This window comes from Vipera ursinii (genome assembly GCF_947247035.1).
Source record: "Vipera ursinii genome assembly, chromosome: 12".
NCBI lineage: Eukaryota > Metazoa > Chordata > Lepidosauria > Squamata > Viperidae > Vipera > Vipera ursinii.
In genome coordinates this window covers 11,537,800-11,608,995 of record NC_139525.1, presented here as the reverse complement: position 1 = coordinate 11,608,995, position 71,196 = coordinate 11,537,800, and the positions used below count along the sequence as shown (strand labels likewise).

Below are 71,196 nucleotides of genomic sequence, written 5' to 3'. Positions count from 1 at the left end.
CTGAGGGGGGAGAAGTAAATTTGTTCTCCCAGTTCTCTTGCCCCCATCTGGAGAGTGGTTCCTCCCTCTCGTGAATCCCCCCCCCCCAGTTTCCCTTCTGAAATGAACAAGGAATGTAACCCAACATGGAACTTCCTTTTGTGGGTAGAATATGAATGTATAAATATCTGAACGAGTAGAATGTTAGTCATATCGGAGGCACTTGTCAAGCTAGCTTAGGACCAGGGTGTGTTTAGAAAGAACTAAGGAGCAGGATATGCTATCGCTTTTGCTTAATGCGTAGTCATCTTTCTCCCACTCAACCTCTATTTCTGGTTCTGAATGCAAAGAGGACAATGACAGCCAACAACAATGGGTAGATATTTCCATTCCAAATGCTGGCAGGATAAATTTCCGCTCACTTTTGCAAGTAATTCGGGAACGTCAAGACTCGCCACCGTTCAATGTAAGGGATTGGTGTTTTTTTCCTGAAATGTTTGCAGAGGAATTAAAAAGATGGGGGAAAGAAACTCAAGGGCTTTGTTAAGAAAAACATAATGAGGAGGTAGAGGTGGTTCTGAACACAGGGCTGTTCTGAACACTGCAGTTATGGGATCAAAAGATACCATTGTTCCTCATGATGGAAGATCTACACTAAGACTTTCAATCATGGGGACAGTGCAACAGTATTCATACAGGGGGTTATTTAGATGAGCTTACTGTTATACAGGTCATTATTATTTTAACCCCAGATTGGCGATAACCATGAAAATGTCAGGTGCAAAGAATCGGAGTCACCCATTAAGTTGCAGCACATTTATTCAAGCCTACACTCAAGGATCTAAGAGGATTATTTACCTATTTAGTGTAATGATACATGGATTAGCAGTATAGATTAACATTTCATCTAGATTAGTAGAAGCCAATAAAACATAATGTTAAAAATATCTATGTTCAAATACCAATGTCTAGACTAGGGGTAGGCAACCTTGGCTCTTTTATGACCCGTGGACATCAACTCCCAGAATTCCTGAGCCAGCCACGCTGAGGGGAAAGGGAGAGGTTTCCAAGCTGAGCCATGCTGGCTCAGGAATTCTGAGAGTTGAAGTCCACGAGTCATAAACGAGCCAAGGCTGCCTACCCCTGGCCTAGGCCTAGGCCACTTTATGACTCGTGGACTTCAACTCCCAGAATTCCTGAGCCAGCCACGCTGAGGGGAAAGGGAGACGTTTCCAAGTTGAGCCATGCTGGCTCAGGAATTCTGGGAGTTGAAGTCCACGAGTCATAAAAGAGCCAAGGTTGCCTACGCCTGGTCTAGGCCATTTAACCATTAAAGCGTAGCATTGTTTATATTAAAAAAAACCCAAATACTAGATTTGATATGCCCTCAAGTCACACTGAGGGGAGGATACTCCTCCAATATGAAGAGTGCAATTAAGCTCAGAGAGCACCAAGGACCCCCTCATTTCAACCAAAAGCTACAACTATTCTCTTTTATTGGTACAAGAATTTAGTCAAGTTCAGTAATAAATTGGTGCCAGATAAGGCTCAATGGAATTCAGAAGGGATTGGTCTTGGGCCATTTGTGGGAATGTAAGGACTCTTAAGCTGATGATGTGCTTCACTCAACCCTGTTTGCTCTTCCCTTACAGAAAGAAGCCTGGTAAAACGTCATCTAGTCCAGGGGTCCCCAACCCCCAGTCCGTGGACCGGTACCAGGCCGCAGCATGCCAACAGCCAGTCTGCACAAACAAAGACAGCCCCATCTGTGGGATGGAGGCAGCACACAAAACCACGCACTCTCCAGTCCGTGGAAAAACCTTTCTCCACAGAACCGGTCCCGGGTGCCCAAAAGATTGAGGACCTCTGATCTAGTGAGTTTAGGGGGATTGCAAGCGGGCATGGAATGGTCCTTCAAAAGGATCAAGCATTGGATAATCTCAATGTATACATGGGTCGTACTTTGACAATAAAGGTTCATTCATAACATCCCTGAATTCTCAAATTCTTCAAGCTCAATTTGCATCCAACATGCTTCTTAGGTTTCTCCCCCCACCCCTCTAATTTTCCTGCAGAAGCTCAAGGTGGGATAATTAATAACACCGTACTTCCCTGGGAGGGTGGGATTGTCAGGACTCAAAGAAAGGAGGAGTAAGAATTTTGCCCTCCTCCATCACATCTGCTCCTCATTCCCCTGTCGCTGGGAAAGTGGCTCTTCCCCATCTCTTTTCACACCGATGGGATTTAGAAGATTTGAGCTTGCCTGGTGCCAGAAGCTCATTTGGAGTTTAAATGAAAACGGTAGAATCCACTCTTTCGATGTAAAAAGGAGAAGGGTGTTTTAGTCGGGCCAAAGTTGGAAGCAAGATGGAGCCAGTGCCTCCCATGCAATCTCTGGAGAGCTTTTAACATTGTTCCTTCTGAGCAGAACTTCTGACAAGTTTATTTTTTTAAACTTTGGGGAGGACAGGGGAGGAATGGTAAGCTGCTTCTTTAAACTCTTGGAGAAGACCAAAGTCTAGCCTCCCTAACGGAAAGTTGAAAGCAAGCAAAAGGGGGAGGGGAAATCAGCTGGGGCTGGACTGACTCCAGGTTAACCCATACATAAAGGGACTCTAATCCTAGCATAATGCTGGGTCTTTCTTTTATTATTTTGCTTTCTTTTTTAAATTCGAGGTCCTGCCAAAGCTTACAATGTTCCTTTTTTTCTTTCTTTTTTTCGGTTTTACAAGCCAAGGGTTGTGGTCAGTTTTCTCACGTATAATCCCGGGTTCTTTTCATCTGCCAAAAATGTAGATGAAAAGATTCATTATTTCGTCATTTAAGGCCTTAAATAAATTTATCCAGAGATCCTACTGGGTTGCTGAGCATTGCAAATAGCAAGACGGGATGAGTTCTTTCTCTTTTCCTTTATTATTAATGGAAATAAAAACGAACGCCTGCATAAATGTGTGCTTTATGGGCATGCACATGACTAATTAGCATTCAGGGCGAGGGGGCTGTGTTGTTCCTTTTAAATGCTGCGCTCATGGTAGGAATAGAACTTTTCTCAGAAGTGGAGAAAAATGGATTTAGCAGAGCAGCTGAGAATTCTGTTCAGCAATAAACTTGTTTTGGAATCCAGTCTCATAATCTCCTTATGGTTGGTTTTTTTTTTTTTGGAGGGGTGGGGAACGAAAGAATACCATCATATAAAAGCTGGCCTCAAGCTTCTTGGAGGAAGTTTGTTGTGATGGAGACACATTTCCTAGCAAACTCATTTTTTAATTTATTTTTTATTTTTATTTTAATCCCATTTATATCCCACCCTTCTCCAAAGACTCAAGGCAGCTTACAATCTAAGAAGCACAAATCAAATGTGCTTAGCAATAGCCTTCATTCTATGTATATGCCTGCTTATTAGGGCTTTTGCCCCCCCCCCCCCCCCCCCGTGGCATTTTTACAAAGTCAGCTTATTTCCCCCAACAATCTGGGTCCTCATTTTACCTACCTCGGAAGGATGGAAGGCCGAGTCAACCTTGAGCCTGGTGGGACTCAAACCTGCACTAATTGCAGGCAGCTGGTGTTACTTAAGGAGGGATTAGCCCACTGCTCTTTTCCCCCTGGGTTAGAACAACTGCTAGCTTCAGTAGCTAAGGAACTATGTGTTTGTGTCTCCTCTATCTGTCTAAAAATAAAGTCTAGAACGGCAGGTCCAGCTAGATGACAGAAGCTCTGTCCCAATAGAAGGGAAAAAAAATGTAGTTCAGAGTTGAACTGGGAAGTCCTAGGTGTGCTTGGTTGCCTGCATGTAAAAAGGGCAGGACTTCAAAGGCATAAGTCTTGGCTGCCATCTTAACTTTTTGAAACTCCTACAAATGTTTCTGGAGAGACTGCAGAGAAAGAGGATTTTTGGTGTTGGAATTTTCTCTCCTCTGTCTGGAATCTTTCCTCTGATCTTGGAGACGATCTGAAACATCACAAGACAATTTGCTAAGGGCCGTGGTGGTGTGGTGGTTAGAATGCAGAATTGCAGGCTAACTGCATTCCCACTGCCGGAAGTTCGATCCTGACCAGCTCAAGGTTGACTCAGCCTTCCATCCTTCCAAGGTCGGTAAAATGAGGACCCAGATTGTTGGGGGCAAGAGGCTGACTCCGAAAACCACTTAGAGAGGGCTGCAAAAGCACTACATAGCCATATATAAGTCTTAAGTGCTATTGCCACCTCATTCTAGCTTTAGTTACTTAGATGTTAAACAAGTGAACATTTCAAAGTCCAGAAACATCCTTGAAAAAAGTAAAAGTGGAGGTGTGATCGGTACCTTTTTAGAAAAATGCGGAAATTGTTCTGTTGATTGTTTCCAAAAAAAAAAAAAATGACAGCTTTACACATTCATAAATGGAGTTGAAGAACATCTTCCTGGTTTTGCGGGGCTTAACATTTTCTGAAAATCCCGTATTTGTTTTGTCCAGCAGTACTTCGCTTACTTTTCCCTTCCCCTGCCTTTCTTTCTTTTGCAAAGTGTCGTCAGCCTCACACCAGAAGATCCCAGGATCCTCTGATACTTCTTATTTGAAGTTGTTCCTAGCGTTGGAGCAACTTCTGATTAATCTCTGGGATCATGAGACCGTAACCGTCAGATGGTAGCTTTGATCTTTATCCAGAAAACCATCTGGTTAGGTCTTTCAGACTAGTGGCTGCTTCTTTCATTCTCCGTGTGGTTTTCAGCAGAATTTCCGCTGAGGTTTTTTTTAAATGTATCCCAAGTTTCAGGGTTATTAAAAAAAAAAACCCAGTACTAGAAATTCTCACCCATCTTCAAGGTGTGATTTTTTAAATTGCTTTGTAAAGGGGAGAATAGACATATTGTTTCGCAAAGAAGCATTAAAAAAAACCCAAATAAATAAGCCTAGATTTTTTATTTTTTTATTTTTTAAAAAAACTATTTAACTCCCAAGTTGGCCCAAATTCATCAGGATTGCCCAATCTCTTCCCATCTGATTGGTGTTGCCTATACTTGTGGGTCCATGCTAGCTGTTGCTTGTTACAACATCACAACGTGCAAACTCTGGATCCAAGTCTAAACCAACTTTCTCCAGCTTGATGTCCTTCAGAAATTTTGGTCCCAACCCAGCTGGAAGGAATAATATTAGGGAAATGTGCTGAAAGATGCATTTCAACTACAGATTGTCAATGGAGACCTTAATTTTCTTGACATTTGCAATTCTGGCATCAATAGGAGTAGAAAAATGGTAGTGCCACTGAGTTCTTCTAATGTATTTTTTCCTCTCTGGGTGACTGCATGGATACATGCCATTTTCCTGGGAAACATTTGGAAGTGCTCCCCCGTTGCCTTCTATTATGACGGCTTTTCAACTTTCCAACTTCTGAACTTCCTTATTAATTTACTAACCAGTTCCAATCCTACTTAGATTCTGACAAAATTGTCCGGTGCTGCCATCTGTTGACACACAAAGTTATACACAGACAGACTAAGCTTTTGGATGAAAGAGAAGTAATGTTAATTGACAATGAAGATGCTTCGAAGATCAAGAGGGTCATCTACAGCCATTCCTTCAAGATTGCAAGATTAACTGACCATCTAACATCGCAGATGAAAGGACCCCAACTCCTTGAAATACTTAGGAAGCATAGTTTTTCAGCGGTCTTGCCATGATCCAGAATGCCAAAGCTTTAGACAAATTATTAAAAAAAACACCTGGATGCTCAAAACTGGTTCCAGGTTGAGAAGACCTTGGGAAAGTTGACTTCCAATGAGTCTATTTTCCTCCATTCATATCCTTCTGAGACCAATAGCAAGTAAACTATGACAAGTATTTAAGAATAATCTCAGAGTAAATTAAGAGCACATCATAATGACTATGGGGATTATAATATATAGGAGCCACAAGATCTTGGCTGATGCCCATAAATTCTGGATGTGAGACATGCTCTTCCTAGATAGTCATTACTGCCCTAAAGGATGTTATATCTCTGTCTATTTCTGGAAGACCTCATTAAAAGAATACTATTTTGTAAGTCTATCGTTCTGTATTCTGTCAATCAAGAGGAGTGCTGATTTACCACCTGCCTGTCAGGTATTTGGCAAAAGGAAACAACAATTAACAAATTAATAGCCAACAATCAATGGCCTAATTAACAACTAAAAGATGCACACAAACAGGAAGCATATAAATACAACAGCTTTGAACAGCCCAATGCACGTGGAGAAACGAGTGCAGAGAAGAGCAACAAAGATGATCAGGAGACTGGAGGCTAAAACGTACAAGGAACGGTTGCTGGAATTGGGAATGTCTAGTTTAATGAAGAGAAGGACGAGGCGTGACATGATAGCAGTGTTCCAATATCTCAGGGGCTGCCCCAAAGAAGAGGAAGTCAAGCTATTCTCCAAAGCACCTGAAGGCAAGACAAGAAACAACAGAAGTAAACTAACCAAAGAGAGAAGCAACCTAGAACTAAGGAGAAATTTCCTGACAGTTAGAGCAATTAACCAGTGGAACAACCTGCCTCTAGAAGTTATGAATGCTCCAACACTGGAAGTTTTTAAGAAGAGACTGGACAACCATTTGTTTGAATAGATATAGGGTTTCTTGCCTGAGGAGGGGTTGGACTAGAAGACCTCCAAGGTCCCTTCCAACTTTTTTATTTTTATTATAAAGAACTTCTCTGAGGAATGGGCTCCAGCACGTGCCCGGAAGCTTGGGAGAACAAAGCTTTGGTGTCAGTGACTGACTCAGATCCTACACTATTTTGTAAGCTCATGGAAAATATTTGCAGGTTTTGACTGGACATACACAATTGTAATCCTAACAATCTGTGTTTTTTTTCCTAATTTGTCTTGATTTGGGGCTAGATGTAAAAATCTTTGTAGCTAAGGAAGCCAGAAAATCCTGTTTGGGGAAGAAACATATCTCAAACAAAATAGGTGAACAGGGGACAAGGGACAGACTTTTCCTGCCCTGGTGGAGTCACTTCAGGGTAGACGTGTCTTAATTGCCTTCTCCTTCCTTCCTTTGCTTTCCTTCTGTTTGTTTTTCAGTCTGCTGGAAATGCAAAGATTAGTCCAGCGAAGGGAAATACAAGCTTCCACGATCCAATTGAAATGTATTTCGATAGAGAAACCAATGTCAGGAATCCTGGACTAAGTTCACCATCGGGTCATCTTATTTGTCAAAGAGTCTGGTCCAGGAAAAATAACAGGACTTTTGGAATTTTGTTTGAAGATGGGCTTTATTTCCTGTGATTTTTCCTCTTGGACAGAGAGGGTGGAGAAATTGATCTGACTCTCATTTAAAAAGGAAAAAAAAACACAGATGGCCATATTTCTGCCCTTCCATCACCTTCTGCCTCATCCATAGTTTTAAAAATCTATGAAATCTTCCTCTCCTGAACTCTCTCCATCAGCTCGTAAAGAAAATTCTCCTTTTACTTTATCTAAATTTCAATAGATACCGTTGGTAGAAATTAAAGGTTGGAGATCGAGATAAGTCTGTTCCCTTCTGTGGAATTCTTAACCACTTGAGACACATTTAAATTGAAGTGTGCATTCCAAGCCACAAAGTGGAGATGCGTTTTTCCCCAGCTTCTGTCTGTTTTATTCAGCTGACTGACTTAATTGATTCTCATCCTTCCTACCTTGACTAAAGAAAAGACTTTGTCTAAGTTTGTTTCTACATGAACACCACTTTTGGACTTTTTGCCAAAAGCTGGCAGAAAGACTACACTAATTTTGGAATGTGACAATTAAGAAATGTTTATGAGTTTAGAAATACCGGGTATTGAATTTCAGATCGAAAAGTTCATGTATTTTGTTTCTGCAATTGTTTCAAAGACAGTTGGGAATTATTTCTTCTTTATTTCCTTTCCTTTCCTTTTCTTTTGCACTTCCCCTTCCCCTATTATTTCTATTTTAATAATTGTTTATTTTCTGTAGAATAAAGAAATGGTAGAGATAATACATAGGAAAGGAAGGGAGGGAGGAAGGGAGGGAGGAAGGGAGGGAGAGAAAGAAAGAAAGAAAGAAAGAAAGAAAGAAAGAAAGAAAGAAAGAAAGAAAGAAAGAAAGAAAGAAAGAAAGAAAGAAAGAAAGAAAGGAGAGAGGAAGGAAGGAAGGAAGGAAGGAAGGAAGGAAGGAAAGAAAGAAAGAAAGAAAGAAAGAAAGAAAGAAAGAAAGAAAGAAAAAGGAAGGAAGGAAGGAAGGAAGGAAGGAAGGAAGGAAGGAAGGAAGGAAGGAAGGAAGGAAGGAAGGAAGGAAGGAAGGAAGGAAGGAAGGAAGGAAGGAAGATCATTAGCTTGCAAATTTCCAGGGCTTTCTTATTTTTATTACTCTGGAATCAAGGGTGGAAGCCTTGCAGGATGGAGTAGAAAATATAAATGTTTTAAATATATCACAGTACTGTAAATAATTGCTTCACCCTGAAAACCTTTTCCAAAGACAACAGAGTAAAGCAAGAACAATTTTCTGAAGCTGAAAGTTCCACGAGGGATTGTACTCTGTTCTTTCCCCTTGATTGACATCAGGTTTTGTCTTTTGATGGGAGCAAAAGAAAATGGTTAAAGGTATAGGTCACCATCGTGTGGCCAAAAATAGGAAGTGCAAAGAGGAAAACCAAGGAAGTCCAGTTGCCCTTTGAAAAAGCACCTTTGGAACAACCATGGCCTGGATGGAGGAGAATCTCCATAGACAATGGGATCCTTGGTGCCCTCTGATGGCTTTCTTGCAGACGTTTCATTACCAAACTGGGTAACGTCATCACAGGAGGACACCAAGAATTTAGGCGAGTTCGGTCAAGTAATTTCCTGCCAAGTTTCACATCTAGGGTTAAGCAACTACCCCACGTGTTATGAAGAGTTTACTCACAAAGTAATGGTGTTTGTGTGTGTATGGGTGATTGGTTGGTTGGAAACGGGCTGATGGGAGAGTCTGGTGTGTGTGTGTGTGGTGTGTCTGTGTGTGAAGACCCAGAGTGTACAAAATGTTGGATGTATGTAATGGACGGGACAGTGCAGGCTTCTAAAAAGTTTAAAAAGGGAATGGGATGTACCAAACGTTTGGTAATTCCTGCGTTTAATCTACTGAAATTACTTTTTTCACACAAGGGGCTTACGCCACTTTCACAAAGGACCCCTCCAGCACACATCACTGGGCACCTCCACATAACAGTCTGGCTAACAATATGAAAGTGGGTAGCTATTTATTATTAATAAGAAGAATAAAATGAAGAGTTATTGTTTTCTTCTGCGATATCTCATCTGACAGCCTCTGTCACAGGAAGAATCCTACGCTTACTTGCTAACCTAATTTTCCGGGTCAAAAACGGAATTGAATCCGGGATTTATTCATCTTGGATTCATGTCAGGAACTTCAGATACAAACACCATGCTGTAGTCTGGCTTAAGATGCTGTTTTGAATTAATGAAGAGACACACCACACGTGCATTGTGTAACTCTTGGTCAAAACTTCCTGTTATTGCAGACATCTTACCAGAAATATTCACACGCTTATATTCTCAGGGTCATGACATGAGGAGAAATACTCAGAAGCCATTACTCCTCCACTTTCCCCCCACAAAAAAGGGGGAGGCAGAGGCATTCCTTGAGCTTTGGAAAAGGAGATAGTGTTAGGAAGAGACTCAACCTGACTCAATGAGGTCTACGTGGGAAGGAGCAACAGAACAATCAGATTTCTAGGAACCTGTTAATATAACAGATCTTAAGCTTTCGTCTAGTCTGGAGGCTAAAGCATATGAAGAACGGTTACAGGAAAAGGGTATTCTAGGTTTAAGAAGGACTAGGGGTGACTTGCTAGTAATGTTTCAATATCTTGGTGGAGCAGTGGGCTAATGCCTCCTTAAGTAACACCAGCTGCCTGCAATTAGTGCAGGTTCGCATCCCACCAGGCTCAAGGTTGACTCAGCCTTCCATCCTTCCGAGGTAGGTAAAATGAAGACCCAGATTGTTGGGGGCAATTAAGCTGACTTTGTAATAATGCCGCTTGGGGTGTGTGTAAAAGCCCTAATAAGCAGGCATATACATAGAATGAAGGCTACTGCTAAGCTTGTAAGCTGCCCTGAGTCTTTGGAGAAGGGCGGGATATAAATGGAATTTTTAAAAAAATCTTAGGGGCTGCCACAAAGAAAAAAGGGTCAATCTTTTCTCCAAAGCCCCTGAAGGCAGAACTAGAAGCAAGGGATGGAAACTCATCAAGGAGAGAAGCAACCTAGAACTGGAGAAATCTCCTCACACCAAGAACAATTAATCAATGGAACAGCTTGCCTTCAGAAGTTATGGGTGCTCCATCAACGGGAGTTTTTAAGAAGAGAGCGGACAGTCGTTTGTCTAAAATGGCATCGGGTCTCCTGTTGAACAGGGGGTTGGACTAGAAGACCTCCAAAGTCCCTTTCAACTCTGTTATTCTGTTAAGTTTTCTTGTGGAGTCAGTTTCCTGGTCTGGTCAACCTCAAAGGGTTAATACGACTGGATGGAAATTTCTAGATAGTCTTCAACAAAGGTTTGTGAGACTCTCCAGAATAGACGTTGATCTGAAGAAATGTGAACCAAATAAGATTCTGAATAAAACCTGTTGAGACTCCTTAGATTTAGGCGGAGCCATCTTTCATATTTTTTTGTGTTGCTGGTAATTTTTTTCTGAGTAGCAGTCCTGTGGAAGTATCACATTGAACTGAACATGTTCAAATTCATCCAGATGCCTTCATATCTTAAATCTGTCTGAACTGAAGGAGTTTGAAGCATCCGTTCAAATTGATTTAGACATCCAAAGCCAGTTTTCTAAAACAGTTCCAAAGTTCAGAGAGGACCTGATTCATTTGCCCCAAACCCTTCAATGCCAAAGCTTATTTGAAAATAAAAAGAGTTGTATCTACGTGTTACTATTGCATTGTCTCTGCCTGATTTCCTGAGTCAACTTTTGCTACCAGCAGAAACTCCCATTGTTTGGATAGGCCTTCCCAGCTCAGATTGTTGTGTCTTGCAGTTGCAAAAATGACTGCAACCAGGTGTCCAATCGGGTTTAATATCTTCTTAACCACCACAACACCGTTTGACAGAATTCTTGCCTTTAAGCCTTATTTTTGTGGTTAGCAACATGCAAAGTTTTCTTCTTTTTAACTTCCTGTGAAGAGATCCTCGTTCACTCCGTTGCCATAACAAGAGCCAATCAACGGTCTTTCTTTTCCTCTCTTGAGTCACTCTCCAAAAGAGAACCAAGCAAGAATTTGCTATCCAAAAGTTGCCCTTTTTTTCCTGCGCGCCTCGCTTTTGCTGATGCTCCAAATGAGGTAAGGCTTTCAGAATTTGAAGTGTGGGATACCAGATGAAGTAGATTTTATTTATTTTATTTTTCCCCCCCCCTCTGCAGTTGTGGAAGAATGTTCCTCTTTAGTTAGCAAAAAAAAAAAGTAAAGATCTTGTTTTCATACAATCTGTGCCAGATGACCGCACTTGTGAAAATTAGGAGGAGCAAATATACCAATTTATGCCTCTCCTGAAAATTTGGGGAGACTGTCGCCAGATAAACACAATGAGTGAAACTGCTGTTTGACTGAGGCACAAAAGAATAAAAATAGGAAAGAGAGAACTTAGTTTCTGGGGTCTGGTGGAACAGGGGAGGTTTATTTATTTTTTTTAATGGGAAAGGCCTGCTTCTGAAGTCCCACTACATGACAACATTTAATAGCTGGCTGGGGAATTCTGGGAGTTGAAGTCCACACATCTTCGAACTGACAGAGTTGAGAAACACCGATGTAGGGCTTTAAAGGTGATAACAGGCACCTGGAATGGCACCCAGAAATAAATTAGGAGCCGATGCAGCTCAAGCAGCAACGGTGTAATATGGACAAACCATGAGCGATTGCGTTCTGAAGCAGCTGTAACTTCTAGCCCCACATGGTGTACGTTGCAATAATCCCACTAGGAAATGAGCAAAGACTGACTCTGAGTAGGGCCTGGCAGTCCAGGAATGGGTGCCATAGGCACACAAGACACACCTGGGCAAAGATACGGCCATCACCCATAGCTGTCCCAGCCAATTGAGCAGAACCAGTAAATCTAGAAGTCCAGGGTTTGGGGGGGGTTGTTTTTGTTTTTTGGGGAATAGCTGTTCACCAGGATCGTGCTTTGCATTTCAATTGCATAAGTTAGGAAAACCTATTTATCAGACCACTGAAGGAAGGCGTATAATATGCGGTACAAAATTGGTTTTGTCCAAAAGCTGCAGGCAGACCTTGCTGCATTCCAATTCAGATATCTGGAAAGGTTACATGCACCTTTGGCTAAACTGAATTCTTTGAAAACATGAATTTTATAGATTTAAAGATTGTTATAGCCATGGTGAGCCTTTCAATAAAGATCAGATACAGCAACAAATTGGTTATACACTCTTTTCAGTATCAACTCAAATCTCCTCTGGGATAGTTTAACTGAATAGCGTTAAGATCATATCAAAAAATATAAAACAAAACACAAGATCTAATTCCAGAATAAAATAGATAAAATAATTCTGGCCACTAGAAATATTAGAACTTCAGCAATACAGCCTTATAAAATTCTTACAAATTGTATATAAATAACTTCGTTATTCAGAACAACCAAAAGGAATTTCAAAAGTGTATAGGTTATTACTGTAATTTAAATTAAAAGAGCCATCTGGACCTTAGGATATTGATTTTGTCAAGTTGTCAACACTTATGGAAACCAGTTTCACTTCACTTTCAATACAAGAAGTGCAGTGGAAAATTAAACATTGTTGGTATTTGACTCCTGTTAGGCTGGCTCATACATATTAAAATTATTCTTCCAAATGCTATGGAGGTTGTCAAAAAATAATAATAAAGGTTTGTTTTGGGGATTTTTTTTCTCTTCATTTGTGGTGGTCACCTTATAAAGTTATACCCCTTTGGTGAAAATGTTTTGAAGAGTTAAGTACCATCACAAAACAAAAAAAACTGAATACTTTCCAAAGTTAAGCTTATTACACTTATCTACCGGACAAAACCATGAATTTAAAAATAAAGAGTTGATTTATCTATTTAATTTTAGCAACCGAAACAATGATCGTGCAACATTGAGAACTCTAGGTAATATAACAATTGAGTTGCAATTAGCAAGACCTTTTCGATTGCCACATTAGAAAAAAAAAACATCACAGATTTGAGTAAAGGAAATAAAATGTCAGAAGCAGGAACCACAATTTTATTAAGCTTGGTTGGATCTTATGGTTTACCTCAAATTTTGGTTCAGTCATGTCTGATTTTCAGAAACTGCTTGGAAAATTCCCTTAATAAGGGTTTTTCAGAAGATGTTGACCATTACATCCTTCTTGCAGCTCAGAGAGAGTGAATGGCTTTGGGCCTAAGACAGATGAGAATTCACCTTCTCTCACTTTCTAGACAGATGCCTTAACCACTGCACCAAACTGGGTTTTTAACTTAATAGCAATAGATTATAATGTGGTATACTTTTTAAATATTATAAATTTTGAAATGGAGTACCCCTCTCTTTATTCAAGTTGTAGTAGACCTTCTTTATATTTCTATTTTTTTTAGATGTATCTTGGATTCATGTTAATGTAGTTACCTGATATTGTTTGAAATCAAAACAAAAAAAAAGTTACATGCACCCATAGTTTCATTGCTCTACTGCCCCTCCCTTTAAGGCATGAGCTGGCCTAAAGAGAGTTTTTGAAATTAAGTTTGCAACTTCAGCTTCTTGTTTGTTCCTGTTGTGAAAGCCAAGCATCCCTTGGCTGCAGGTCCTGCCTGTAAGTTACATCTTATGAAAAATCTCTGTGGGTTGATTTGTGAGGGAGAGCCATCTCTGTCGGCATGCTGTTCAAGGAGGCATAGCCACAGATTAACACAAAACCAACAATCAAGCAGCAAATAATACCCCAATTAAGGAACCGCCAACTCAGACAAATAAGCTAACAGTAAATAACAGCCTAATCAAGGAGCCGCCAGTAACACTTTCACCAACACTGGCAGAGCAAGCCATTTACATATAAACAGAAAGCAAACCCCACTCCCTTCTAGCACTGATGATGTTACCTAATTGGGTAATGAAATGTCTCAAGAAAACAACCAAGCTAAGAGAGCACCAAGGACCCCACAGTCCTCCTCCTTCTCCTCTCTGTAAACCCCACGCCCTTCCACCACTGATGCTGTTACTTAGTTGGGTAATGAAATGTATGCAAGAAAATAATCAAGCTCTGAGAGCACCAAGGGCCCCAGAATTTGACCCTGAACTACAAATATTCTCTTCTGTCGATAGCCCCATTTCTTACTAATTTACTGCTGACTGGGCCTCTGTACAGTAGAAACTCTTAAGTGGATGATAAAGCTTGCACTTAGCCAGCTATTGGTAAAACCAGCTTAGAAAGAAACTCAGGCAGAATGCATTTGTGGTCAATGACAATCTTGAGTTATATTCATCATAATTTAATCCTCCAGGGATAGAGAAATCACAGAAGCCCTTTCGCCAACATGCAGTAAGAACCGTTTCCCACAGAGGTGTCGTTATGTAAAACAGAAGCTGGAAATTTGATTTTTATTGACTTCCTGCCTGAGTGATGGACTTGAAGCTGCTGTCTTAATAAGAACTAATTGGCAAAGATGCTAAACAGGAAACTTTTGAACAGTATGCAAGAACAGTTTAGTAAATAGGAAATGCATGAACAAACAGGTTGGTGGAAGGCAACTTGCAACAATTTACAGGCTGGGCAAAATGACTCCACCATTCTCAAGCCGCAGAAGCATTTCTTTTTTATTTTTATTAAAAGTTATTAAAATTACCAAAGTTCGATCCTTATAGGCTTGAGGTTGACTCAGCCTTCCATCCTTTTGAGGTCAGTAATTGAGGAGCCAGATGGTTGGGGCCAACATGCTAACATTGTAAACTGCTGTAAAGCACTATAGGACAGTATATAAATCTATGGGACAGTATATAAATCTAGAGGGACGTGGTGGCTCAGTGGGTTAGGACGCTGAGCTTGTCGATCAGAAGGTCGGCAGTTTGGCGGGTCAAATCCCGAGTGCCGCATAACAGAGTGAGCGCCTGTTACTCGTCCCAGCTTCTGCCAACCTAGCAGTTCAAAAAGCACGTAAAAATGCAAGTAGAAAAATAGGGACCACTACGGTGGGAAGGCAACAGCATTCCATGCACCTTTGGCGTCTAGTCATGCTGGCCACATGACCACGGAGACGTCCTCGGACAAGCGCTGGCTCTTCGGCTTTGAAACGGAGATGAGCACCGGCCCCTAGAGTCGGAAACGACTAGCACGCATGTGCGGGGGAACCTTTACCTTTACCTTATATAAATCTATGTGCTATTGCCTATAGCTTTATTAACGTGCCATCTTTTCCCTACAGGGTCCAGAATCACTCCAATGGTGGGACTTTTCCAAGTCGCCCTACCTTCAATGGAACTGAGATGCTGGGAAACCCAGAGATGAATTGCTCTGAGCCCGGAAGACATTTCCAACACACATTTTATACTGCCACTTACTCCATCATTTTCATCCCAGGCCTCCTAACCAACAGCATTGCTCTGTGGATGCTCTGCTTCTTTATACAAAAGCAAAACAAAGCCATCATCTTCCTGCTGAATCTGGCCACTGCAGACTTTATTCATGTCCTCTCCTTACCTCTGCGGATTTATTATTACATCAACTACAGGTGGCCCTTTGGACTCTTCCTTTGCCAGCTTTGCTTCTACTTGAAGTACCTGAACATGTATGCCAGCATTTGTTTCCTCACCTGTATCAGCATGCAAAGGTATCTGTTCCTACTCCATCCCTTTAAGGCCAAAAACTGGAAGAAGGGCTACGATGTGGCCATCTCGGCTGCCATCTGGTTGGTGGTTGGCATAACTTGTCTGACCTTCCCATTGCTGAGAAACAGCCAGAGCTCCGAAGCTTGCTTCTCCGATCTCAACATTGAAAAATTCCAGAACAAGGCGGCTTTGATCGGGATGCTAATGGTTGCCGAGCTGATTGGGTTCTTGTTCCCTCTTACAATCATTGTCTATTGCACTTCCAGGATCAAAGCTTCCCTTCAGGAAAACCAAATGCCTTTACAAAATGCCGGTGAAAAACGGAAGGCCTTACGGATGGTGTCCATGTGTGCCCTTGTGTTTTTTGTGTGCTTCGCCCCCTACCACGTCATGTTTTTCTTCTTCATGTTGGTAAAAGAAGATGTGGTGAGGGACTGTGCTGTAAAGCAAAGTATCTTGTATCTGCACCCTTTTTTCTTAAGCCTGGCAAGCTTCAACTGCTGCTTGGATCCGTTCCTGTATTTTTTTGTGACATCGGAATTCCATGATCGGATGCCAACCTACAGGAGCTTGTCCTTCAGAAGTCGTTTGATAAGCAAGGAAAGTGCTTCTTCTCTGAAGGACTAAATTAGCCATGGTAAAGTTTTGGTTCGTTGATTGAGCAATAGTTGGTTGGGTTCATCCAACATGATAGATCAGTGGTTGCTAATCTGTTTTATGGAAACCATTTTAGGGGAAATTGCATGAGTCAAAGCAGCTGTAGATGACACATTGCTGGCTCTAAGTTAATGTTGTGGTCTTCAAAAGCTTTCAGTGACAATCTCGAAGTCTGCATTGAAGAGAAACGTTGGGATCTGCAGCACTGTGTTCTACAGATCACAAAGATGGGATTCACATAGCTATCACATGATCTGTTTTAATTTTTTTCTACAACCTCAGCCTGACACTCATCATTTCCAATCAAGAGTCTTAAACTGGGTGGGGATGAGCAAATGCTAAGCTACACAAACCAAAAACAGCTCTACAGAGACATGAATTTCTTTTTCCCAGATCTAACTAAGGAGGGCAGTTGCTGAACCCGCTTTATTTTGCTTTGATAGTTTTGGAAGTACTAATGCTTTTTGCTGATCCCACTAATGGATCTAAAGATCGAATCATGAAAAGCGAACCAAATTTTGCTAATCTGAGACATTCCATTGCTCATCTAAGCAACTTCGTCAGTCAGAGCAAAAATTCTCTGTCTAACCAATTTTGCCCTGACTGATGAAGTTGCTTGAAGAACAAAATGTCTCAGATTTACAAAGTTTGATCAGTTACCATGATTTCAATCTTTAGACACCCTTGGCCTGGATAATTGATTCTTCACTGACATATTGACCCCACTTATGGGATTAATGGGAAAGTAATGGGAAATTACTTTGGGAATGTAATTCCTGACTGACTTCAAGCTAGAATCAAAGGTATAACTTGCATATATATATCCACATATACATATACATACATACATACATATATACATATACATATATAGGTAAAGGTAAAGGTCCCCCCGCACATGCGTGCTAGTCGTTTCCGACTCTAGGGGCCGGTGCTCATCTCCGTTTCAAAGCCGAAGAGCCAGCGCTTGTCCGAGGACATCTCCGTGGTCATGTGGCCGGCATGACTAGATGCCAAAGGCGCACGGAACGCTGTTACCTTCCCACCGGAGTGGTCCCTATTTTTCTACTTGCATTTTTACGTGCTTTCGAACTGCTAGGTTGGCAGAAGCTGGGATGAGTAACAGGCGCTCACTCTGCTACGTGGCACTCGGGATTCGACCCACCAAACTGCCGACCTTTTGATCGACAAGCTCAACCACAGCCTCCTGCTCGGGACATTACATCACAGAATTCAGGAGATTACAATGTTAAAACCCAGGATATCACAACACAGCAAACCACCCAGGATATTTCAACACAGAACTCAGGAAATCACTACAATAGAGCTCAGGATGTCATCACACAGCCCATTACCCAGGTCGTTACAACACAAAGGACTAACGAGCACACAGCCAGCACCTCAGCCACACAGGATGTTACAAATCAGCCAACTAATCCCCTAACAATAACCCCATCAACCAATCATGATGTAACATCACAGCCAACCAATCCGCTTACAGCAACAAAGCCAGCACCCCACACATCCCCACCAGTATTTATAGGGAGACGGCAGCTCCAATCACACACTTCGCTTGAACAAGCACGAAACCGAAGACACCAGCCTGAAGATGATGAGTGGGACCTCGTTGAAACGTCGCCAAGACACCCTCAATCCTACACGGGAAAAGACCCGAATACACCAAGACCTACATACCTATACCCGTGAAAATCTATGAAAACAAATATATATATATTTACCAGATTAATTTCTGGTAAAAATTAACAGAATTTTGTTTTAGTCCAATTCAAAAGTATAACTTCATTAGGGAATTGACTGAACACATCTTTATAAATATGTACATATTCTGCAAGTAAACAAAACAATCGCTCTGAAAATAGTAAAATAAATAAAAGAACTGGTTTGAAAGAGAAAGAAAACAAGAGTACTCTTTGTCAGTTATGTCCACTGCTTTTCAAGGAAGAGCACAGTCCACGCTGCAACAACTCGTCCCCATTTTAGAATAGAATAGAGTTGGAAGGGACCTTGGAGGTCTTCTAGTCCAGCCCCCCCGCTTAAGCAGGAGAACCTATATCATCTCAGACAAGTGACTGTCTAGTCTCTTCTTAAAAATCTCCAGTGATGGAGCGCCCATGATTTTAATCATGTGATCTGGGTAATTATGTAATTTCAAATATATAGCTACATTCTGGTTTCCATATGTTTATCGGGGGGGTGTTTGGTTCTTTCTCTTTGTTCTTTCTTTTTTATTTTTCATTCAGGTGCATCCTGTGGGTTATTTTTAACTTTTACAGACAGCCATTGACAGGAAATATTTCATGCCTCCCACATTTAATGCCTACCACTGCCTATCCGAGGCCAAAACATTTAAAAAAGCAAGCAAATCTAACCAGAGACTATGGTTTAATATTATTAATATACATAACAATTGTTGAGAGGAACTGAAAATCCCATTTTAACGTTCTTTTTTTTAAAAAAATAATAATCTGATTGCTTTCTATACAAAAATTAGCAAATCATCAAGAATGTCAAAGCTTACCTCTTTACCATTGAAAAAAATAATCATATTCCTGATTTTTCCCCTCTCATCTTCACTGAAAATAAAAGCCCAATCAGGGCAAAAAAATTGGTTATATACTTCAGTATTTTTTAGGATGGGGACGTGGTAAAGAAAGAAGTTTGGGCATGGTTTCGAAATATTGGCGATATTCTTCTTATTCTATTCCACGGTTACAAGAAACATATAAGTTAAACGTATAGATGTAAATTAATCATGGACTGGTTTGTTCTCCTTAGCAAACGTAAGCTTTCTCCACAATCAATTAAGCATAATTTGACAATATGAGCAAAAGCAAACATTCAGTAGCATCTCTCTTTAAATCTAACTACTTGCAGGAAGCCCTGGATCAAAACACACCTTACAGGATGTTAAGATTTTTATTGTGACATTCTGGTTAAAACAGCCATTTCAACAGACCAAGAAAGAGTTCAGCTTTCAAAACAATTTCTTATTTTACTTTTATGGTTTCTAGAGTCTAACCAGATATGTAATGTTGAGCATCTGAAATATTCCAGAACCTGTTTGAAATGCCTTCTGTATTTAGTCCTTTGTCAGGCTACATGACTTTCTGCTACAGTTCTATATCTAAATATAACAATATAATTAATATAATTGTTTCAGGGATATAGACCCTTATGTTGTCAAAAAGGGGCTGTCTGCTTTTTCATCCTTCTATACCAGGGGTAGGCAACCTTGGCTCCTTTATTTTATTTTATTTTATTCCATTTATATCCTGCCCTTCTCCAAAGACTCAGGGCGGCTTACAAGCTTAGCAGCCTTCATTCTATGTATATGCCTGCTTATTAGGGCTTTCAGCCCCCCCGCCCCAAGCGGCATTATTACAAAGTCAGCTTATTGCCCCCAACAATCTGGGTCCTCATTTTACCTACCTCGGAAGGATGGAAGGCTGAGTCTCACCTTGAGCCTGGTGGGACGCGAACCTGCACTAATTGCAGGCAGCTCGTGGACTTCAACTCCCAGAATTCCTGAGCCAGCACAGCAGTTTTGAGATTAATTACATTAATTGCCAAAGGACCCATCGCAGAGAACGGAATGAGGTATTCTGTAAAGGCAGTGTATTCACCTGAATGCCGATTCTTTGTACTTAACAATAATTTCAGACGCTTGGCAACTGACTCCTATTTATGACCATTGCCGTCTCCCAAGGTCCTGGGATCCCCTTTTTACGACCTTCTGACGAGCGAAGTCAATGGGGAAGACAGAATTACTTAACCACCGTGTCACTAACTGAACAACGGCAGTGATTGCAGTAAAACAGGGCAAAATTCACTTAACTGTCTCAATTTAGCCACAGAAATTTTGGGCTGAATTGTGATCATACGTCCAGGACTATCGGTATTTTATTTTTGTTTTATATTTTTGATACGGTCAAAGCGCTAATCAACCGATAAACTATTTCTTTGTTATGCTTTTTCTGCACTTCTTATTTTTTTTCCCCTTTCCCTTTCTTTGTTCTCTTTATTCTGCATTAGACTGTGTCCGTTCTTACGTTCCCTTTAACGCTTTTAATAAAAATTTATGGCTAAAAAGTTAAAAGAAATAAAGCAAAAAAAAAAAAGGCAGACATCACAAACTTGTGTGACGCAGAGGGCAGATTTTGGAGGCTCCGCTATCGCTGCAATGTCATCTGTTGTTTTGGCCCCTCTCCAGAAAGCTGTGGTTGTATTTTAAGTGGGGCAGAGAAAGGAGATCCAGGATTTCCTCTCCTACAATCACAGCTCTGGACCTTCCCTCGTCTTTCTGAAAAACTTTTCGAGAGCCTGCTCAACCTTCCGAAATTATTCACGAAGAGGTTCGGACTGCATGAGAAATCTTGTGACCGAAATGAGCAAAACATCCGACGTTCAGAGGAAGCTTTGGTTGCTTTTCGCTCCTTATGCCTTTCTGCGTTCATCATCACTTGAAGGAATGCAAAGTGCTGTGAGGTAAGGCTGTTCTCCTAAAATCTAGAGAGGGTAAAAAGCTGCAGATTCTGGCATCCTCACGTCCTGATTTTAGAGTGAATTTGCAGGAAAGAATTCAGTTATTGGCTATACAGAAGTGGGTTTCGGCGCTTCTGAAGGCTTTTTTTTATTATTTTAATTCCATTTATATCCCGCCCTTCTCCGAAGACTCAGGGCGGCTTACAAGCTTAGCAGTAGCCTTCATTCTATGTATATTTATTTTATTACATTTATTTATATGCCTGCTTATTAGGGCTTTCACACACACACCCCAAGCGGCATTATTACAAAGTCAGCTTAATTGCCCCCAACAATCTGGGTTTGCGAATCAGCAGCAAGTCCCACCCTCAAATAACTGCATCTATATCATCCATTTGAAGTGAAAAACAAGGTTTTCCTGCCAAGGAAATCAACTGAGCAGAGAGGTTTGTTTTTTTTTTCTTCAGAAAGACTGCCTGTTACCAGTAACTGTCATAGTTCACTCTTTAATTTAACAATCTCCTGTTTTGTATTACTGTAATCATTAAGATCTTCAAGAGTTTTTTTATTATTATTTATTTATCTGAGGGGAAAAACATCGCTTTATCAAATGCAAAAAAAATGGTTCCCAACTCTTTAGAAAGAGTTTTTGTTGGGCTGAATAGCTTAATTGTGACTTCTGAAAAGGCAAATGACAAAAGGAAAATTGACATACGGGTAGAAACAATTAGGGTCAAGTTCCAGTTCATTCTTTTCTTGGCAGTCAGTGTTATTTTAAACTGTGAGCGTGTATCTCCCTGAGCTCCTAAGGTCTACCAGAATTGGGATGCAAAAATTCAGAAGAAAAATATTGTTGTTAGTTGCAAAGTCGTGTCCGACCCATCGCGACCCCATGCACAACGTTCCTCCAGGCCTTCCTGTCCTCTACCATCTTCTGGAGTCCATTTAGGCTCACGCCTACTGCTTCAGTGACTCCATCCACCCACCTCATTCTCTGTCGTCCCCTTCTTCTCTTGCCCTCAACCTTTCCCAGCAATATTATGACACCTCTAAAAAAGAAAAAAGGGACGCGGTGGCTCAGTGGGTTAGGACGCTGAGCTTGTCGATCAGAAGGTCGGCAGTTTGGCGGGTCGAATCCTGAGTGCCGTGTAGCAGAATGAGCGCCTGTTACTCGTCCCAGCTTCTGCCAACCTAGCAGTTCGAAAGCACGTAAAAATGCAAGTAGAAAAATAGGGACCACTCCGGTGGGAAGGTAACAGCGTTCTGTGCACCTTTGGCATCTAGTCATGCCGGCCACAGGACCACGGAGACATCCTCGGACAAGCGCTGGCTCTTCGGCTTTGAAACGGAGATGAGCACCAGCCCCTAGAGTCGGAAACGACCAGCACGCATGTGCCGGGGAACCTTTACCTTTACCTTTAAAAAAGAAACAAATAATATGAATTCTCTTCTCCCTTTCTCCTTTAGTGGCTGTCCAAATATTGGTAGTCCAGATGTGCTATTTCTGCCCTAAGTCTTCTGATTCTTGCAGGACTGACCCTTGAAGATAACAGCCTTAAGTAAAAGCTACCACAATCCAAATAGCTTTGATCCCCTAAATTCAAATCTTCCAGGAACTACTGTATCAATGGAATATCTCCCACAGCTTGCTTCTTCCTCAAATGTGCAAAAGGCACTTATGAATATGCTCATTTTTTCCCTTTTGAGTTTCTTTTGCCCTGGGATGGTCAAGGAGTCTGAAAGTATCCAGAGATCCTACAGATTTAGGGCTTTTCTCCTGTAAGCCAGCAAAAAAAACGTTCTGCTGCTGTAATTTGGGGCACCTTCACTGCTGATCCTCATTTTGCTTCTGTAATAATAATAATAATAATTTAATTTTTATACCGCCCTTCTCTTGAAGGACTCAGGGCGGTGTACAGGGCAATACAATAAAATACAATATATAAAAATTAAAAGAAATATTAAATACAGTAGCCCAATTAAATAGATTAATACAAAATGTTAAAATACCCCTAAACCCATCAGACCAGGCCGGCTTGTTCAAATAAATATGTTTTTAGGTCACGTCGGAAGGAGCGAAGGTCGGGAGCCATCCGGAGCTCCACCGGTAAATGGTTCCAAAGGTCTGGCGCGCCCACAGAGAACACCCCTGGGGGCCGCCAGTCGACACTCTTTGACCGATGGCACCCTAAGGAGGCCCTCTCTGTGGGAGCGCACTGGACGAAGGGAAGTTGATGCCGGCAGCAGGTGCTCCCGTAAGTAACCCGGACCCATGCCATTTAGGGCTTTATAGGTCGTAACCAGCACCTTGAATCTTACCCGGAGGACAACCGGAAGCCAATGCAGCTCACGGAGTAGAGGTGTTACATGGGAGTATCGGGAAGCCCCCACCACCACTCGCGCGGCTGCATTCTGCACCAGCTGGAGCCTCCGAGTAGTCCTCAAGGGCAGCCCCATGTAGAGAGCATTGCAGTAGTCCAAACGGGAGGTCACGAGTGCATGAGTGACTGTGCGCAAGGCATCCCGGTCTAGATAGGGCCGCAACTGACGCACCAGGCGAACCTGAGCGAAGGCCTGTAATGAGCTGTAGTGAGTGTAGAAGGACAGAGGAACGATCTATTTCCAGGGCAATCATCAGATAAACATGGCTTGGCTCCAGACCAAGAAAGTGGTTTGTGCTTCGGAAAGTACCCAACTCCCCTTCATTCTTATCAAGTTAAAAGAAAAGAGGAAGGAAGGCACATTCAGACTTACAAGAGGTTGTTACTATGGTTGTTCTGAAAAGGCAACTGAACTTCCTTGGATTTTTTTCCCCCTTGAAAACGTTTTGCTTCTCATCCATTCTGAACTGAAGAAGTTAACGAGAAGCGAAACGTTTTTCAAGGAAAAAACCCAAGAAAATTCAGTTGCCTTTTGGGAAAGCACCTTTGGGACCACCATGAACTGGACGATTGAGAATCTCCATAAACGTTTGCTCCGATAAACGCAGTTTTAGATTCAAGAATCTTTCCCTGCAATCCTTGGTTAGGTTGAAATCGTGCTGTTTCATAAAGTTCCGAGTTTAGGTCAAGGTCCACCGAGTTCCCATCGTTTTCCTGAACGGAGAGTCATAACTTTTTTTTTTGGAGGAAGGGGTACATGACTCTTTTAATTACACAATTTTTGGAAAAGATCATAACCCCACATTGCAGAAGTGAAGCTCTCTCCCAGAGCAGTGGATGAACAGGCATGTAGGGGAAAAGTCTCTACAAATGGTACAGTGGAAAACATCCCATTGCTAAAAATATAAACAAACTAAAACCATCCATAGAACTCTCAAAGCTAAAACAGCAGCTTGGCAATATCAGAATGTTGGGCTATCAACCAGGAAAAGGGTGGGGAGACCTTTTGGAGTTAAATAACAGCTAAGCCAACACCCAACTGTGGCTACTTTCCTCTTGGAGAGTTTGAATGAATCAGCAGCAAGAAGAAGAAAAGGAACAGGGTAGAAAGTTTCAAGCAAGGTTGAACCTTTAGATTCCCACCATGCACAGACACAGCAGCCGAGATAGGAAGGTATAAAAATAGTCTGTAAACAAACAGACCCAAAATAGAAATGGGTGGACTTAGAGGATTCCTGCAAATGCTGTCATGAAGAATCTCTGTTTCTAGTTGTGTTTATTTATTAAATTTATACGGCCACCCATCTCACTTGCCTGGGATTCTGGGCAGCCTTGCATAGTTAAAACACAAATAAAACCCAAGTTTTCTACTATTAAAAAGAAGGGTTGTTTTTTAAAAAAATAATAATCAAAAGCTGCATTTAAAATCGCAATAGTGGAAAAAAAAACAGAGGAAGGCGTACTCTAACTATATATATTATATAATCATTTAATAATCTCCATATTGCCTTCATATTCCCAGATCTGATGATACATCCAAGTTTTCAGGGTCTTCTGAAAGGCCGGCAGGGTTTTATTTATTTATTTGGGTCAGAAGGATCATTATTATAATTTTATAAAAGGTAAAGGTAAAGGTTCCCCCGCACATGCGTGCTAGTCGTTTCCAACTTTAGGGGACGGTGCTTATCTCCGTTTCAAAGCTGAAGAGCCAGCGCTTGTCCGAGGACGTCACCGTGGTCATGTGGCCGGCATGACTAGACGCCAAAGGCGCACGGAGCGCTGTTACCTTCCCACCGTAGTGGTCCCTATTTTTCTACTTGCATTTTTACGTGCTTTCGAACTGCTAGGTTGGCAGAAGCTGGGACGAGTAACAGGCGCTCACTCTGTTACATGGCACTCGGGATTCGACCCACCAAACTGCCAACCTTCTGATCGACAAGCTCAGCGTCCTAGGTATAAATGCAGACAGAGGGGAGCGCTGGCTCAGCACTTAGTTTGTCAGCTGGAAAGCCGACAACCCAGGTCTGAGACCCATGTGCTGTGTGATGGGGTGAGCTCCCGTTCTTTGGCCCAGTTCCTGCACACCTACCAGTTCGAAAGCATGCAAACGCAAGTAGATAAATAGGTACCACTTTGGTGGGAAGTTAACAAGAATTCCCTGCACCTCGGCATACAGTCATGCTGGCCACATGACCAGAGAAAGTGTCTTTGGACAACGCTGGCTCCCTTGGCTAGGAAACAGAGATGAGCACCGTGCCCTAGAGTTGGACATCACTGGACAGGGAGAATCTTTACCTTTATAAATACAAACATCAGAACATAAAATTTAAATTGTGCAGAAGCCTCATTTAGGTGCGCTTGCCCTGAAGCATGTAACATTAATTGCATTCTGTTGTGCTGTCAAGAGGTCTACAAACCTCCATATTCACAGTAGGCAGAAGTGGCCAAATGTCCCCATTGATTCAAGGAAACTCTTGATCTTGCTGTGCCCATGCGCAGTCTGCTTAGCGATTTCCAAAATTCCCAGTTTTCATCATGGCCAGATGCTGGCCATGTGTTGGCAAGGGTAGGGGCCACTCTTACTTTGGGGGGAATAGTATGCCAGAGGGCAGGGGCCGTGGCAGAAAAGTTTCTCTTTCTGAACCGTGCCAAATGAAGGGCAACTCAGCCATCAGCCAGGCCAGATGGGATGAGTAGATGTATTCAAATACAGGTAGTCCTTCATTTACATCCATCCCTTTAGTGACCTGAAGATTACTGATAGCTCCCAGCTGCCACTATTGAGCTACCTGGAATGAAACAGGTCATCTAGACATGTTTATAATATTTTAGATTCTACGTTTCATATTTTGTGTTCTTATCTCTCGTGTTTTTCTCAAAATGTGATGTGAGTGTGCCATACGATATAATAATAATAATCTCATTTAAGCAAGAAAGCTTGAAAAAATTGTGAGTTCTCAGTGGCAAATGAGGGTTTGAAAGGTTTTTCCTGGCTTGTGACTTCTGCTACATTACTCACAGCAGGGTATCCTCAGGAGGAACAATCATTAAGCAGCTTAGAATCAGGAGACAGGAAGGAAAGAGAACTCATTTAAAGCTGGCTCATCTCGAAATGAACGGACATGCCTCCCATTCATGCCCATCCACCCCTTGACTTAGAGCAGGATTGGAACTCCCTGGTTAAAAATAATTATAACTTAGGTTCCTTTTCCTACGTTGGTCATTCTTTCCCTTCCTCCGTGTGATTTAATCCATGGAGCTTGCAGGAGCAAAGAAGCCAGAAAACCGTGCCTTCAGAGCTAAATTGGGTAAGAACAGCAGCTTTCTCAATTTCCAGATATCTTGGATTTCAAATTGCAACATAATGTGGAGTTTCCAGCTAGTTTGGGAAGTTGCGGTAAGGTATATCTAGCCGATGGTATAAGGATAATGTCGGCTGCCACCTTAGTCTTCCTTGTGCTTCACTGCTGTGCAGTGACAGACTGCCATGAACAGTGGGGAGGGGGAATGAAGGGGGGGAAGGCTTGGGGAAGACGAAAGTAAGTGCTGTATCTTCTTGAGAAGCAACCTCAAGGTCACCTAGCTGGAAGAAAGAGGGAGCCCCATACCAAAACACGCTTGGACTGACTGTTATGAAAACATCTTGCCTGAACCAGATTGGTTACAATGGGGTGGACAATGAGAGATAGTTAAGGGAGGGAAAATAATTGAACTTAGGGATTTTGGCGCGCAATCCTCAGTTCTGGCTTTGCAACACTGCAATACACTTGACCTCTAATAAACTATACCTTTCTCAACAAATGGAGCCAAGGATGGTTTCTATCTAGAGATTTAAGTTGTGGCAGATCTGATAAGATTTTTGGTTTGGCAGAGGTTTGGACTAGAAGACCTCCACAGTCCCTTCCAGCCCAAGGATTCTATGATTCTTCTGAAGTGACAAATATGATTTGACCATTGAACGTGGCATGTGTGTTCAAGGCTGCAGCCTTCCTTTCTCACCTGTCTCTCTGTAGAAGGAAATAAGTGTTTGCTCCTGATTTTCCTGTCCTTCACAGGGATTTGCTCAGCCACCACTGTGCTCAGGAACTTCACTGACCGGACCGAGATGCCGGCTGACAATTCTTCTGAAAATTGTTCTGATCCTTCCATGGGTTTCCAGGCCTCCTTATACGCAGCGACGTACGTGATCGTTTTCATCCCTGGTCTGGTGGGCAACAGCCTTGCTCTGTGGGTTTTGTGTTGCTTCATCAAGAAGGAAAGCAAAGCAGCCATTTTCATGATGAATTTGGCCGTGGCTGATCTGGCTCATGTCCTCTCCTTGCCTTTGAGGATGTACTACTATATCAACCACAGCTGGCCCTTTGGAAGCTTCCTCTGTCAATTCTGCTTCTACCTGAAATACCTCAACATGTACGCCAGCATCTGCTTCCTCACTTGCATCAGCATCCAGAGGTATCTCTTTCTGCTTCATCCCTTCCGAACCAAAAGTTGGAATTACAGACATGATGTTGCCATAAGTGCTACTATCTGGATCGTGGTGGGGGCTGCTTGCTTGCCCCTCCCAATCCTGAGAAGTCCTAGCTTAACCAACAATGCCAATACCTGCTTTGCTGACCTTGGAGTCAAACAGTTGACAAGGGGAGCCTCCGTTACACTGATGGTGGTAGCTGAGCTCTCTGGATTTCTGCTCCCTCTTGTAATAATCCTTTACTGCACGTGGAAGATGAGGCAGTCCCTGCAGGATCCTCAAGCTCCGTTGCAACAGGCTGACGAGAGGCGGAAAGCTTGGCATCTGATCTTGGGCTGTGCGGCCGTCTTCTTCATCTGCTTCACCCCCTACCACGTGAACCTCCCGATCTTCATGATGGTCAAACAAGGCGTCTTTGGAAGCTGCTTGGTCCGTCACCAAGTTCTGAATTTCCACACCATTTCTTTGTGCCTTGCAAGCCTTAATTGCTGCTTGGATCCAATTCTCTACTATTTCATGACATCAGAATTTCAGCAAAGGCTACTCCGACACAGCAGGGCTGCCTTACTCCACCGGTTCATCCGTTTAGAGAACAACAGGACTGCCGTTTCCACTGCCAAAGAGCAGGAGGAGGTTGGGAAGAGAAGCGAAAATGTTTTAATGGCCTATTTCCGATCCTTTCGGCCTCAAAGACTTGAAAATGATAGCCTGGAGACCCCTCTGTCTTCTTAGCTAATCAATGATACATAGAGGTCCATATCAGAAGATCTCCCATTGTTTGACTCCTCAAGTCTTGATGATTCTCGGCTGGATTTATGGACTTGGATCTGCTGAAAATGCTTGGGTTGGGTTGGTGATGGGTGAGATTTAAGTTCTACTCAGGATGATTCACAATTGATGTTCCATGCGGCCACTGCTTGATGGAGCAACTAATGAATTAAGTTTTGGAACCAACCTGTTTCTTGAAGTAGGAGCCTACTTTATGATGCGTGTGCTGCAGCCACAGATAATGTGAGACCCCAGAGCTTTGTTTTGCAACAAATCTTAAAAAATGAATCAAGCTAGGCCCAGAGAAGCTATGAGGTCCTCCTGGGGAAACCCATGAGCACATTGGGGCCACAGACATCTGAAGAGCAATGTTAATTTTTTTTTCAACCTCAAGAAAACATTATCAGATTAGATGTGTGGTTTTTTAAAAAAAACAAACTGGGCAAATGCTTTAGGAATGGGAAAGAACATCATCCTATATTATCGACAGAGTTTAAGAAATAGGCTCTGTCAAATTGCTTACATGAATTTAATGGTTTCAGATCCATCAGACAGATAAGAGAGATCAAAGTTGAAGGGAGATTATTTCCATCACTTTTCAAAACTTGTGGTGCAGTTTGTAACTTGAAAAAAATAATAATAATCTGGGGAAAGGCATACAGAGATAAAAGGCGTACAGAAAAAAGCTTATGAAGGAGAAAAACATATCACCACCCAGAGAGCCATTCAAGCACACAGAACTATATAGTTTCAGAGAAATATGCACAGAATGCATAAAGCTGTGCAAACTTTTTCCGAACATCTGTAAATGGTCCCAATGTTGAGGAATTTAGGGGAAATGAAATGGGCCATTCTGGGGGGGGGGTTGTCACCATTTTTAGCAGAAAAAAAAATCTCACTATAATGTCCTAGGGCAGGGGTAGGCAACCTCGGCTCTTTTATGACTCGTGGACTTCAACTCCCAGAATTCCTGAGCCAGCCATGCTGGCTCAGGAATTCTGGGAGTTGAAGTCCACGAGTCATAAAAGAGCCGAGGTTGCCTACCCCTGTCCTAGGGGATCAGTGGTAAGAAATACAGAACACAAACTGAATATCTGTGAAGATCGTCATCCAGATCATAGTTGTCTCTGAGACGCTTTTTTCTTCTTCAAAAGGCAACTGGACTGGTGTTTTTTTTTCCCTTGAGGAAGAAGAGAAACTCCACATTTTGGATAGAGAGAGGATCGTTGGTTTGAAAGAGGGGCAATAGAATCCATCTGTGTTAGAATTGAACACCACCCATCTCCAGTCTACACACGCACAACTTGCAGTAGTTCCAAGAAGATTCCACAACTAATTTCACCTAGCTCCGGTGACCCTGAGGGCACAGATAAACCCCCAAGTGGCCTCAAGAGCTCTCAGGGAGAGTGTTAATGACCAGATGACTAGAAAGAAATACAATCCTTCCATCCCTCACCTTCCTGTCAGAACCTATTATTATATGCCCCACCATCCAATCTTGGTGGAGCAGTGGGCTAATGCCTCCTTAAGTAACACCAGCTGCCTGCAATTAGTGCAGGTTCGAGTCCCACCAGGCTCAAGGTTGACTCAGCCTTCCATCCTTCCGAGGTAGGTAAAATGAGGACCCAGATTGTTGGGGGCAAGAGGCTGACTCTGTAAACTGCTTAGAGAGGGCTGTAAAGTGCTGTGAAGCGGTATATAAGTCTAAGTACTATTGCTATTGCTATCTCTGCCATGGTAGCACAGTGGATAGAATACAGTATTGCAGGCAAACTCTGCCCAATGCCAGGAGTTTTTTCCTGACTGGCTCAAGGTTGACTCAGCCTTCCATCCTTCCGAGGTAGGTAAAATGAGGACGCAGATTGTTGGGGGCAATAAGCTGACTTTGTAATAATGCCGCTTGGGGTTTGTGTGAAAGCCCTAATAAGCAGGCATATACATAGAATGAAGGCTACTGCTAAGCACATTGATTTGTGCTTCTTAGATTGTAAGCCGCCCTGAGTCTTCGGAGAAGGGCGGGATATAAATGGGATTTTAAAAAACAACTCTCAGTACCTATCCTTCCACCCTTACCCCCACCCCTCCATCAGAACAGATGAAGCTTCTTGGATGAGAAGCAAAATATTTTCTTCCTCTTCCTCAAGGGGCGGAAAAAACACACAATTCAATTGCCTTTTGAAGAAAAAAAAAGCACTTTTCAGACCACCCAAACTAAACCATTTATTTCATTCATTCATCAGGAATTCACGATCCCTTTAAATTGTGATGATATCAAAGGGAACTATTTTAATACACTGTATTTTGCTCCTGGATCTAGGATGCCAGGAGGTTGAAAAGATTAACGTGTATAACACTGGAAATGCTGGGTGGAGAGGAAGGAAATTGTGTTGGGAGAAACAGGACCCTTATCAAAATCCTGCTATCCTCTTGATTAAGATGTTTGGTTTTATTTTCATATGTACAAAGTGGAAAGCCACAGCGGGTATGGATTTTTTTTATTTTTTATTTTAATCCCATTTATATCCCGCCCTTCTCCGAAGACTCAGGGTGGCTTACAATCTAAGAAGCACAAATCAATGTGCTTAGCAGTAGCCTTCATTCTATGCATATGCCTGCTTATTAGGGCTTTCACAAACACACCCCAAGCGGCATTATTACAAAGTCAGCTTATTGCCCCCAACAATCTGGGTCCTCATTTTACCTACCTGGGAAGGATGGGAGGCTGAGTCAACCTTGAGCCTGGTGGGATTTTTTATTTTTTATTTTAATTCCATTTATATCCCGCCCTTCTCCGAAGACTCAGGGCGGCTTACAAACTTAGCAGTAGCCTTCATTCTATGTATATGCCTGCTTGTTAGGGCTTTCACACACACACCCAAGCGGCATTATTACAAAGTCAGCTTAACTGCCCCCAACAATCTGGGTCCTCATTTTACCTACCTCGGAAGGATGGAAGGCTGAGTCAACCTTGAGCCTGGTGGGACTCGAACCTGCGCTAATTGCAGGCAGCTGGTGTTACTTCAGGAGGCATTAGCCCACTGCTCCACCAGTGGATTGCATTCTTGGGAAAAAAAATCAGAAAATCAGAGAGGAGTTTACAGGCAAACCAGATGCCAGGAAAAAAAGGAGAGACAAAATCAAACTTGCCAATGGATAAGTTCAGTTATTCCAATCTGCCACACCACAGATCTCTTAGGACAGGGGTCCCCAACTGCCGGACCCTGCACAGTCCACAACCTGCCAGGATCCCCAGTATGCAAAAAAGCAAACCTCATCCATGCATGTGCTGGATGCAGGCAGCACACAAACACACACACACACACACACACACACACACAGAGAGAGAGAGAGAGAGAGAGAGAGAGACTGAGGACAAACCACCCTCCATGGAACTAGTTCCTGTATTTTCTCCAAATTTGGAGAAAGGTGGCCACTAACTCTGGATTGACATCAAAATTGGTGGTACTGGGCAGATTATTTAAGATAACTTATTGTTAAAACTGAATGCGAGCCAGTTTAGTGTAATGGTTAAGGCACCAGGCTAGAAATCCAGGAGACCATGAGTTCCAGTCCTGCCTTGGGCACAAAGCCAGCTGGGGTGACTTTGGGCCAGCCACTTTCTTTCAACCCTAGGAAGGAGGCAATGGAAAGCCACTTCTGAAAAACCTTGCTAAGAAAACTGCAGGGACTTGTCCAAATATTTTTTAAAGTTGTAAGCCGCCCAGTTACCCTGAAGTAAGGTAGGCGACCAATACATTTTACAAATAAACACAAAAATAAATAGTCTCGGAGAAATGGACATGGTTGAATGGAAAGGAGAAAAAAGAACAGATTCAAGCTTCTCAAAGCAACGTTGCCTCCAATGCCCACACCCCTCAGAATTTGGCAATGCAGTTTATGCCTAAACATGCACATTAGGAACAAGGTGTGAGAGATGGTCGAAACATACGAAACAGACATGCATGTGTTAAGCAAACTTGCACTCAAACATACAGTTGCAAAAATGAATATGAATTTACAAGGGGGTCTTTTAGGGGGAAAAAATTACATTGGAAACATTTGCCCAGGGAACCTAAATTTAGACGAGTGTTTTTTCCTTGAATCATTTCAAAACTGCTTTTATGGTTTACTGCTAAACGGAAGAAGGAGTGAGAAGGGGAATCTGGATTCTTAAAAAATAGGAAATGTATCTTTAATGACCATTTTACAAAACATGTAATAAAACAGAAATTCAGGGCTGAAGGAAACTCTGGTCTACCGCCTTCATTTTTCCATCTAGTGCAATAAGTTGGCAACTTCAATAAGTCAGCTACTGGGGAGGCAAGTCTGGTCTTAAGGGATGTGGTGAGAAAATAAACATTTCCACAGGATGGCAGTGGTGTGTACATATGGAGTTAAGTGAATTTGATGATCTTCTGTCCTAACAATGCAGTTCATCACCACCAAAAGAAATAAAAAGGACTGCAGACAATCAAGCATTTTCAACAGGAGCAACAAAATGTTGCACCTTAAACATTAACATGCTAATAAATGTATTGTCATATACGTTTTGCCAGATTATGATATATGCACGTCTCTGCTGAAATTCTTTTAGTAAATGAAATATATATATATATCACTGATTGACAGTGCTTTTTCAGGTTAAGGTGAGGGAGGCAAAAGAGAAGACTTGGGGCGTAGAAATGAAAGTGGTGCCAAGACTATGTATTATCATAGTATTTAAATATGTATGCATTTTAACTGGAACAGCTTGTGGAGACAGAGATAGAGAGATAAAGATGGAGACAATTTCTTCTGACTAAAATCTGTTAAATTTATCATTTCATGTAGGATATTGTCTACACACTGCATAAAACTCTTCCAACATATCATTAAGCTTAATTCAAAATTCACCCCTAAGTCTCAAATTCATACCATTCCAGGTAATTTTTCATATAACTACTTCTTTTTGCTACTTTTTAACCCTTCGGGATTACTAGCTTTTAATTTGATATAGGAGATTGCTTCTAAGAAGTTTCTTAACAAAATTTGCTGACAGGAAGGTTACAATGGAAATCCCCCACCATTAGCACTCTGGCCAACTTTTTATTATGTGGCTTCCAAGGCCACACGATTGTTCAGTGTGGTTGGATGAGGCCTGCAACGGTTGGCCATTGCTGCTGTAGAGGAGAACCACATATCTTAAGAATCACATATTTTGTTCTTTGCAAAACACAGTTTCGGATCCTGGATTCTACTGCAAGTAATATGATTCATCACTGTTTAAAGAAGAGGTTAAATGCTGAGAAAATTCAGTTGTATGCAATATTAGCAGAAAAATTAAGCTGAAAGCAGGAGGGGATGGGTGATTGACTGCCAAATCATGGTCTGGGAAACTATGAATGAATATTACATTTGAATATAATCTTAACATGCATTTTAAGATTTCATCTGACCGAGATCAATCTTGCATGTCTAGATAGTCTTCATATCATGCTAAGCAGTGCTTCTTAGGCATTATTTATTAAATAAACCGCAGTTGGTTGGACTTGCATAATATATCTCTGGTTTGCATACCACAGGCCATATCTCTGGTTTGCATACCACAATCTCAGGATTTATCCCACACATTAAGCCCAGGGCAAAACACATCACATTTTGATGCCATGTGTGAAGCCAACCATGATTTAAGCTGTTATACTACTTATATTTCTACCAAGTTTTATTGAAATCCATTCCAATGCAAAGTGTTTTGGGGTCTGCAGACTTTTCCATTCAAGAGGGCTACAGGCCTATGCCTGACGGGATATTAGGGAGAGAATAATATGTCTGGATTAGTCCCAGCAATCAACCAAATGCAATTGTTTTGGGAGGTTCCGCGAAGGCCTCCATCTAAGAGAAACCATGTAAAGCAAAACAGAATGACAAAGGCCTTTGTCCTTTTTAAAAATCATATACTGCCATCTATCATTTCCACAGTAAAATCCATCATTATCGTTATTCTTTGATCAGAACTCGGCCATCTTTGCAAATTCTCTCATGAATGGGAGCAAAAAAGCTCAAGATTTCAATCTGTGCTGGAGAGAGTGAAACGAGCAGATTCATCAGCCAATGACAGGACTTTCATTTCTTCAGTCTGGGTTGGATTCCTGGGCATTCAGCCATGTTTCCGGTGCTAAAGCAGGAAATACCTATTTCTTTTTCTTTTTTCTCTCAGAGACCTCTCTCCATTCATTGCATCATTAACGGGTGGGCATATTCTGCCACCCTAATACCAAGAGTGTAGCAACACCCACATGTCCTGCATAGAGTGAATGAGATTTTTTTTTTAATTCACCTGAATTTTGTAGATTTGGTGCCTTTTATTTTTTTATTTATTTTTATTTTAATTCCATTTATATCCCGTCCTTCTCCGAAGACTCAGGGCGGCTTACAAGCTTAGCAGTAGCCTTCATTCTATGTATATGCCTGCTTATTAGGGCTTTCACACACACCCCCAAGCGGCATTATTACAAAGTCAGCTTATTGCCCCCAACAATCTGGGTCCTCATTTTACCTACCTGGGAAGGATGGAACGCTGAGTCAACCTTGAGCCTGGTGGGACTCGAACCTGCACTAATTGCAGGCAGCTGGTGTTACTTAAGGAGGCATTAGCCCACTGCTCCACCAAGGCTCTTTAGGGATGTTGGAACTACAACCCACCAAATTATCACTTACCTGAGAAACAGGAGGACACCAGGCTGAAGGAGAGGACTGGACTTACAGGATTCTTGTGCATTAGGCATTCACAGCAATTGCCAGATTGCAGGGGGTCTGTTTGAGAAAGAGATGCCTTACTGAAACTTCCTAGAGCTGCCACATCACACAATGCCCGCACACACACATGCATACATTTATTGGAGCAAAAATGTAACACTCTGAAGGCGGCTTAGAGTAGAGAATCCATAATCTCAATGATTAAGCCAGAGTTGAGCGATGCTAATTCTTCTGGGGCGTCCATTTTACCCCTTGGCTTTGCAGAGACAGTTTAACGTGGTGACATCATTTTCCACTCTTTTAGATGTTTAATTGTTGTAAGACTTCAGAGACGGCTCTTTGATTGCTTAAGTTGTTAGTAAGGGCCCTTGGTGCTCTCTGAGCTTGGTTGTTTTCTTGCAGATATTTCAGCACCTCAGTCAAGCAGCAAACAATACTCTAATCAAGGAATTGCCAAGAAGATAAAACAATCGAGCAGACAATCAATCAGCAAGCAGGAGATAATATCCTGATCAAGGAATCACCAAGAACACCCCCACCAACACCGACAGGGCAAGCCACTTGTATATAAACAGGGAGTAAACCCCACTCCCTGCTAGCACTGATGTTGTTACCTAGATGGGCCATGGAATATCTGCAAGACAACAAATATGTTCGAAGAGTAGCAAGGATCCCATAGTAGTTCTCCTCCTCCTCCTCCTCCTCCTCCTCCTCCTCCTCCTCCTCCTCCTCCTCCTCCTCCTCCTCCTCTAACAACAACAACAATAACGAAAACCAAGCTCAGAGAGCACCAAGTATCTCATTGTTCAACCCTGCACTACAAGTATTTTCTTCTTCTGTAAATTGTTAGCGTGGTTGATTTTTGCCCCTGAATTGCAGCAGAGTTAAGTCCAAGGTCTCCCTTGGCCTACAGCTGGAGAATTGCCCAGCTCGGAGGTGAGCCAGTTTAGAGGAGGAACAAAACCAGCCTTTGAGCGTTTTATTGCTGCAAGATATCCGCATTTTCAAGCTGATTGGAAGAAAGGTCCTCGTGCCAACAAGTTAAAAGCCCAAGCTGCTTTCTGTCTCAGGATTTACATTAAGGAGCATTAAGTGGTCACCAGGCACCAACTGGCAAGAATGAAAGAAAAGCTCTTTACACGCACAGTTAGCACTCGGGCGCTCCGAGTTCACCTCAAAGCATTAAAGTCTTGATCTGGCCCTGGAATTGATTTTTAAAAACAGGTTTAGAAAGTGTAAGTTGCAGTGAAAGAACTGCAGCACAGGGAGTCCTCGACTTACGCTCACAGCTGAGCCCCAAATTTCCACGGTAAGCAAGGCGGCGAAGTGAGTTTTTGTCCCATTTTACGACCTTTCTTGCCACAGTGGTTAAGAGAATCACTGCAATTAACTCGGTTGTTAACGGGCTTCCCTGATGACTTTGCTTATCGGAAGGTTGTTAAAGGGGATCACATGACCCCGGGGGATGCTGCAAACGTCACAGAGATGAGTCAGTTGTCAAACAATCTGAATTTGGATCACGTGGCCATGGGGATGCTGCAACGGTCACAAGTTGTGAAAAATGGTCATACATCACTTTTTTTCAGCGTCGTAATTTTGGACAGTTACTAAACGAGCAGTGGTAAGTTGAGGATTAACTGTAAGTAGCGCCCAAACAATAAGCCGTATTGTAGCTGAGCCAGAGATGATGTAATCCTGTTATAACACTGCCTGCCATTCTATGCAAATCTAGGCACTAAGGAAGACATTTTAATCACTCAGCTGTCTCCCAGTATGGCAGAGATTTCCTGGTTCCTATTTTCCCCCTCAAACCCATTAAAATAAGATGAATATATCCCCTACATTGTTTATTCTAGTGCAAGTGAGAAAAAGCCAGCTTCTGGTTAAAAAGTTACACCGAACAACTTCCTTAAACGCTCTCCGGAGTCGATTCTAAAAAGATACCCAATACAGGTAGTCCTTGATTTACAACAGCTCATTTAGTGACCGTTCGGAGTTACAACGGCACTGAAAAAAGTGAGTTATGACTGTTTTTCACAGTTACGGCCTTTGCAGCATCCCCACGGTCGCGTGATCCAAATTTAGGCCCTTGGCCAATGACTCATCTTTATGACGGCCTCAGTGTCCTGGGGTCACGTGATCCTCTTTTGCAACCTTCTGACAAGCAAAGCTAATGGGGAAGCCGGAATCACTTAACAACCCTGTTACTAACGTAACAACTGCAATGATTCACTTAACAACTGTGGCAAGAAAGCTCATAAAACTCACTTAACCAATTTCTTGCTTCGCAAATGGAAACTGTGGACTCAACTCTGGCCAGGAGGCGAGGACTCTCTGTCACATTGACATGGGTTGGCCCTTCTCCGTGGCAGACGTGCCATGTCAGTCAAGGACCCACTCACTGCCTTCTTCCTACGGTGGCCTATATATAGACTCCACCACTATAGCAGAACTGTGACCCTTGGGTGCTACTTTCTGAAATTGCTCATCACTCAGTATTCCTCACAAGGTGCACGTTGGAAAAAAATACATCTGCTGTAGAGGTTTACGAGTGCCTCAGTTTGACACTTTTAACATCCGCACTGCTTCACCTCCTCTTTCGGCCACACGTGAAAAGAAGAATTGCAGTTTTGCTTTCTATAATAAGCAGAGGAGGGGGAAAACGCAGCGGAGCATCAAACTTTTGTTCTTACACGGAGACTGCAAAGGAGGTGATTGAAGGCACAGGAGAGAAATGATAAAGGTAGGACTTTCATTTAATGCAGTGGGGTTATCTTAGCAGGCAGATGTGTCTTGTAAGCAGTTGGGAAGCCATTTGCTGAAGCTCTGTTGCGTTTCCCTCAAAGCATTTACCTTTGCGAATGGAAATAAAAATAAAATCAAAGAGAGGAACAGTTCATCAGGGTTAGAGTTGGGGGAACTTATGCTGGGAAAGTCTAAGATTTCACAACTGCAAAAAAATCCATAGACTTTGATACATTTAAACACCTCAAATAGCCATGTGTGCACCTCCATTTGGGGAAAAAAGAAAGTTAAATCGATTTGTAAGTATACAAGCATCTTTCTTATACAGTGTTCTGTTTCTGAAATTGCAGACAAAGGAATTGGATTCTTTCTTTCTTTCTGGAGAGATCAAAAACTGAATTTATGATGGAGGGCAAGAAATGATTGAAGTAGTATTGTTGAATAATTGCTATTTGCTTCCTGGCTTTCGGTATATGTATATAAAAAAAGGTAAAGGTTCCCCCGCACATGCGTGCTAGTTGTTTCCGACTCTAGGGGCCGGTGCTCATCTCCGTTTCAAAGCCGAAGAGCCGGCGCTTGTCCGAGGACGTCTCCGTGGTCATGTGGCCGGCATGACTAGATGCCAAAGGCGCACGGAACGCTGTTACCTTCCCACCGTAGTGGTCCCTGTTTTTCTACTTGCACTGCTAGGTTGATATATATATATATATATATATATATATATATATATATATATATATATATGCATAATATTACATAATATTACTTTAAAAATATGTTTACGGAGCTACCTGCTTAGAGTAAATCTGAAAGTCAGTTAAATGTAGCAATTCAGGCACAAGTCTACAATTCAGAAGAATATGAGTTTCAATCATGTCTTAAGCACAAAGCCAGCTTGCTGACCTTGAGCCAGTCACTCTCTCTCAGCCCTAGGAAGGAGACAATGGCAAACTACTTCTGGAAAACTTTGCCCAGAAAATTGCAAGGACTCAAGCAGGCAGAATTTGACAGAATTAGGCACGATTGAACAGAAGGAAGGAAAAAAAGAAGAAGAAGAGATCTATTTAAGTCAAAATGCCAACTGAGATTTTATGAAATTAATGGATTCTGCTCCAAGCCATGATTAAATCTGGCTAAAACTCAAGGCTTTCCCTACTTGATAAAGGAACCTAACTTTGGACAAGAAATCACGTTCTTGGAAAACGACTGACACACCCACAGGAGATTATTTTGTTAAACTTGTCTGCAATTTTGCCATAGAATTACAGCAGAAAAAAAATCCCATCTCTCCATTTTGAAGAACTGGTTCCACAGCTAACTTTTTTTTAAAAAAAATATTACCAGTAGCACAATCCCAGTTTGGTTGGGAGCCACACATTGAAAAAAAATGGACAGCTTTAAATTTAAGCAAGAATTTGAGATGCATTTAATCAATATGGTTGTCAAAAGCGAAAATAAGATGCATCCATAATGTTTAAAATTGCTTCTTATACAGTAGTCCACGCCTTAATCCTATCTTCTTAACTGAACTAAGGAGAAATTTCCTGACAGTTAGAACAATTAATCAGTGGAACAACCTGCCTCCAGAAGTGGTGAATGCTCCAACACTGGAGGTTTCTAAGAAGAGACTGGATGGCCATTTGTCTGAAATGTTATAGGGTTTCCTGCCTGAGCAGGGGGTTGGACTAGATGACCTCCAAGGTCCCTTCCAACATCATCGTCATCATCGTTGTTGTTGTGGTTGTTGTTGCTGTTGTTGACTTAAAACTCATAAATGCTCCCAGAGGTGCCCAGCCAGCCATAAAGTGCTAGTTTTAACCTGTAAAGGCCTTCATAAATTGGCTCACAGGTATCCCCATGTGTCCCCTCCAGGTAGGGTTGATCCATACAGCTGTTCCTTCATCCCAGAAAAGAGAACTTAAGGTCCTCTCCATTCAAGTCATGGGGGAGAGATAGAGAAATCTTGCTCTACAGTAGCCCTTTACGTCTGGAATCATTTCTCCCAAGAGATTTAACTGGTTTCTGTCCTCTTGTGTCTAAGAAAAAGGATCAAAATAATTCTGCTTCGTAAGAGCCTTCGGAACAAGATGAAGCGATAGAATGGTTACCCGTAGGGAGTGTGTCACTGTCTGGTTTTTCAGTTGTATCTGTGGAAACCTGTGGGAGTTCTGCTGCTGGGATGAGACACCATGAAATGACTAAATAAACTTCTGCTGCTTGGAAAGACACTTTATAAACAAATCAATCCCAGCCAACGCAACCTACAGCATGTCGACAATATGTCTATCAGAGCCCCCAAAGGAAAACTGGTGTCAGATTATGGAGTCTTTTATCTAACATTTGCCAACGTTCTTGGCCCAGTCGAGAGAAGACACTTTTCTTTAATTTGGAACGGTTGTGTGTCTACGAAAGGCAACATGGGTCTGCCCACAGTATCCATGGATTAAACTTGATCTCTCTTAAAACTGTAACATGGTCACATTGAAACGACCAATGTATAATAATAGTTGAACGCTCTGAGGGGGTCCTTGGCGCTCTCTGAGTTTGCTTGTTTTCTTGCAGACGTTTCCTTGCCAAAGTAGGTAACTTCATCAGTGCTACCGGTAGAAAGGGATGCAGTTTGCAGTTAGTTTATATTCTATTGGCTTTCCTATCATTTTGCTGTTGGCTTCATTGGTAGTTTCTTGATTGGGGCATTGTTTCCTTGACTGTTGGTCTGAAGTTAACTTTGGAATTAGTCTATGCTGATCTGGGGGCTGGTGGGGAGGTGCTTGGGTCTTTTTGTTCCTTTATGGGCAGCACCCAGATCAGCATAGATTAACTCCAAGGTTAACATCAGACCAGTAATCAATTAAGGTAAAAGGTAAAGGTTCCCCCGCACATGCGTGCTAGTCGTTTCCGACTCTAGGGGCCGGTGCTCATCTCCATTTCAAAGCCGAAGAGCCAGCGCTTGTCCGAGGACGTCTCCGTGGTCACGTGGCCGGCATGACTAGATGCCAAAGGCGCACGGAACGCTGTTACCTTCCCACCGTAGTGGTCCCTATTTTTCTACTTGCATTTTTACATGCTTTCGAACTGCTAGGTTGGCAGAAGCTGGGACGAGTAACAGGCGCTCCACTCTGCTACGCGGCACTCGGGATTCGACCCGCCAAACTGCCGACCTTCAAGCTCAGCGTCCAAATCCACTGAGCCACCGCGTCCCCTAATCAATTAAACAATACCCCAATCAAGAAATTGCCAAAAAGTCAACAGCAAAAAGCCCAGCCAAAGAATCTCAAAGACCACACGCCCACCAGCACAGACAGGCAAGCCCCACCCCTTACTAGCACTGAAGATGTTACCTAGTTTGGGGAATGAAATGTCTGCAAGAAAACAAGCAAGCTGAGAAAGCACCAAGGGCCCCTCATTTCAACTCTGAGCTATAAATATTCCCCTTTACTAGCTGAACATTCTTGTTTTTTTTCCTCCCTTTCTTTCTTTTCCTGCCAAGCTCCTCCAGTCTCTCCATTTTTATTCTAATGAGCAAAATATCCAATATCTATTTGGCAAAAAGGCTTAGGCAAAATGTGGTACAGTATTAAGAGCTTTTCCAGTAAAAGGTCTGTAATGCCCAATGGCAAGCAAGCGAAAGTTTAATCACTGCCCTTTAAATAGGAGAAAAATGGAAGAGGGATAGGAAGAGTAAATAAGACCGGTACTGGAGGAAAGCTGTATAACATTGCGTAATATAAAATAAATAAAAATGATGGTTTTTGTAATCGCTCCTGGATTTTCCATTCTTTTGGATCTAAAATAAACACATCTTTCTTTTTAGCTTGAGGCAGTAGAGATTTGAATCTTGGTAGGTTAACTACACCAGTTTGTTTGCATCAGTTTGTAGCCATCAGCTAGAAGCTTAAATTCTCCAATACAAGATAATCTTTATAGTTCAGGGTTGAACTATGGAGTCTTTGATGCTCACGAGTTGGGTTGTTGGCCTGCAGATGTTTCACTACCTGTCTAGATAACATCATCAGATGTTCCACAAGATTAAATTCTTTTTATACAACAGGGGGATTAAAATAAAGAGGTGGTGGCCATCCCTAATCTATTGTTAGTGGTATCAAAAGAATCAAATGAGTTGTGTTCACACAAACACCAAATCATGAAAAAATAACCATGTTCAGTGGAAATGCAGCTGCTGTCTTTGAAATTTCCCTGGTTAAGCATGAAGGGAAATGTCACATTCAAATCTATAATGAAACCATGAAGCTTACTTGGTGTTAGCCTTCAAGGTAGACCATGTCAGGAAACACCCACAAGAGTTACAAGAGAGTTACCTTATTGTTGTAGGGTAGAACAACATCTCAGAAGCCTGCTGAATTTTCTATGCCAAACAGAATAGAGTCTCAATGAATATGATTTTCTTGCTCATGGCCCTTTTAAACTAAGTTGTCATTTTCCCCTTATCAGCTCATCCATTTGCATTCTTTTTACACTTGGTTATATTGGTCCAGTCACTAGCAGACTTGTTATGAGGATATAATGATGAAGTGAGTGCGGCATAATTGTGATCTATATACTGCTAAAACTCTCATTAACATCACCTTCAACTGGGAAAAACAGTGCCTCATAAGGTAAAAATTTTTGAAGCAAGGAACCTCAAATGAGCTAATTTACAGAATATGTCCAAAATCCAGGACCCATGCCTCTCTAAGGAATAACATTTGGCTGCTTCAAGGCTGCTGGCTAGTGCTACATTGCTGCTACAGTCATGTAATCTCTAGTTCAACATTCTATGACAGTTTCCCAGCCAATCTTGCAATCCCTTGCTCCGTCCCCTGCCCAGCAGCAGCTTATGATTATTGTTTAGCTTTATGTATGGCATAAAAGCAGTAACTATATTTTCTTAATCTATGTTTAGTGTTTTGCAAATGAAAGATTGTACCCCATTTCTTTATACTTAAAATTATAGACTTTAGGATGCTAAATATAATGCAAGTGGGTGTAACCTTTCTGCTGATTTATATTGTTCCTACCAATTGAGTTCTAGGAGACGCTCCTTATGCCAGTTTTCTTCATGCTGAATCTCTCCAACTGTGTGAAACTATGTTTTTAGACTTGTCAACTAGCTGCTAACAGCATGTTTGAGAGGCACACTATCGGGGGAAATGATTTAGTAGGATAATATGAGATATAGCATCTTGCATTTTAATTAATCATTGAAAAATCTTCAGAGGGGGAATCAAATCTTAGCTATTTATATTAAAGAATTATACTATGGCTCAGATAACTGTGACAGAAGGGTTGGAAAAGCCATTGACTTAATGTTTTTCCTCAAACCACTGAATATTAAGTAATGGTCCTCATCTATCACAATCAAAGCCACCTGAAAAGTAGACATTTAGAAGCTTTTGTTATTAATGGCACTGGAATAGCTATTAAACACTTGATAGATTATGTATTCTGACTCCCATGATAAAGCAGAGTAAGAATTACAGCAAGATTATGTTCACCTTGTACATAATTGATTGATGAGCTAGAAGGAGATGCTTCCCTGCAGTTCTATCACAATCTCAGAAGATATGTTTGTTATGGAAGTCATACTTTCATTCAACTTTCAGAGGGAACAGACTGCTCCTAATCAAATATAATGATATCTAATAACATCATTGGGGAGGGAAGGAATTCTAAAATAATACAGTGAAATGATTCTACTTCTCCTCAACAAATCTACTGTGTATTAAGGTAGGTTCCAAGGAATAGAGGGACAGGCAGCACAAACAATTAAGAAATAGTGATTTTTACTATTAATCCTACTACAAGATACCTAATGAAAACAGAGGAGTGCATCTGTTACAAATTTGCTAAATCAATTTGTTCATGTACCATCAGGGACTTAAAGAAATAGACTCAGGAAAAGAAATTACCTGCTTCAGAACAGACAACTCTCAAAATATAGATGGACTGGCATAGTAGTCTTGAAAAAGTGAAATAAGACCCACTTGTCTATAAAACATTTTTGTTTATAAAGTATTTTTATACTACTAGATGTTGTTGTTGTTGATGATGATGATGACAATGCACTTTGACCAAGAGGAATAGAAATTGCAAGATAGTTTAAGAATGGAACATGAGTATTTATTTTTGGAGGGCCAAGAACCTCATGTGTCATCATTCAAATGGCAAGTATTATAGGATCTGTGCCAGTCATGATGCACCTGCTATTGTATTGGATGCTTTTAGAATCATAGGACTGGAAGGGACCTTGGAGGTCTTCTCAGCCCAACTCCCTGCCCAAGCCAGGAGTCCTTATACCATCTCAGACAAATGGACGTCCAATCTTTTCTTTAAAACCTCCAGCGATGGAGCACCCAGAAGTCTGGAAGGCAAGCTCTCCCATTGATCAATCATTTTCACTGTCAAGAAATTCCTTCTCTTTTCAAGTTGGTTGTCTCTTTAACAAGCTTCCACCCATCACTTCTTGTCCTGCCTTCAGGTGCTTTGGAGAGCAGATCTTTTTTGCATCGTGGTAACCAGAACTATAGGCAGTATTCCAAATGTGGTTTCACTAGTATAGTATAGGGTGGCACTATCATTTCTTGTGATCTTGATGCTACCCCTGTTGATGCAGCCTAAGAGTGTGTTGGCCACTGTTGGCTCATACTTAAGTGGTTGTCCATTAAGACATCTAGATTCCTCTCTACAATGACTTCCAAAGCAATCCCAACCTCAATAGAAGCAGCTTTATTTTCTCACCTTTCTTTCTGAACCAGGCAGGTAGAATATCTGGTTTCGGGGTGAGGTATCATCAATATGCCGATGATACCCAGCTCTTTATCTCCACCCCGAACCAAGCCAGTGATGCCCTCGATGTGATGTCCCATTGCCTGGAAGTGGTACGGATTTGGATGGGGGAAGAACAGGCTCCAGCTCAACCCGGCCAAGACTGAGTGGCTTTACGTACCGGCATCTCGTCTTGTCCAAGAGGTTCCATCTTTGGTTATGGGGGGAGAGGTGTTGCCTCCCGTTGATAGGGCGTGCAATTTAGGCGTCCTCCTGGATTCACGACTCAGTTTTGAAGATCATATTGGAGTCGTGGCCAGGAGGGCATTCGCCCAGGTTCGCCTGGTGCGCCCCTATCTGGACCGAGATGCCCTACGTACGGTCACTCATGCACTTGTTACCTCTCGGATAGATTACTGCAATGCTCTCTACATGGGGCTGCCCTTGAAGACCACCCGGAGGCTCCAGCTGGTGCAGAATGCGGCCGCGCGGGTAGTGATGGGAGCATCCCGATACTCCCATATTAGTCCCATAATAAATAAATAAATAAATATCCGTTGATGAAGTCAAGGTTAGGATGGCAGGTCAAGTAGCCATGGGTGTAAGCTCTGCCAATGGGGAGGACCTTGAGGCTCCAACTCTCTCCCTGATGTATCCAACAGAGGTGAGATGAGTTGGTTGATGGAAGCTATAACCAAGTCAACTTTGAGACACTCTTGCCTTGCATAAGACCACACAAACTTTTATTTGTATTTTTCTTCAGTTGCAGGTGATCAGCTCTGCTGTATTGCAGAATAACAGCTATAAAAGTCCTTTTTGGTATGGCAATTGAAAAGGAACAGAAGCTCTTCGCACAGGTGGTGGCTGTGATGTCTTGGATGACAATTGATTCTCCTTGCCTCTTATCGACATCGTACATTTGGGATTTATCTGTCTTCCCTTTACTCAAGACAAAACCTACTTGAGAAAGAGGACTCAAGACTCTGTGATAAAGTTGCTTCAAAAATCAAACACATGCCATAATCAGACAAGCTTATTTTAGGCAAAACTCAACAACACAATGAAGAAAGCTGAAGGAGGATCCAAAGATAAGCATAGAAGAATTAGAGAAGCATAAAGATCCTAAAGATTCTGGGGGTTTGGTTTTTTTTAAAAAAAAAAATTGATCCCCCTACAAAGAAACTGAAGCAACATCTGATTTTGCAAGCTTGCGAAAGAAAAAATGATGCAACAAAACCAAAATATTCAGATTTTACATACGTAGTGCCTCAGCCTTTTCATGTCCTTCCAGAGAATTCAAGATAGCAACAGTTTTAGTTAATCCTCTTACATAACTCCCAAGCCACTCCCATATTCCACAAGGAAAACCATGGCAACCAATGACTCAAACTACAGTGAAGATGAGTTTTTGAAACACTTATATGCCATCATGTACACAATCATCCTGGTTCCTGGGTTAATTGGGAATGTTTTGGCTCTCTGGGTCTTTTATGGGTATATGAAAGAAACTAAACGGGCCGTGATTTTCATGATCAATCTCGCAATTGCAGATTTGGCTCAAGTGTTATCTTTGCCACTAAGGATTTTCTATTACCTGTCTAAAAGTTGGCACCTGGGGAAGGAACTTTGCATGTTCTGCTTCTACCTCAAGTACGTCAACATGTATGCAAGCATTTACTTTTTGGTTTGCATCAGTGTGCGGAGATTTCAGTTCCTCATGCACCCTCTGAAGTTCAGCGACTGCAAACGCATCTACGACGTGTACATCTGCCTCGTTGGATGGGTCGTGGTTTGTGTTGGCTGCTTACCTTTCCCCCTTCTACGACTCACCTCCAACGAGACTTGTGCTGACAATAAATGCTTTGTGGACCTCCCCTTGAAGACTGCAGATGAACCTATCTCAATAGCAATGATGTCCCTAGGTGAGCTGGTTGGCTTTGTAACCCCTCTGTTGATCATCTTGTATTGTTCCTGGAAGACCATCTTATCTCTCCAAGAAAAGAATTCCGTTTCCCAAGACCTTGGGGAGAAACAGAAAGCCTTAAAGATGATCCTGACTTGTGCCATTGTCTTTTTAATTTGCTTTGGCCCTTATCACATCAGTTTCCCTTTGAATTACTTGGTCAAGTCCCAAATGATAGAAGATTCCTATGCCCGAAAGGTTATTTTGATCTTCCACGCAATTGCCTTGTGCCTTGCCAGTTTAAATTCATGTCTTGACCCTATAATTTATTACTTTACTACAGATGAGTTTCGAAGGCGGCTTTCAAGGCAAGATTTACAGGACAGTGTTCCATTTCATATCATGCACTGTGGATGTGCAAAGGAGCCATCCGAAATAAGTATAGTTGGATGATTGATAGGAAACTCATACTATGGGGTTGTTGTTTTGATTAACACCTTTATTTGATGCCATGATAACTTTGGGAAAAGCACAGATTTACCATAGCTTGTCTTCAATATAGATATTGACCATTAGTATGTCAAGTAATCTAGAGGTGGCCTTGGAGAAACTGTGTAAGGAAGAGTGCTCTCTTCATCAGAGGTATGAAGTAATGCAGTGTTTTTCTAGAGCTTTAATTTTATTTTGTAAATGACATTAGTACTGTGCACTCTTAATTTAAATGTCTCTGAAATAATTTATAAAATCCATTTTTGTACTTTAATAAATTTGATGTATATGATAACATATGTGTATGTAAAGTCTTTGTGAAATATAGTTTGTGAATAATGGAATAATGGATGACATATTTCGTAGAAAAACTATGGCTTCATCCAGAGCAGGCACATTCTCTGTTGCTGATTCTATTTAACCTATCTTGTCTTTCCTAATGTAATTTTACCTTTTTAGGCTTTGATTTTGTTTGGTTTAATGTTTGTTAACTGCCTTGTAAAATACACACATTTAAAAGGGGGGTAAAAAAGCTAAAAAAAAATATCATTGTCTACCTTTCCAGGCTAAAAAGATGATCTCTGCCAGTATTTATTAAACTTCTTTCCTCTCGGGACCCTTCCCACTTTTAAAAATTATGGAGGACCCCCAAAGGAGGGAGGGGTTTTTGGCAAAAAAAAACTCATTTAACAACCACCTTGCTTAGCAGTAGAAATTCCGGCCCCAACTATCCCAAAAGTGCTTTTTCAAAAGGGAACTGAACTTTCTTGCTTTTCTTTTTTCCTTGAAAACATTTCACTTCTCATCCAAGAGAGCTTCTTCTTCAGTTCTAAACTGAAATTTTCAAGGAAAAAAACACCCAAGGAGAAATCCAGTTGCCTTTTGGAAAAGCACCTTTGGGACAACCATGACCTGGACGATTGAGAATCTCCAAGGACATGTGACCCCCCCCAATTGTGGTCAAAGGTCAAGGACCACCTCTGTAGATCACTTGGAGAAGATTGTGTTTATTTCGCAAGAGTTATACAACCTTGTAATTTCCCATCAGGGTTCTGTTTAAGCATTGTGAAACCTGTCCATTGCTTTCCCAACTTTTCTCCATAAAAGCCCTCTCGCTCTTTGACATCTGCTGTTGGGAATGACATCGGGGATGGTGGTGCGGCACTGGCAAATCGGGAAGTCTTGGCTGGTGGCTGCCCTAAGACCATGAAAGTCCCTTCACACAAGATACTCAATCTTAAATCTAGGTTAACAAAACTTAACTGCTCTGTTTGCTTCACACGATAGGCCCGCACAAGCCATAGCTTTCATTAACTTGATAGTGATGTGCATATAGAACTGTGGTGGCACAATAGTTAGAATGCAGTATTGCAGGTTAATTCTGCTGACTGCCAGCAGTTCGACTCTGACCGGCTCAAGTTTGATTCAGCCTTCCATCCTTCCGAGGTGGGTAAAATGAGGACCCAGATTGTTGGGGGCAAGAGGCTGACTCTGTAAACCGCTTAGAGAGGGCTGTAAAGCACTGTGAAGAGGTATATAAGTCTAAGTAATACTGCTATTGATATCTCTGCCACGGTAGCACAGTGGATAGAATACACTATTGCAGGCAAACTCTGCCCAATGCCAGGAGTTTGTTCCTGACTGGCTCAAGGTTGACTTAGCCTTCCATCCTTCCGAGGTGGGTAAAATGAGGACCCAGATTGTTGGGGGCAAGAGGCTGACTCTGTAAACCGCTTAGAGAGGGCTGTAAAAGCACTGTGAAGAGGTATATAAGTCTAAGTCTACTCCTAACAAGATTTATTAACCGGATGATATTTTAAGATTGTTTTTGCTTCTTACAACTATTCTCTTTGCCTTTGTGATTGAATTAATTCTCTCTCTCTCTCTCTCTCTTTCTCTCTCTCTCTCTCTGTGTGTGTGTATCTCATCAACCTATGTTCTGAGCATGGTTTCCTTTCCTTTCACTGGCAGTTTAGCAATATTTAAAATGTCGGATGGGCAACTTAAAATACTACCCAAATCTGGATGCTCCCTAGAAGATGCTCTCTTCATTCTCCCAGAATTCTCAGGAACAACAAAACTGACTGGGAAATTCATGCAAATTTCTACAAGGCACTTAACTTGTGGAAAGCAGGATAAAATAGTTGTACTCTTCAAAAAGTTGAAAGCAACTCAGGGTTGTTTTTTAGTCACCTTATAACTAGATTTTACTTCCATGTCAAGGAGAGTAAGGATCTGTCTTGCAACCCCTTTGCTGATTCCACACCTGTCATTTTTTTTTATTGGACATAGTTGTTTTACTAAGGGCTGCAGTTGTTTTATTAAGGGCTGCACCTTGAAAGAAATAATACTGTTGAATCATTATAAAACTAATTCAGAACCAACAAAGCTCTCTTCACCTTTACTCCACACCCACTTTCAATTTTATTTCCGGATGGAACAAACTATTTTTTTTAAAAAAAAATCCCACCTCCCACCAGTTCTAGCCCAGCAAGATGATGTGACTGATAATTCTCACCTCATTCTGCTAACAACTATCATGTCAGGTGCATGGAAACCACAACTCAAAAGGAACAGTGATAAATAATAACTGCAATAGGAAACAGAGATCAAATGTGCCAAGGCTGATGCTGTGAAGGCAGGAAACAAAACTGAGGTGGCACATGTTACTACCATGCACTCGTGAGAGATATGCTGTGTTTGCAAAAGAGGCCGTTTCTTCTACGGGGACACCTATGAATGTGTCCTTATGTGTGGTTTCTGTGTTTCTTGGTTATTTGGCAAGAGGAAGAGAATATCAAAAATCTCATGAGAATTTCATTTTATTTGCCCAAGCAACATGGCAAGGTTCCTTAGGAGCCCTGGTGATGCAGTGGTTAGAATGCAGTTCTGCAGGCCATCTCTGCCCGAAGCCTGGAGTTTAATTCTGATCAGCTCAAGGTTGGCTCAGCTTTCCATCCTTAAAAAGGTAAAGGTTCCCCCGCACATGCGTGCTAGTCGTTTCCGACTCTAGGGGCCGGTGCCCAAAGAGCCAGCACTTGTCCGATGACGTCTCCGTGATCATGTGGCTGGCATGACTAGACACCAAAGGCGCACAGAACGCTGTTACCTTCCCACTGTAGTGGTCCCTATTTTTCTACTTGCATTTTTATGTGCTTTCGAACTGCTAGGTGGGCAGAAGCTGGGATGAGTAACAGGCGCTCACTCTGCTACGCGGCACTCGGGATTCGACCCTCCAAATTGCCGACCTTCTGATCGACAAGCTCAGCGTCCTAACCCACTGAGCCACCACATCCCTTTTCCCATCCTTATGAGGTTGGAAAATAGGGACCCAGATTGTTGGGGGCAAAGAGGCTGACCCTGTAATCTGCTTAGAGAGGGCTGTAAAGCACTGTAAAGCAGTATTAAGCGCTATTGTTGCTTCTTTAGAATACCGAATAGCAGTGTTGGAAGGGACCTTTTGAGGTCTTCTAATCCAGCCCCCTGCTCAAGCAGGGAACCCTACACCATTTCAGACAAATGGCTGTCCAGTCTCTTCTTAAAAACGTCCATTGTTGGAGCATTCACAGCTTCTGGAGGCAGGTGGTTCCACTGGTTAATTCAGTGGTGGCGAACCTATGGCACAAGTGCCAGAGGCGGTACTCGAGAGCCCTTTCTGTGGGCACATGCACCGTCACCCCAGGCCTGCCTCCCCGCATGGCCCCCTCTTCACCAGCAGCCCCCCCAGAGGAGAGTTGCCCTTGAGCACAGCCCATGTGGAGCAGCACAGCCAAGGACATGGCAGCTGGGCAGCGAGGACAAGACTCCACCCTCGCGCCATCACGCGCAAATGATGCTGCAGGGCGCAGGCGGATGGCATGGCCATGGTGCTGCTGGGCCACCTGGGCGATGTACTGTGGCAGGTATGGAGGCGGTGTGTGGTCCTGCCGGCAGGTGGGGCAGCAGGCATGGGGCAGAGCGAGGGTGGAGCAGGAGCGGGTGGGCCAGGGGTGGTTTTGGGGCACTCGGCCTCTAAAAGGTTCGCCATCACTGGGTTAATTGTTCTGCCAGGAAATTTCTCCTTAGTTCCAGGTTGCTTCTCTCTTTGGTTAGTTTCCATCCGTTGCTTCTTGTCCTGCCTTCCGGTGCTTTGGAGAATAGCTTGACCCCCCTCTTCTCTGTGACAGCCCCTCAAATATTGAAAGCCATTTAAGTTCTTGCTTTTATCAGTCTTTTCATGCTAATTGGTCAAGTCTGTCTAGCATGTTCAATTATATTGGATCAGGTAGCATGGGATATCCTTGTGTTGGGGAAGTTGGCCACTGGTTTAATATTGTGTGTGAAGGAAGGCATCATTAATTTTAAGCTGTTACCGGCACACCCCGACCTATGTAACCAGTTTGTTCCGGAAAGCTTTGCATAATTTGAGGTTTGTCTCAGAAAGTTATTCATGTGCCATAGTCCTTTGCACTGCATGCACAGCACAGCATTTAACGTGTGATGGAAATTTTAAATGTGGCTTAGGTAATTGTGTTTTGTTAACTGGCTGTACAGATTAATGCGAAGTCAGCTAAGATTCTCTCCTCTAGAAGTATCTCATTGTGAGCCACTTTGTTGTTGTCAATGACACTATTTAATAGTTGCTTTCTAGTGTAATTTAAATGCCCACCCACAACCATGTTAAAATTGTACCATTGTTAGGAGTGTGCAGGGGCCAGTGATTACTCTTTGTGCATTAGGGTTTACAACTTCAACTGGACCTCAGATGGGATAATTCATTGGGTGGTTGTTTCCTCTTGGTCTGAAGGGAGGGAATTGCAGTGCTTTGTCTACGAGGATTTACACTTCTATTTCTGTCTTAAAAAGACGCCCGGCCCCTCAAGTCAAGCAAAAGTACAGATGGTCCTCAGCTTATGATTACAATTCAGCCTGGAATTATGGCCGGGAAGTCGTTGCAGTTGTTAAGCAGGTCACCGTGTCATTTTATTACCCTTTTGGTGTTGGTTGTTAAGCAAATCCATTTTATCCAAGGGGTGGTTTTGTTTTGTTTTTTGCCAGAAAGCAAAAGTAAAGGCAGAAAACCACACACACACACACAAATAATAATAATGTTGAAAATTATGATCACCTGATTGTGGGAAACAGAAATGGTCCAAAGAGCAGCCCTGGTGAAGCAGTGGTTCGAATGCAGCATTGTAGGCTGGCTCTGCCCACAGTCAGCAGTTTGATTCTAACTGGCTCAAGGTCGACTCAGCCTTCCATCCTTACGAGGTCACTAAAGTGAGGACCCAGATTGTTGGGAGCAAGACGCTGATCTTGTAAACTGCTTAGAGAGGGCTGCAAAGCACTGTGAAGCGGTATATAAGTCTAAGTGCTGTTGCTACTCCTAACAAGATTTATTAACCGGATGCTAGGTTAAGATTGTTTTTGCTTCTTACAACTTCCCTCTTTGCCTTTGTGGTGCTATTGCTAAGGTGAACTGCATGCCAGGTTCCCAAAATGTGATTATAAGCTCATGGGTTGGGTGTGCAACCAGCATAATGTCGAGAATGGGTTGTAAGCACCTTGAGAGGGTGGGAGGGTGTCTTGTCATACCTTTGAATGAATTTTGGTGACTAAGCAAGGACTGCTTGTAATGTGGCTAAAAAGTGGCCACTTGGCTAAAGAGATCCAGTACTCCCAAACTGGGCGTTCAGGCAGCCCTCAACTTACAACAGTTCATTTTGTGACCAAAGTTACAACCGCACTGGGAAAAAAGCGACCTATGACCATTTTTCACGCTTACAACCATTGCAGCATCCCCCTGGTCACGTGATCAAAATTCAGATGCTTGGCAAGTGGTTCATATTTATGACGGTTGCAGTGTCCTGGGATCTTGTGATTCCCCTTTTGCGGCCTTCTGACAAGCAAACTCAATGGGGAAGTCAGATTCACTTAACAGCCGTGTCCCTAATTTAACAACTGCACTGACTGACTTAACAAGTGTGGCAAGGAAGGTCGTCAACTGGGACAAAATTCACTTAACAAATGTCTCACATAGCAACAGAAATAAGTTAATTTTAGGCTGTCGTGCCGGCAAATTGGTTGGCAATATAATAGAAATCACCTGCCTTGTGCAACCCATTTCTCCCTATGATGCCCATTAACTGTCATTGACCTGCTGAGAGAAAGAGTTAGCAAGAAATCGTCAGTGCAACATCTCCCCTAAAAATATCTCCTAACACGCCCGACGTGTCAAAATGTTATCTTTGAGTGGGTAACAAAAATGTGAACATTCGATCTGCACTTCTCGGAGGAAGTAGAACAGAAGCGTATTTTTTGACTTAGGAAGTTCTTTGTTGAAACTAAATATGCAAAACCAAAATAACTTACCGTAAAGCGTCAGATGGTCCTGGGCTGTTTTGACAGGATGTTTCATCCTCACTCCAGTCTCAAAATTTTTGCAAAGCTGTAGAAATTTCATTCACAATCATACACGAGGTGTTCATACAGCAAGATTTGGCTGTACCAGAAGATACAAGTTATTTTCATTTCAGCTTTTAAGTGACCCTGGAGCCTTTTTGGGGGGTGTAAACCACTATTGCTTACCGTTAAAATATACTTGACTGCCACTGCAGAATCTTTCATGCATCTTTGGAAGTTTTAGTAGAGATTTCCCCTTTTTGTTCTTGCAAACATCTCAATCAGAAAAAGAAAAACGAGGCTCGTTTGTGTAGCTTTCTTGGTGAAAAAGCAGCTGCACATGAGAACAGAAAGCAATTTTGCACCTCATTTTGTAAAGAAACCAGTCAATTCAGCTAGGCAGAATGCAGAGGGCCATTGACGATCAACTTTATTTTGAATTATTCGGCCCATTAATAATGTTGCTTGACCTTTGTTTACTGATACAATAGTCAAGGCACTAGTTACAGTTGTCAAGAAGAGCTACTGCATAAATTTAGTTTTTAGAAACACATGGGGCAGGGTTCTTCAAACTCAACTCATTGACTCTCAAACAATTGCATAAAAATGATTTAATACTTTAACTAACGGTACTACAAATAATATCAACCCTTTGGCATCTATATTTAGGGAACTAGATAGGGGAATATCTAACCATGACAACGTATCAATAGGACAGGGGTGTTAAACTGCTGGCCCGTAGGCTGCACATGTCACATGGAAGCCGCACCCAACCCATTGCCGTCAATGGCAAAACTGTCTCCATACGTTGCGCGACATCACGGGACGTCACGAGTTTGGCTTGTCTGCAATAGGGCAACTATTTCAAGATTGAATTAACCCCCCTGGATTTCACACTTCTTAAATCAAGGATGTGCTTTTCCTGGAAAGAAACCGGTTAAGACAGCTCGCCTTTTGAAATATACTTGTGATGGTCCGTGACAAGATGGGGAGAACGGTGCCCTCTAGCTATGCTGAACTAGGTCTCCTGTCCTTTCCAACTGCCCTTGATCTAAAATGGGTGCAAAAATGAGAAAGCAGACCAGAAGGGAATCATTTTATTTTACACGGCTTACGTGCATCAATAGCCAACATGCCAGTCAGGATGGCTAACTGCAGGTTTGAGCTTTGGCTGAGGGATTCTCTTTTAATCTCCTATTAAAAAAACCACAGTGTTTTGGAGCTGGTGAACAAACTTGTTTTTGCACTGTGTTAATGGCTGAAAGGCCAGGAAGAAAAGGCTTCTTTCATTCTAGCACCAGCTGCTTTGGGACTCTGATGAAGTGGCTACAGAGATCCGTTTCTCTTAGTCCCTCCTCACTCCTTTTTAGATCAAACTGAGTGCAATTATTTGAATTGATCCTCTGATGCTGCTGCAATTCTGCCTCCTCCCAAACTTTCAGCGGTCTTCCATTGAATCACATCACCAAAAGGCCTGGCCAGATTTTGGGACCATTTGAGCAGTTTAAAAAAAAATCCTTTTCCATAAATAACTCAGGGCAATGAACATATCTAACACACCTTCTATTTTCTTCCAAAGTGGATTCTGCAGAGGAACTGACTCACAGTCACCCAGCCAGCTTTCACACCAAAAACAGGACTAGGACCATTTACTGGCCTCTGACCTGATGCACTAGACCAAACCAGCTTTTATCTCAGTGCACAACCTCTATTAAAGAGTTGAATTTTTTTTTGGTTATGTTACAGTCTCAAGGATAGGCAGTGGTGGTGGGGTGGACCTACAAGGTTCAACTTACGACCAGACAGTTGAGTTCAACATTTTTGTTGCTAAGCAAGATAGCTGTTTTGCCCCATCCATTTGTTGTTAACTGAATCATTGCAATTCTTGTTAGTAACAAGGTTGTAAAGTGAATCTGCCTTCCCCATCGACTTTTGTCAGGTGGCAAAAGGTGATCACCTGATCCCAGGACACTGCAACTGTCATAAATACATGCCAACTGCCAGGCATCTGAATTTCAGTCATGTGACGGGGATGCTTGCTACAGTTTTAAGTGTGAAAAAGTTATGTCACTTTTTTTGAATACTGTTATAACTTCGAAAAGTCACTAAATGAAAGGTTGTTGAGGACCACCTGTATTATGTGGAGATGGACATCTGCTACTCCTACCTTCTCATGATTACTTGCCTTTACTCAAACCGTTTTTTGCATTTACACCCTGCCACACTTACTGGCCCTCTTGCTGGTGAACACAACTCAACTATCTTCATTGAACACACAACTGATTTCCTTTTGACTGCCAACACTGCCACCTAGTGGGAAGACGGGATTTCTTTCCCCCCTACTTGAATGTTGGGCCAGGAGGAAAATTATACTTAAATTATAAAGCATGTGACTGACATGCTGAGCAGACAAGTTCCAGCAAGAGCACTGCCCAGATTACTCCTCCGCAGTTATTAGTCCTAGGAAAAAAAACAACGTAAATGTAATTGATTCAGAAACCATTTACCTGCAGCAGCAAAAGGTCACCGTTGTCTCCTATCCATGGACCGAAAAAATCCCCTGGATTTAATTCCACCCCACCTGAATTATTGCTTGCAGACAAAGTTACAGGCAGCAGTTCACAATCCACAACTACTTCGTGGGAGGCAATGGCTGCTACCCCTTCAAAAGTTGCCTCAGATTATGATTAGTGCAACAAAAAGCTGTGCACTTTGCATGTGGGAAAATACATGAACTATTAAGCAAATTAATACTAAATCAAACTGAACTGCTTTGTCCTCTTTCCTGGAACCAGATCAGAAAAGGTCCCAACTGGTGAACAGTTGTTTATAATAGGTTCTACACAATAAAACAGGCACTATGGAACAAAAACATGACATTTAACTCCCTCACTAACAAGAACTGCCATCTGGAATTACATAAATATCTTTTTAAAGGGCCAAATGAAAACCTAAAGCTTAGGAAACTCGCATGCTCTGTTGTGACAAAGCTGGTCTAGAGGATTTTGCATCGTTATTCAAGAAAGGAGATGATGACGCAAATCCACTGGAGAGGATTTATGGCTAACAAATCACAGCAACAGAAAACTGAATTCTGCAACATACGTTGCACAAATCATAAAGGCATGTTTTTCTCCTTGAACTAGTGGCTTTATATTTGTAACCAATTGAAAAGGCAAGGAAATCTAATGCATAACAGCCAGAGGTTTTACTCCTCTGTTTTGTCTACTACAACGATTACTTTGTCGCAGAAGAACTAAGCAGTCACTTCAGAACAAACGGAATATCCCACTACAGCCATGTGCATCAGCTCATCCATTCAGGGGCTTCTGGACTCCCAATGAAGTTGAAATGGACATGAAAGCATCCTAAAGAAATCTGAGACCTGAGGCAATGCTATACAGTTCATAAACCTTGTTAAAATATGCCCTTTCCCCAGTTTCTTTCGCAGTCAGAACAAAATGGAAGCCACCACCATCATCTTAAGAGAAACATTTATTAGAGGGTTGCACAATCTGTGTGAAATATAAAGTCCCTTATAAAATACTCGGTTTGCAGCTCTCTAGAAATCCCTTTACCAACTCAAGACCACAATCCCAAACAAGGATAAGTTCTCTGCAATAATAGTGGTAACTTGCTCGTAAGGTCTGCTCTAGAAGTTTCACAAGATAGGAAGTTTATAGCTATGGAAACACTTGAAAACTGGACCTAATAAAAATATCAATCACATAACATTTGGATTTAAGATGTTAAGAAGTAGGTCCAGTGACCCAAAATACCAATGGAAAAGCTTTTAAGAATAAATGTGCTTTAGCTATACAACTAAATATCACAACAAACAGAAGGGAGGAATTAAAAGTAGTAAAGTCAGCTCAAGATCGGCTCCAAATATACATACAAATTTAATACAGTAATTGCACAAAATGAAAAAGCAATGTTAGCTGCTTATGATTATCAAGGTTAAAGTTACATGCTTCACAAATGAAGTTTAAATAAAACCCTTAAAATTTGGATATGTCTTCTTTGCTTCCTTAGTGGAAAACCAAGTGCAGAACATTTTTATGAAGCTAGAAACTAATGTGCAAACTAGAGATTAATGTATTAGTTTTTGTGAAAGAGTCAAGTAATGATTCGGTTACATGTTTATGGAGGAACTGGTATTTGGATTTCAATTTGTTTCTTCAGTCTAAAACAGACATACAGATGTTTTAGGAGAATAATCCATTTTAAAATGTTACTATTCAAAATTGAAGGAGCTGAAAAAATTAGCAGCACCACAAGTTTCAAAGAAAAGCCTACTGTGGATTTCAAGGGTTTCTCTTTTCATCTGAGCAATTCACAGAAAGGAAACATAAGGCTTTTGATTATCACTGCACATTTAATTCTGAAACTGAAGGTGTAAAGCTTGGAGTTTTAACGAAGATGCGTGATTGTCATTTTCCGCCCTATACGTTTCACTGCTGACAGAACTTGGTTTCAACAATAAACACGTTTTCAAAGTGACGGATTATGTGGCACTTTTCAGCAGAGCGCTTTTGAAGGCCTAGAAAGACAGGGGGGGAAAAAACACAATGCCAATTATCCAGGGAACAGGAGCAGGTTAGATAGAACAGGTTTTTCTTTCCATAGATTACAGATGTTCCAAGTTCAGTCGTCCAGCATGAATGACTTCCCAAAGCATGAGGGCTGTGGAATTCTGGGAGTTGAAGTCATTTTAAAAGTTAAGTTTGAAAAACTGAGTTATAGTGACTGACTGTAACTGCTTAGGTACGCCAACTGGAGCTTTAGGTCAATGAAAGGAAGAAAAAAAACCAGGAAAACCATGTTCAGTTGTTATTAAAAGGGTCATCACCATGAACCTCACTCTTTGGACGTTGGTGGGGCTAAGACTGCAATATGGAATTCAAAGTGTGCTCCTCAAGCTGGCATTGCCTTTTTATTGTTTCCATCTTAATGGAAACAATAGAAGCCACACGAAGGGGCTAAAGATGCCATCTGCAGGCTAACTCTCCCAAAACAGAACAGAATGGGAGCAAATTTGAGGTAAAGAAGCCCAGCAAAAGAAAAGCTGAGTTTAAAAAGAGAACTGTTCTGATCAGGAATTGCAAAGAAAGACATCCCTCCAATGCAACTCTAAGGAAGTTAGGCAGTGGCTCAGAATTTGGTGATTCACAAAATAAGGTCACCATTGTGTGCTTGAGAGCAAATCCTATGCAGCTTGCCCCTTGTTTCCCAGTGTATATATACAAATGTAATGTACAAGGGGAAAGCAGAAACACCACAAAGAACACATTAATTTACCGTGCATAAGGAAAAAGAATTAAGCATCCCCTTCACTGCTGGTAAAAGGGCTAGAAAGAATTCTAGATGTTTGCAGATTTTCCATACTTTGTTTTACTACAACAACACTGCTGGTCACAAGCAAAATTGTGCAAGAAATGGTCATCTATTTATGTGATCCTTAAATGGCACCTGAAAATATCCTGGACCAAAATGTCATCCACTGCTATCCTTGTAATAAGAGAATGAACATGAACTTGTAAATATGGCCATAGTTTTTCTATATTATTTCCTATGCTGCAAGTATGGTGCTATTAAGAACTCATGATGACTTGACTGTGACCTAATTTTATCTGCAGAGAGCCCAAGTCCACTCTCAAACATTAGCTTTCAAGAGGCAAATGCCAATTTTCAAAAAGGGGATGGATTAAAGTACTCAGCAAAGATGCTGAAAGGATTTAGGGAAGCCATCTGGGGCATGAATACAACTGCCAACACTGGTAAAGTGGCTGTGTAAGTCACCTCAGCTGTTTGGAATGCACATAACCACAGAAAAATACTTAAAATAAGAGCAGCAGGATTACAGAGTTAATAAAAAAAAACTTCCTAGCTTCCATGTATATAAAGCACAACCAAACACTTTGCTCTTAGTTTAAAATTTTTTATAAGCTGAGGGTGTACAAAATGGTATAAACGTAATACTCTACGGTGTCTCCTTCACTACTACTCAAGGTTACTGAATATCAGCCGTATACTCAGCAAGACACGAGCGATGGTATAAAATTGGGTACTCCGATAGATATTATGTAACTGGCCCTGCCCTTCACTGTTAGCTAATACTAAGGAAGCCAACTCAAGTTACACATTCCTTCTCACCACACCCTATCCCATACACAAAAAAGGATCAGCCAGGAAATGACTGCTAATCTATCTGGCACCACTACTTAAATCTTACAGCAGCCTCACACCCTGGAAGAACATTTGCTCTCTTCTGTCTGACGATATAGCAATGGTTCCCGATTCTGTAAGGCTTGACTGCAGCTAAAGAGCAGAATTTGGGGTTTAGCTAGAATTGAATTCAAAGCATAGGGCTCTCTATATACCCATCAGGAATAACAGCTAGATCCTAGTGAGGTAATTCCTGGTGGAAAATCCTTCCATTTAACAAACTCACTTGTTTACTGGACTTTTATTATTCCCATGGCAGCTTTTCCCCTTAAGATAGGAAATCACACAAACGCCCACTCTGAAACGCTGAACAATTTTCCCTTTCCCTTCCCTTGCTTTCTTTTTCATATCCTGAAATGCAGTAATAATTCAAAATAAAATACTCACCAGTGATCTTCTCTCGGCGCTGAAGTTTGAAGGTTTCCTTCCCTACACAGAGCTGGTAAATGAAGAGACCCAGATCTGATATGTTATCTATCTCTTCAGTCACAACCATTTCCTCACGAACAAGGTAGGTCTGAGGCAAGTAGGAACCCATCTGTGTGTGTGTGGGAAAAATACCATTCTTAATACAGACATTTGGGATTACTCCACCAAGACCAAAGTTACACCTGAAGGCAATTAAGCATGTTACAGAGGGTGGGGGATAGATGATACTCTAAAGGGAGCACACTTTGGTGAGCACCCACAAGTTCAGATGCTTCAGACTTTCAAGATTTAAAAATGCAACTCATCAGTTTGCACAGGATCTGAAAGGTCACAAGTTCACCAACTGTTCATTACAGCAATTCTAGCAATGACGCAAGATGGTTTATTCTAAACTTTCTTTGGGCAGATGTGCACTGCAGCAAGAACACACATATATCTTCCATGCTCCATTTAATTGCTACCTACCGCTAATTTTGCAAAAAGATCGATCAGATTCCGTGGTGGCATAACAATAGAGGTGTTCAGAGGAATCACATAGCAGTTACCAAGCTGGAGATCAAGGTAGGCCGTCAGGAGCTACAGGAATATAAGGGGGGGAAAAACATCCAGTGATGGATTTTCAATTCTGCCACTTGTTTCAAATCAGCCCTTTGCAAAAGAGTGATGTTTTACTGCAACAAAATTAACATTATTGATCTGAAAACAAAAGTAACAAACTTTGTTTATGCTACATCCCCAAATTGTTTTTTTTTCAATGCAACAACCTTCTCAATAGGAAGCTGTTCTCACAGTAGCAATCTGTAAACACATTTCATTTTTGCAACTCAACACATGATAAATCTCCCAGGATAAATGTTGAAGACTTGCTTTCTATGAATCACATTAACTTGTGACTTAAAATTCATGTTTAAGAGAGAGAAAATTAAGATGTCACATCAGTAGCACTTTTTATGTAAAACAGCCAGATGAGTACTGCAGATACAACATAATCAAGGTGGCAGGAGGGACAAGCTGCATTAAGTATGGGATTATCAGAAGATCCAATTGTTGCACAACAGCCTGCATAGCACAAAAATCTAAGGGAATCGAGTGATCAAGAAAAAAAATCAGGTTAAAAGTAAGAGGGTAAAATGGAGGACAATGCTGGATTCTTTTCCACTTGTAACATTCTCAGATAACGAGAAACAATGAAACGAACCCACTGTCCTAATAGGTTAGGCATTAAAATAAACAAGAAAGCAAAGAAGAGAATCACATATTTTCTATGTTTCCAAACTGATAACGTTGCCGTTGCAATTATCTTAACGCTGACTGGAAATGACTATAAATATTTCACAGGATTAGACATAATAAGGGAGCAGTCCCATATAAGGCCTGCTGGTTAATTGGCTGTGCTAAGCATGTCTAAGCCTGTGCAGTCCCAAGGTAATTTTTGTGAACTGCAACTATGCTTTCAGAAACAAGTGTTTGTTATTCCCAGCCCACTGTATGTAGAGGAAACAAGATTCCACAAGACTAAAATTACATTTTATTGAGAACAGGCCAAAATAAGTCTTGAAAATCTCTGCATCTTGCTTTGTCTCCCTTATAATCCAGGGAGGGGTAGTGTGATCTCTTTGTAAGACTCTTCCCCCCACACCCCACCTCTGGCCTTACTGCATGCCCTGTCTGCACCTGGTGCTTTCCTAGCAGCCTTCTAGGTCAGGGGTATCAAACTGCTGTACTCATACAGAGGCTGCACCCACCCCAGCTCTGGCAATGCCCCCCAAAAAAAGTCACAATATGTCATGACATGTCATGTGATGAGTTTGAAACCCGTGCTCTAGGTTCTTTCTCAAGGTCAGTTCCCTGCCTTGGTACCAGTGGGTAATGCTATTAGGCACAGACAGCTATCCCAACTTGGCGCGTTCCCAACCTACACCCACCAGTGTCAGCCATGATTAGGAATGATGGGAATTGTAGGCCAAACTCTTTGGGGGGGGGACATCTGTTTAAGGAGAGCCTCCCTTAAGAGATAGAAAATCTCTGCTCTCAAGAATGAAATCACTCCTCCTACGTTTGGCAATACAATTTTTGTTCCTGGAATTTGTGCAATTAGGCTTCCTATTTTGAGACTTCTCCCAGAAAGCACTAATAAATATTATTTTACATTTAGTATACACATGCTGCTGGCACTTGAAAACTGAGGAGTGGGGGAGGGGAAAAGACTACCAGAATATCAAAAAAGGAAAAAGGCATAAAAACCCAATCCTCATTAAAGAGATTTCATCCATCATTTTTTTTACCAAAAGAAAGAGAAAAAAAAAGAACCCACACAGTTTTCCCCCCCCCCCGCCCTAAAAAAAAAAGAGACTCACTCTGTCAAAATCATGCACAATAGCAGCCGGATCACTGTCAGAGAATTTTGGAACAGGTACGTCAATGATGGCAATGTTATCTGCTTCTCTGATATCAGCTTCTTCAGCAATGGGCAGGAAATACGGCTCGGCTGCCTGGCTCCGATCTTCTTCTCCCACATAACACATTTGACCACGGAACATTTTGCTCTTTAAAAATAAAAAATAAAAAAATCGCCAGCTATTAATATTCATTTAAAGGCGCAGTAATTCATTTTATAGTTCAACTGTCTCGGAGTTGCTTAAGTAATTTCCCCTGAATGGGCAAAGAAAATGGTACCAATTCCGTTTTTTCCCCCCAAACCTCTGCAAATATCAAATTATTACTGGATCCTGGAAGGCCGCAAGGAGAGATTGGCCATGATGTGCACTGACAGCTATTTGGACAAGGACTGGAGTATGTTAACCTGCCTTTGAATTTTTTTGGCTCACCAAACAAGAAGGAAGACAAAGAAAACTTCCTCTTCTCAAGTCATTTGTTTATGCGGAGAACACAAAATGGGGGGAAGTGGTACAGTTACACAAAACCTTTGTCACTTCTCGATTCAGTTACTGAAATTTGCTTTATATGGAGCTATCCTTAAAGATGAGCCAGAAATTTCAACTAGTATGGAATACAGCTGACCACTGGGGAACACTGCAGCACGGCCCCTTGTTATAGCAGATTCTTTTGATTGCTGACATTTAAGATATGCGTTATCACCTATAAAGCCTTGTAAGACTGAGAACTGGCTACTTTTGGAACTGGCTACCTGGGTAAAATCTGCTACCCAATATACAGTGTTGTTGTTGTTAGTTGCGAAGCCGTGTCCGACCCATCGCGACCCCATGGACGACGTTCCTCCAGGCCTTCCTGTCCTCTACCATCTTCTGGAGTCCATTTAGGCTCACGCCTATTGCTTCAGTGACTCCATCCAGCCACCTCATTCTCTGTCATCCCCTTCTTCTCTTGCCTTCAACCTTTCCCAGCATTAGGCTCTTCTCCAGTGAGTCCTTCCTTCTCCTTAGGTGGCCAAAGGATTTGAGTATTAGCTTCAGGATCTGGCCTTCTAAAGAGCAGTCAGGGTTGATCTCCTCTAGGACTGACCAGTTTGATCGCCTTGCAGTCCAAGGGACTTGCAGGAGTCTTCTCCAGCACCATAGTTCAAATGTCTCAATTCTTTGGCGCTCAGCCTTTCTTATGGTCCAACTTTCACTGCCATACATTGCAACTGGGAAGACCATAGCCCTGACTATACGCACTTTTGTTGGCAGGGTGATGTCTCTGCTTTTTAGTGTATACAGTACAGGAACACTAAGGATCTCTTCTTACCAAGGAATGATCACCCAAAAGGAGGCATTTTTATTGGTGTCCCGTTCCTAAGAAATAGTTTATTCTCTGTGATTGTGGTGGCTCCTTCCTTCATTTCCTTCCAGGAGATTGTTAAAAACTGGGTTATTTTGGAAGACCGTCAAGGACTAGCTTGCCATCATTACTGTGCATATTACTGAATGTGTGCTGCCTGGAGTTAGATTGAAGCAATTAAAAATCGTGGAAATAAACTCAGAAATAAGTGGGATAATAGCCAACTCTCCAATACCTTTGGCATGAAATATTTGTAGATGCAGGCTCCCCCAACCACTACTCCAGCTAAAATGAAGGCAAGTCCCAAAAGAGTCAGCAGACATCTTCCAGAGGAACCTCCACGGTTGTGTGTTGCAACTTCTGGGTCCTTGAAAACAGAGAAAAAGCTGTTTTAAATTTTCTATTGTCTTAAGAGATGAAATTATCTTTAATTATTATTGTCCTTGAATCAATAGGGTGGCATTGCCCTCGCAAGTGAAAGATAATGTGAGACACAACAGGGTTTTGGCCCAAGGTTAGTGTTTGCCCTAAATACAAGGATAAGATTCAACTCGCGTTCCACCAAAACACTTGGTGTAAAAGGTCACCTTGGCAGGGGACAAGATAAAGCAAAAGAAAAGAAAGACCCTTATTTCTCATGGCTTTACAAACCCAGCTGCCAAGTCACATAATGTAAATGTTCCTCCTCTAATTTTGCCATCAGATTATAAATTTTTCACCATGGCGCTGAGAATTAGAATGAATTTTTTGATAACTAATTATCTCAAAGCTGTTGAATTTCTACTCATCCCCCAGGATTACTTGGGCATTAAAAAAATGTTAAGAGTCGTTAGAATGCTCTGTTGCAATTTGAAGCAAGAAATATTAAAAGCTGTTTCTAATTCTAGTACTCCATTTCCTACAATTACTCTCTGGTTTCAACCTATCAATTGTGGTCTTTTAACTATCCATCCTACAGAATAAGTTCATAATGGCTATGAAGAGGAAGTATTTTTAGATATGCTCAGAATTCTTTGGAATTATGTGGGGGCTTTTTGCAAAAATACTAGTTAAAAGCGGAACTGCAAATAACAAACAACAAAAATCACAATAATCACAATTCTATGGGGGGGGGACAGAGTTCTCCAGAACCCAATATATGTTACAGATTTGTTTCAATGAACAATGCTAACCATTGCAATTATTTGAGCATCTTCAACAAATAAGACTTAGATTTTACTTGAATTTACCATATTACAATTGTACATGTTTTCCACAACTATGAACAACTCATGAAGAGTCCATATGGGCAAAATACAAACTATGAAGTTCAGTTTGTTCAGATAATGGACTCTATCCTGAATTTTTTTTTTTAAATGCTGCTTTGTGACACTGGCTAACACAAGTAGTCCAATCAAAAGTCAGACATAAAAAAAATCATGCTGCAACTTGTCTGGAGCCTTTATGCTGACCTAGAATGAAACAAAATGAAAGCCAACTATCTGTGTAAGCAAGAAACAGATTTCTTTATACTTCACTGGAAATTCCCAACAAACCTTCTGTATCAGCAACTGACACAAATGCTAACACAGCATTTCATAATTCAAGGTAAAGTACCCCTGCCTACAGAAATATTCTGTTTACTTGTATCATTCAATCTTAAAACTCCCTTACCTATGTACCTAAGGATTTATGAAATAGAACAGAGGCTCCAAAAAGTATATTTGAAGTTCTGTAACAAAATTCCCTCAATAAACATTTGAAAATGAACTATTATGATTTTTTAACTTCCACTTTCCGTGAGGCTTTTTTTTTGGATGAAGTTAAAAAAATATCCAGTATTATAAACATTCTTCTAAACGTTCTCAGAACAAGACTGGTGCTAAATTGCAAAGATAATCCACAGCAATGCTTTTGTGCTTGCAAAAGCTTCAGATACTGGAAAAGCAGGCCGCCCAATTGTTACTGGAGATTTGGGGGTGGGGAAGAAGACAGATATACTACGTGCACATTTTGGCTCAGCAGGTTGTCATCTGACTTAATACAAAAGTAGATTAAGCACACAGGAAACATCTGTGACAACAAATAAAGCAACTTTCCTATCTGATGTTTGATAGGACTCCCTATAACCCACGTTGTCTGGCCAACAGACAGGAAACTAAGGCTGTCTAATCAAACTACCACTGGGTTAGGTAACATTTGATCTTTATCATGTTCTGCTAAGGGAAATCCTGGGTGTGTACAGAGTTGGCCTTCATATACAATATGTTTAGGTACACAGCTTAAGACTGGTGTTGCCAACACAAAGCGTAAAGGCATTATTACTGTGCTTGCAGACAGCTCTATAGGCACTGTCAATACACCTGGCCCTTCCCACTTTTACAATGCAGCAATTTGTGACTTTAAGATGGGAAGTCTGCCTACTGCAAAACAGAGGTCCAATTTCCAGTTTCATCTTCATATCCAAGACGCCCACATATCCTTCTTTTAGGAAACAAAAATAAACAGTGAGAGGATTCTACCTTTTTTTTTGTTTGGAAAGCACACATCTACCCAGAAAAAGAGCAAAAGAAAACTAGAAAAGAGTGTTTAATAGTTGCAGTATTTTGACAAATAGTGTTTTGAAATTGAGATTTGACAGGGATTCTGTAAATAGGTAAGTTAATCAAGAATTGGTTGTTGTTGTTTTTTTAAAAAAATCCCAACATGCCCACTGGTTGAAAAAAGTTGAATATCCCTATTTTAAAATATGGATCTATCTATAACACTGAAACCACTGCACATTTAAAGAGGTTAGAACTAATCCCATATAAATTTGATCTTGAAGCATGATTTTTTTCATTAAAACTGTTATAGGACAATAATCAATGGTGGGACACTTTAAAAAATGAATGCTACGTCTAATGGGGCTTAGGAAGACTAAGACTCAAAAACCCTTATGAATTTTATGCATATTATGTTTGGATTTAAAACGTCCTGTAATTCACAATGAAATTGGCCCAGTTTCTTGGGTTTAGAGATTTTACCCTGCATAAGCTGAACTATTACAATGAAAATAAAATCAGATCTTTAAAATCCATATATATTAGACGGTAATACATATAACTATTCCCTGTGCAGTCCTTTAGCCCACTAGCTTCTATTTGATATCCAGTTGTGACTGTTAAATTGCTATCCTAGACTTTTCTCTTTAAACAATTAAAAATTGATGTTACACAACCTTTACAATTTCTGGAACTTAAACAGAACTCTGCAAGTTAGTGGAATTCTGAAACATGAATCAATGGTAAAACTATTTCATATTTCTTATGTATGTTTAGGCATGTATTTTGTGCAAGATTGAAGAATTTAAGCATCCATTTCTGTGCATTTCGCAGTAGGATTTTACATGGCCTTTTAAAGAGAACTCATGTAATATCAGTCAAGTATATGATCTCAGCCATTAGGGACAAACCATCAACGCTTGTCACAAATCAGGAACTTTTAACTGCCTGAAATTGTCCTGTATATACAAGCAGCATGAAAAGAATGTTTTCAGTAATTTCCAAACATAATCAGGCACAAACATGTACACTGTCAACAAAGCTTTTACTTTTTATAAACTGTTCTGAAAGTGAAAGCAGACACAGGAAATCAGATAATTTTGCAGACTTCATATATATACTAGTTGTTGTTTGCCTAATATTCTCTCCCATCAAAAAGCAAAATACATTTTGTGCTGTTAGTTATGTACCTTATAAATTCTTTCAAATTTCCTTCCAATTTTGGTCAAAAATCCCCACCAGCATGCATTCCAAAACCATTCAACATGTGGGATCAGTTCTGAGGGAAAATTTGTTTTTAGCACTACCATGTTTTCAAAGCAAATTGCAAGGTTTAATATAGGCCTCCAAATTTATTTAAACATGCTAATGCTAAGATAAAAATCACTAATTTCAGTAGTTTCCACCTCATGAATTAAGTATTTTCAATGAGATTATATCCTAACCCAGCCTTGCCATCACCTACTTTTTAATATGTTTAAAAAAAGGATTTTTTTTGTTTATAGGTCAAATGGTTCCTACAATACCTTTCGAAGCAAATAGAATCACATGGTATTCTGATATAAGGGCAGCTAAAAAAAGTATTTGATTGTAAAATATATTTTTCATGTAAAACTAGTATTTTGCAAAATAGTAGGAGCAAGGATAATCTGGAAGCATTTGAAGTGGGTAAGGCTATTACAATGAAGGGTTCATTAATGGAATTGCTAGGATCTTAAAAAGCTGTTAAGGAAATGCTACAAACCAGGTAGAAAGATGAAAATCCACAGTATCTTCATTATTCTCTGAGACCCAGGAACTTACTTCTATATAAGCAGGAAAAGGATTAAGCTTCTTAAAAACAAAAACCTACACTTGGAAGAAAAAAAATACCTGATCCCCATGCTAACATGTTCCATTATTTTAATTTATATCTTTATTTTCAACTTGAAGGCAACTTGTTTCCCTGTCTCCCATGTCCTACCTTCCTTCCAAGGCTAACATTTTTTTTAAAAAAAGAATTTCAATTTAGAAAGGGATGGGAAGCTGTTTATGGTGCAAAATAATACACCACTTGCAAGCCTAATTTATATCTCCAAAAATATCTCTAGGCCCCACTCCTAGACAAGGCAGTACTGCTACCGCTCAGCATAAACAAACAGAACTAATTAAGAAAATGCCTGCAACTCCTGTCTCTACTTGATTTTATTTATTAAACTTGTTTGCCACCCATCTAGCCAAAGGCCCTTTTCTGCCTTCCTCCTTAGTCTTCAAGGATCAACCCATCAACCAGGCCGGTTCACTGGTGGATTGAGACCGATCCTCAAATTAGGCAGAATAAAGTATATTCTACAAATGAAAATATATGTATATCTATTTACATTCATTTATATAGCTCTGTGACTGTACTCACACCAATAGAGAATTAGTCATACTAACACACACAAAAAGAAGAGACTTTAGCATTATAACTATCTAACTACATACAATCTTCCACTCTCCTCCACTAAATCCTGCACACAGAACACAAGCACACCAAGCCAATAATAGGCACAGAATCCTATCAAGTGTGTGTGTGGGGGGGAGGAAAGATGCCCAATCAAAGAAGGTGCTTTGTGGTGGTTGTTAAATGCCAGTTAAGACATGAAGGTCCACGAATCCCAAATAAGGGGAGAATCGTCTGCACGCATACAATGCTGGCCTATATATTCTACTTACATCAAAAGGAAGCCCACGTTATGTGTGCAGACCCGGCTATAGACGTTGTGGCGTGTTGACCTTTCAGTCCCACACATTACAGTCCAGAATTGCACAGATGTTGGTGCAAGGCGTGTATGCACGCAAAAGCACGCGCTCACACGACCCGGCTCACACGACCGACCGGGTTGCCTTTCCTGCCAGCAAGGGAGGCGTTGCCTAACTGCTGCGGGGGAGGGGGGAAGGGTGGGCTGAGGAACCTTATCGTATTTATTTCTCCAAGTTACTGCGTTTATTTCTCCCACTTATTGCGTTTATTTCTCCCACTTACTGCATTTCTCTAATTTATTGCATTTATTTCTCCCACTTATTGCATTTCTCTAATTTATTGCATTTATTTCTCCCACTTATTGCATTTCTCCAATTTACTGCATTTATTTCTCCCACTTATTGCATTTCTCCCACTTATTGCACTTCTCTAATTTATTGCATTTATTTCTCCCACTTATTGCATTTCTCTAATTTATTGCATTTATTTCTCCCACTTATTGCATTTCTGCCACTTATTGCATTTCTCTAATTTATTGCATTTATTTCTCCCACTTATTGCATTTCTCCCACTTATTGCATTTCTCTAATTTATTGCATTTATTTCTCCCACTTATTGCATTTCTCTAATTTATTGCATTTATTTCTCCCACTTATTGCATTTCTCCAATTTATTGCACTTACTTCTCCCACTTATTGCATTTCTCCCACTTATTGCATTTCTCTAATTTATTACATTTATTCCTCCAACTTATTTGCATTTATTCCTCCAACTTTTCGCATTTGTATACAATTTCTACACCGCCCAAGTGGGAATTTAAAAAAAAAAGCGTTTATTCCCCCCCCTCCGCCCCATGCAGTTTCGATAAACAAACTGGGGCGGACCTCCCGTCGAGGAGGGGAGGAGGAGGAGGAGGAAGTCAAAGGGCCACAATTCCTCTTTCGGCTCCCTCTCGCACGACGGAGGACTACAAAGCCCATCCCCTCGCTCCCTCCCTCCGGCGCTTGAGGGACGCCGCCATTTTGCCCGGGGGGAGGGAGGGAGGGGGGCAAGGCGCGCGGGGCCCGCCGCTGGGCCCCCGACACAAAATGGCGGCGCGTCGTCTTCTCCTCACCTGCTCGGCCACCAGGGCCTCGGCCGCCTCCTTCTTGGGCTCGTCCTTGAGGGCGAAGGGCGACTGGAACGCGATCTTCACCATGGCGGCGGCGGGGGAGCGGGCTGTGAGGGCCGCTCGTGAGGGGAAAGGCTCCTTCGCAGCGAGAGCGCCTCCAATGCCGCTTCTGTCTCCGCCGAATCCGGGAACTGCGCAGCGGCCTCTCCCTCGCTGGGTGGGCGGAGCCTGCGGCGGAAGCAAGGCGGGAGGGGCGAAGGGGAGCTTTATGCGCAGGCGCGGCGGGGCCTGTTCCCTAGGAACGCGCTCGGTGGGAGGGAGGGGCGGAAGGCGGGCCTTCGCCTTGTCTTTCTCTGCCAGGGCTGGAGGCTCGAAGTGCGCACGCGCTCGGTCTCCCCTGAGAGCCAGGGCGGGGGGGGGGGAGAGAGAGAGAGAGAGAGAGAGAGAGAGAGAGAGAGGAGAGAGAGAGAGAGAGACCGGATGCGTGCGCACTTCGAGCCTCCAGCCCAGAGAAAGCGAAAGGGCAAGAGGAGGCTCCGCGGCGCCCCCTTCAGGCGGAAGAGTTTTGGTTTTGGTTTTTTGTTTTATTTTCAAGAGTTAAAATTTTTAACTTAAAAACGACAAAATAACAGCTGGAAGAGCGGGGCTTGGGCTGAGCTGCAAACTTAACCACGGCTTTGAGGATGTGGTGTAGTCTCAACGAAGCCTGGTAAATGGGGTCAGCTTGGGAAGCTGCGGTTGCTTTGGTGGCTGGGAAGCAAACGATCCGCCGTTCAAACTGCAGATTCAGAAGGAGAGAAGGGGGCTGGAAACATGAAAAGTGTACACGTGAAAAGGTGCAGAGGTATCTTTCTACATTGGCCACAGATTCTGCAATG

At 41.7% G+C, this 71,196-nt stretch overlaps 4 protein-coding genes and 1 long non-coding RNA gene across 6 annotated transcripts; 3 read left to right on the top strand and 2 right to left on the bottom strand.

Moving 5' to 3' along the window:
• Positions 1–11,154: 11,154 nt before the first annotated feature.
• Positions 11,155–17,275, top strand: LOC310645879 (putative P2Y purinoceptor 10). The gene is made up of 2 exons (XM_083371912.1): positions 11,155–11,278; positions 15,365–17,275. Exons 1-2 carry the CDS (start codon positions 11,265–11,267, stop codon positions 16,392–16,394), a joined length of 1,044 nt encoding a protein of 347 aa, XP_083228038.1. The 5' UTR covers positions 11,155–11,264; the 3' UTR covers positions 16,395–17,275.
• A 10,111-nt stretch (positions 17,276–27,386) lies between these two features.
• LOC310645878 (putative P2Y purinoceptor 10) lies at positions 27,387–28,508 on the top strand (the record flags this gene model as incomplete). Its single annotated transcript, XM_083371911.1, has 1 exon — positions 27,387–28,508. Exon 1 carries the CDS (start codon positions 27,414–27,416, stop codon positions 28,506–28,508), a length of 1,095 nt encoding a protein of 364 aa, XP_083228037.1. The 5' UTR covers positions 27,387–27,413.
• Positions 28,509–35,204: 6,696 nt separating this feature from the next.
• Positions 35,205–56,010, bottom strand: LOC310645856. 2 transcript variants are annotated; one of them, XR_014493597.1, is made up of 4 exons: positions 55,961–56,010; positions 53,749–53,896; positions 53,533–53,662; positions 35,205–35,336 (listed from the first exon to the last, which is right to left on the bottom strand). It is a non-coding gene; the product is annotated as an uncharacterized lncRNA (long non-coding RNA). The 2 variants fall into 2 exon arrangements; XR_014493598.1 differs by having other exon boundaries at positions 53,749–53,838; positions 55,936–56,006.
• On the top strand, positions 37,980–47,578 carry LOC310646127 (putative G-protein coupled receptor 174). Its single transcript, XM_083372375.1, has 2 exons — positions 37,980–38,022; positions 45,553–47,578. Exon 2 carries the CDS (start codon positions 46,159–46,161, stop codon positions 47,143–47,145), a length of 987 nt encoding a protein of 328 aa, XP_083228501.1. The 5' UTR covers positions 37,980–38,022; positions 45,553–46,158; the 3' UTR covers positions 47,146–47,578.
• Positions 56,011–57,042: 1,032 nt separating the features above from the next.
• Positions 57,043–70,547, bottom strand: ITM2A (integral membrane protein 2A). Its single transcript, XM_083372243.1, has 6 exons — positions 70,322–70,547; positions 64,196–64,327; positions 62,577–62,765; positions 60,685–60,795; positions 60,178–60,328; positions 57,043–58,105 (listed from the first exon to the last, which is right to left on the bottom strand). Exons 1-6 carry the CDS (start codon positions 70,403–70,405, stop codon positions 58,017–58,019), a joined length of 756 nt encoding a protein of 251 aa, XP_083228369.1. The 5' UTR covers positions 70,406–70,547; the 3' UTR covers positions 57,043–58,016.
• Positions 70,548–71,196: the final 649 nt, after the last annotated feature.

Excerpts from the sequence above, each read along its gene's own strand:
- LOC310646127 (XM_083372375.1), top strand. The coding sequence starts at position 46,159 with ATGGCAACCAATGACTCAAACTACAGTGAAGATGAGTTTTTGAAACAC.
- ITM2A (XM_083372243.1), bottom strand. The coding sequence starts at position 70,405 with ATGGTGAAGATCGCGTTCCAGTCGCCCTTCGCCCTCAAGGACGAGCCC. Across the intron at positions 62,766-64,195 it reads ACAAATATTTCATGCCAAAG|AGCAAAATGTTCCGTGGTCA; the intron begins GTATTGGAGAGT and ends TTATTTTTAAAG. Across the intron at positions 58,106-60,177 it reads GCGCCGAGAGAAGATCACTG|GCCTTCAAAAGCGCTCTGCT; the intron begins GTGAGTATTTTA and ends CTGTCTTTCTAG.